The 72,089-nt window shown below is 45.6% G+C and overlaps 1 protein-coding gene and 1 pseudogene across 1 annotated transcript; both read left to right on the top strand.

Moving 5' to 3' along the window:
• The first annotated feature begins 42,570 nt into the window (after window positions 1–42,570).
• On the top strand, window positions 42,571–44,787 carry LOC125539708 (ubiquitin-like). Its single transcript, XM_048703215.1, has 3 exons — window positions 42,571–42,788; window positions 43,147–43,360; window positions 44,469–44,787. Exons 1-3 carry the CDS (start codon window positions 42,683–42,685, stop codon window positions 44,566–44,568), a joined length of 420 nt encoding a protein of 139 aa, XP_048559172.1. The 5' UTR covers window positions 42,571–42,682; the 3' UTR covers window positions 44,569–44,787.
• A 5,129-nt stretch (window positions 44,788–49,916) lies between these two features.
• Window positions 49,917–51,085, top strand: LOC125537858 (annotated as a pseudogene).
• The last annotated feature ends 21,004 nt before the right edge of the window (window positions 51,086–72,089 follow it).

Below are 72,089 nucleotides of genomic sequence, written 5' to 3'. Positions count from 1 at the left end.
TTGGGACCCACCAGCTACATCTTCGCACGCAAGGAAGTGCATCCGGGCAAAAAAAACGATTCGCCCCCCTGACTGCTGGGACCCACCAGCTATATCTCCGCACGCAAGGAAGTGCCTGACAGTCGAGACCCACCTGGTCGAAGCGTACGTAGCGTTGTCATTCTGGTCGCGAACGTGTACGTACATATATACTGGTGGATGTAGAGGCGCGCACGTGTCGTAGTAGAGGCGCGTATGTGTCGTAGTAGAGGCGCGCACATAGCATGTACACGTACGTACAGCGGCCAGGGTGCAAGAAAGAACATATGGCCATGTATGTGTACATATGGGCGGGGTCTCCAACGCCTACTCGCGCATACGTACGACCAGGGCTCGTGTACATGGCTGGGTCCGAACGGAGAAACAGCGTCGTCATCGTGTTCATGGGGAGGCAACAGAATGCCTCGTGTTCATGGGGAGGCAACAGAATGCGTCGTATTCATGGGGAGGCAACGGAATGTGTCGTGTTCATCGGGAGGCAACGGAATGCGTGGGAGCCAACCGGCTGGGTCGAAATGGAATGCGTGGTCGTGTTCATCGGGAGGGCTTGGACAGAACGGGCGATGGAAACGGGGCCTGGCGTACCGCAGAACGGAGGAAACAGCCTTGTGTTCGACCGGTCACGTTCGAAACAGGATCCTGTTCATCGGGAGGGGTCTGGCGTACCGCAAAACGGATGAAATAGACCTCCTATGGTCGAAACGGGGGTCCTGTTCATCGGGAGGGGTGTGGCATACCGCAAAACGGACGAAACGGACCTCCTATGGTCGAAACGGGGGTCCTGTTGATCGGGAGGGGTGTGGCGTACCGCAAAACGGACGAAACGGACCTCCTACGGTCGAAATGGGGGTCCTGTTCATCGGGAGGGGTGTGGCGTACCGCAAAATGGGACTCCACGGGATACTGTTCATCTCCACCGTTGACCTCCTCCAGCCTCCACGGGCTACCGTTGATCTCCTCCAGCCTCCACGGGCTCCTGTTCATCCAGCCTCCACCGCGCGCTACTCCACCGGCTACTGTTCAACCACCCCTCCACGGGCACCCCTCTACCGTCTACTGTTCATCCAGCCATCCATACCACGGGGTCCTGTTCAACCACCCCTCCACGGGCACCCCTCCACCGTCTACTGTTCATCCAGCCCTCAACACCATGGGGTCCTCTTCATCCAGAGGCAACGCCACCACTCACTGTTCATCCACCCCCCCCCACAATGCTCATTGTTCATCCAATCGATCGGCTTCAGTTAGCAGCAGTAGCGAAGGAATCGCTCGATCGGGTTCAGTTAACAGCCTTCGATCGATCACTCGGGTTCAGTAACGCGTAGCCTGCAGTGCAATCGCTCGGGTTCAGTTAGAGTCCAACGCCTTGCTCGGGTTCAGTTAGAGCCAACGCCTCGCACACACGCGTGTACATGTACGAGAGAAACGTGCATCGCTCGGCCCCGACCTCCCACCATAACCAGGAACTCCCTGAAATTTTCCTCCCCCTCGCTTCTACCACGGTTTTTTCCGTCATGGACGGCCCAAAGAATGTCATGCAGCTGCGTCTCCGGCCCGCCCAGGACGAAAAGCACATTTTCTGTCATGATTTTTTGTCATAGAAGTAGGAGCCCACCACATCTATGATGATACCGGGTTTTGTCACAATTATCATCATAGAAGGGTCATATGTATGACAGAAAAAAATTTCATTCGGCCCAAAATGTCACGGATGTGTCTTTTTTTGGTAGTGCTACTAGCTTCCCCCTTGTCGGAGTTAGCATCTGTCACCTTGTCCGTAGGATCACCCACTTTCAAAGGTGTTGTAGATAGTTTAAGCCCTTCAATGAATTTAGTAAACATGCTTTCAACCTTGGTCGTCATTGAGGTTTTCAATGTTTCCAAGGCTACATTGAATTCCTCACGCGAGACCGAGGTTCCCCCATCACCCGTAGACGAGATCGGATTCACACCGGAGTGCTCCTCCACACCGTCTATGGTGTCAACGATACTCTTAGGATGGCAAAGTCCTTAGTAAAGAGACAAGGCTCTGATACCAATTGAAAGGATCGATATGGTTGACTAGAGGGGGGTGTCGGTGTCAAAACCGGCGGATCTCGGGTAGGGGGTCCCGAACTGTGCATCTAGGCGGATGGTAACAGGAGACAAGGGACACGATGTTTTTACCCAGGTTCGGGCCCTCTCGATGGAGGTAAAACCCTACTCCTGCTTGATTAATATTGATGATATGGGTAGTACAAGAGTAGATCTACCACGAGATCAAGGAGGTTAAACCCTAGAAGCTAGCCTATGGTATGATTGTTGTTCGTCCTATGGACTAAAACCCTCCGGTTTATATAGACATCGGAGAGGGCTAGGGTTACACAGAGTCGGTTACAATGGTAGGAGATCTACATATCCGTATCGCCAAGCTTGCCTTCCACGCCAAGCTTGCCTTCCACGCCAAGGAAAGTCCCTTCCGGACACGGGACGAAGTCTTCAATCTTCTATCTTCATAGTCCAGGAGTCCGGCCGAAGGTATAGTCCGGCTATCCGGACACCCCCTAATCCAGGACTCCCTCAGTAGCCCCTGAACCAGGCTTCAATGACGACGAGTCTGGCGCGCAGATTGTCTTCGGCATTGCAAGGCAGGTTCCTCCTCCAAGTACTTCATAGAAGATTTTGAACACAAAGGTAGTGTCCGGCTCTGCAAAATAAGTTTCCACATATTGCCATAGAGAGAATAATATTTACACAACACTAATCTGCTGACGTATTCCGTAGCATGACATCACACCACGGCCAAGTCTTTATTCGAATCGTTTTACTGTCCCACCTCAGCGTGTTTAGCGAGGCGGTTTCCTTGGCACGTCTTGTCAAAGCAGAGATCGTGTCCCCTTATTCCGGGATTCTCATCAATACGGGCGTGGGTAACCCAACCGCGCCATTGATTACGGCGCTTGGGAGATCAACGAGTTTTAACAGGCTGGTGGGGACGCATAGTCGCATCTGCCCATATAAGGGGATAAGGATCCACCTTTTCATCCACGCCTTCTTCCTCCTTTACCTATCCATTTCCGCACACTCCACCTCAACCTTCTCCAGCCATGTCTAGAGTGGGAGGCAAGTGGATGGTCTCCTCCATCACGGAGGGACACATCAAAAAACTGAGGAAGGCCGGATACTTGTCTAACAAGATTGTGCACCGACTTCCCGAAGAGGGGCAGCTCATCCCCACCCTTAGGCCCCATGAGAGGGTGGTGTTCCTCCCCCATTTCCTCCGCAGACTGGGCTTCCCTCTCCACCCATTTGTCCGGGGGCTCATGTTCTACTATGGCCTGGATTTCCACGATCTGGCCCCGAACTTTGTTCTTAACATCTCGGCATTTATCGTCGTGTGCGAGGCTTTCCTCTGCATCCGCCCCCATTTCGACCTATGGCTCAAGACTTTCAATGTCAAGCCGAAGGTGGTGCGCGGCACCCAGGCGGAGTGCGGAGGCGCCATGGTGGGCAAGATGCCCAACGTCCTATGGCTCGAGGGCTCCTTCGTGGAGTCCCTAAAGGGGTGGCAATCGGGGTGGTTTTACATCACCGAGCCGCGCGACCCTGAATGGGTCGCAGCCCCCAGGTTCCGATCCGGACCCCCTACGCAGCTCACCTCCTGGAAAGAGACGGGCCTGTCGTGGGGTAAAAAAGGAGAGCTGACCGGACACCAAACATGCGTCCAAACCCTGGTGGACAAGAAGCTCAAACTTGTCAACATAGTCCAGGTTATGCTCATCCGCCAGATCCTCCCGTGTCAACAACGGGCTTTCAACCTGTGGGAGTTCGACCCGGCGCAGCACCGAACTCTGAGCAGGCTCTTCGACACGACGTACGAAGATGCCTAGAAGGTGCTTTTCAAGGGCGCCGAGGCCCCCGCTCGCAGCGTCACGCTAGTGCGGTAAGCTGTTTTTACCTTTTACAGGGTATTAGTTTTTCATAGTTTGACTCCATGCGAGATCTAAGCTCCCTTACCTTTGACAGGATTGGCAGGTGACGTCCGGACAGATCAACTGTCCGGCTCCTTTGCCCGAAGGCCCAGCGGACGCTTGCTTGGCGAAGCTGCTGGTTCCGGCACCCTATGTGGTGCCAGAGAAGAAGGCCAAGAAGAAGGCCACGGGGACTCGAAAGAGTGCCCGGCGCCTGGAGGTGTCGGATTCATCATCCGACGACTCCAAGACGCACTCCTCCCGTGAAGACGAGGAGGAGGAAGAAGATACCTCTCCCCCTCCAGTGGGGGGAGGGAAGAAAAGGAAGGCCGCCCCAACTGGGGAGGCCGAAGGGTCCAAGAAGGGGAAGACCCCTCCTCCGGACTACTCCACCAATGCCGACGACGGCGAAGAGGAGTGGCCGCACAGGGCCATGCCCTTGGCGAGATCGTAAGTATTCGGATACCAGAGCAATTCATAGTCTTCCTTTCTTGCAAAGCTCCTCCTTACGCCGAATATGACTATGCAGTCCGCCCAAAGACCGGCTCGACGTGTCGTCGAGCGGTTCCCTGGATTCGTCGGATGTGAATTCGCTTCCGACGGCTACCTCCCCCCACCCTACGGACGACGCTGAGGTGGCGTCCCAACAGGTTCCAAGCCAGGAGGAGGTGGTCCTGGAGGCACCACAAGGCGACCTCCCGGACTCCAGGCGCAAAGGGGATAAAACCCCCAAGGGCTCCGAGTCCGGCCTTGAGCCGGACACCGCGCCAGAACCTTCAACGGTTCCGGACTCCGGTAGGCAGCCTCCTTCCAAGAGGAGCAAGCCTACCGAGCCGGTGACCTCTGTCCAACCGGAGGCACCGGACAATTTGCTGGAGGTGCTTAACGACGCCTCCATCGACGAGGAGCACCGCACTATTATGAGTGCGGTGATCCAGAAGGTTCAGTCCGCCAAGAGCGGACTGACTGAAGCCTGTGCCAGCCTTCTAACAGGCTTTGAGTTAGGTAAAGAATATGTAAAAATATTACCGCATAAACAGTAGCCCCTGATGCTCTGTTCGGCGTTCGGGAAGAAAAGCCGAATAGAGGATCTAATAACATTCGCAGGAGTCTAACATAATCAAGCCAATATGCATATGCAGGCTTCGCTGCTGGCCTCCGCCACACTGACTGCGGAGGTGGATGCGCTGAAGCAAAACCTCGCGCGGTCCAAGAACGTGCTCGGCCATGCCAAGAGGAAACTCGAGAAGGAAGGTAAGTAATACCTTGCGCAAGTATATGGAGAAGATGTGGTTGCAAAAAATGACAGGATCAACGTGCTATTATAGGGGCCACGACCGAGGTGGCACCCCTTAAGAAAGCGCTGTCCGAGGCTGAAAACAGAGCGGCCGCGGAGCGCACAGAGAGAGGGAAGCAGGAGGCGCCGGTGGAGGAGGTGCAGAAAGAGCTCCAGGCTCTCGTGAAAAACACGAGAGTTTGGAGCTTGACTCAAAGACGCAAGCGTCCGAGCTTGCGGCAGCCCTCGAAAGCGCAAAGTCTGCCAAGGCCGAAGCCCAGAAAGCCCTCCCAGAAATTGAAGCGATGAAGAAGATAGCGGCGGGTAAGGCATTCATTATGCAAAGCAAGCACGTGAAAGTGAATTACTTGTTACTTACCCGAGTCCGGAGCTCTCCAGGAGCATTCGCAGATTTGCCCCGCAGTGCGTCTGATGCCACCGCCTACTACCGATCCGAGGAGGGGAGCTCGACGGAGAAGGTGTTCTGGTCTCAGTATGCTGAGGACGGACACCTGGTGCCTTTGAGCGACCAGCTGAAGCAAATGGTCGAGCTCCACAAGGTGGCCGAACAGGCCATAAAGGGCCTCATAGTTCGGCTTTGGCCTGGAGAGGCTCTGCCTGGGAGCTACTTTGGGCTGGTGAGGCGGCTGGTGGATGCCTGTCCACGGCTTGAAGTAATCAAGCGCTCCGTCTGCACCGAAGGTGCCCGTATGGTGCTTGCCCGTGCTAAAGTGCACTGGGGAAAGATGGATGCGGAGAAGCTGGTGAAGGATGGGCCGCCGCCGGGCAAGGAGCATCGCGTCCCAGAAGTGTATTATGAGGGCGTCCTGAAGGGTGCCTGCCTTATAGCGGACGAATGCTCCAAAGATGTAATGTTTGAGTAAACTCGCATTTGTGATCCTGTACGCTAAAAACTTGTTCATATGCACTAAGCAATGCTTTTGAATTTAAAATATTACCTTCTGTGCGGCCGTTTATCAAATTTGACAGATGGCGAGTCATCGGCTTCTGCCCCCATGCCACGAGTGCTGGGGTGTTCGGGATAAACATGAGCGCTCTTTTTCCCATTCTTGGGTCCTTCGAGGGAGGCCCTCAACACAACGAACAAGGCAATCGGACTATAATGCTTGAACACTCTCACTTAGCCATAGAATTCTATAATTTTAAATTTCGGCAAAGCCCCTAGTGTTCGGAAGACCGAGTTCGGGGCGCTATCCACGCCTAGGCCGGACAAAGCCAACTCCTCGCTCTAAGCGGCATAAGTCTTTAGGGACTCAAAAACCTCTCGAACAGCGACCAGCTCTTGCCTCATCATGACGGTCAGTTTTAGCTTTCTCTACTGAGGTGCTTAGCCCAGCTCAACTGGGGCACAATCGCAGTAGTTCTCCTAGTGCTACCTTAGCCGATATGACGGAACGTAAGATACCAAAACATAGGAGCCGGGCAAACCTAACTATTGACCCAAGACATGATTCGGAGCCGATGCATATAATGCTATAAGTTCGGGGTGCCGCACTTGTGAAAGTGTTCGGACTTCTCACACCGTATTGTGGGGTACTTAAGCCCCTGGCGTATTGGCCGTACCAAAGTGTACAGGTGCAACATGTCATTAATGAACATATATTCGTAAAAAAGAGTAATGCAATAATAGACGGAAGCTATGCATTGTTTATTGAAAAAAGCTATGATCAAAGCAGAACGATACGAATAGTGCAATAAGCAAAAGATGGGACTCTTTAACATATCCTTTCCAGGGGTGAGCTGCGGAATGGTATGTGAAACAGGTATACTGCTCGTTATAGAGACCACCTTAGAGTTCCATAGTGCGGCATAGCTTTTTGCTTCCCTGGTTGTATCGTTTGTGCGGCAATTGTACTACCGGACAAGCCTTCCGAAGAATGGAGTCCTGAAAATAAGAGAAAATTAAGAAATCAGCAGCCCCTAGTGCGGTTTAAGCCGTGTTTCGGGCGTGCTGTGATGGTGCCCCTCCCCCTGTGCCCATGGTATTTCCAAAGCGTAGTTATGTACGCGCAACACTGGTTTCGCAAGTTCGCGAGGGCTGGGGTTGGGGCCGCATTGCTACGCTTGCTCGGAACGTGCCAGGCGGTCTTCTTGTAGGTTACTCCGGGTGCACTTGACGGTGTCCAGACGTTTAATGGCCGGACTGGAGAATTGCCTTGAGAGGCTGCTTTGTACTTCCGCTGTGATAGCCGCCGTATGCTCCTCCGTTCGGAGAGAGTGTTTGGTGTTTCCATTGACCGTGATGACGCCTCGAGGGCCTGGCATCTTGAGCTTGAGGTATGTGTAGTGCGGCACCGCATTGAACTTGGCAAATGCGGTTCGCCCGAGCAGTGCGTGATAGCCACTGCGGAACGGGACTATGTCGAAGATTAACTCCTCGCTTCGGAAATTATCCGGAGATCCGAAGACCACTTCAAGTGTAACTGAGCCTGTACAGTTGGCCTCTAGACTTGGTATGACGCCTTTAAAGGTCGTTTTAGTGGGTTTAATCCTCGAGGGATCGATGCCCATTTTCCGCATTGTATCCTGGTAAAGCATGTCCAGGCTGCTGCCGCCGTCCATAAGGACTCTAGTGAGGTGAAATCCGTCAATAATTGGGTCTAGAACCAATGCAGCGAATCCGCCATGACGGATGCTAGTGGGGTGGTCCCTTCGATCAAAAGTGATCGGGCAGGAAGACCATGGGTTGAACTTTGGGGCGACTGGCTCCATCGCGTATACGTCCCTTAGCGCACGCTTCTGCTCCCTCTTGGGGACGTGGGTTGCATATATCATGTTCACCGTCCGCACTTGTGGGGGAAAACCTTTTTGTCCACTGTTGTTCGGCGGCCGGGGCTCCTCCTCATCATCGCTATGCAGCCCCTTGTCTCTGCTTTCGGCATTTAACTTGCCTGCCTGCTTGAACACCCAACAATCCCTGTTGGTGTGATCGGCTGGTTTTTCGGGGGTGCCATGTATCTGGCATGAGCGGTCGAGTATTCGGTCCAAACTGGACGGGCCCGGAGTATTTCTTTTGAATGGCTTTTTCCGCTGACCGGGTTTAGAGCCTCTGAATCCAGCATTAACTGTCGTATCCTCGGCATTGTCGCCGTTAATGCGGCGCTTTTGCTTGTTGCGACGCGACCTGCCACTGCTGTCCTTGGTATGCGAATTACCAGGGCTCTTGGTCATGTTATTGCTACGAGCTAGCCAGCTGTCTTCTCCCGCGCAAAAGCGGGTCATAAGTGTCGTGAGGGCTGCCATAGATTTCGGCTTTTCTTGTCCTAGGTGTCGTGCAAGCCACTTGTCGCGGATGTTATGCTTGAAGGCTGCTAGGGCCTCTGCGTCCGGACAGTCGACGATTTGATTTTTCTTGGTTAGGAACCATGTCCAGAATTGTCTGGCCGATTCCTCTGGCTGCTGAATTATATGGCTAAGGTCATCGGTGTCTGGTGGTCGCACATAAGTGCCCTGGAAATTGTCGAGGAATGCGGTTTCCAGGTCCTCCCAACAACCAATTGATTCTGCTGGCAAGCTATTAAGCCAATGCCGAGCTGGTCCTTTAAGCTTGAGTGGGAGGTATCTGATGGTGTGTAGGTCATCACCGCGGGCCATGTGGATATGAAGGAGATAGTCCTCGATCCATACCGCAGGATCTGTTGTGCCATCGTATGATTCGATGTTCACAGGTTTGAAACCCTCGGGAATTTGATGATCCATTACTTCATCTGTGAAGCATAGTGGGTGTGCGGCGCCTCTGTATTGGGCTATATCACAACGCAGCTCAAACGAGCTTTGTCTACTGTGTTCGGCCCGGCCGGATTGACTGTATTCGGAGTGACGATTATCGTCTCGTGCCGTGGGGCGCCCACGCGATCCATAGATCGATCTTGTTTGCCTTGCCTTGTCCTCCAATATATCTCGCAGGTCTGGCGCATTTTCCCGTGCCTTGGTATTTTTGAGCATCGCCGGGGTGCGGCTTGAGTGGAGGGCCGAGAGGCCTCTCTGTCGCGGCCATGGGGTGGCCGGTCGGCCGCATCATGTGCTGGTGATGTAGGTTTCGGTGCTTCCTCCTCTAATCGTGGTAGCAACCTGCGCTTTGGGTAGCTCTTGGAGGGGCGTTCGAGTTCATACTCTTCAGCCGCAAGGACTTCAGTCCATCTGTCGGCTAGCAAATCTTGATCAGTTCTAAGCTGTTTTCTGTTTTTTCTTGAGGCTGCTCGCCGTGGCCATAAGCCTGCGTTTGAAACGCTCTTGTTCGACGGGATCCTCTGGCACGACAAATTCGTCATCGTCGAGGCTTGCCTCGTCTTCAGAGGGAGGCATATAATTATCATCCTCGACCTCTCTGTCTGCCGCTCTCTCATGAGGGCTGGCTTCTCCATCCTCCTGTGCTGAATCTTGCTGGAGGTGGTTGTCTTCGGCACTGTCCAGGGTGTTATTATCTCCCGTGCCAGAATCACCGTTTTTGCTTTGGCGGGATTTACAGCGGCGCCGCAGACATCGGCACTTAGGCTGCTTCTTGGAGGGGTCATCCTCCGTTGTTCCATCGCCATTGCCTTCTTTTGGGGTGTCCACCATGTATATATCATACGACGAGGTGGCTTTCCAGTGCCCTATAGGCGCTGGTTCTTGATCGTCTCCTGCATCAGCATCCATACCGTCAATGTCTTCGGAGTCGAAGTCGAGCATGTCGGTTAAATCATCGACAGTGGCTACGAAGTGGGTGGTGGGTGGGCTTTGAATTTCTTCATCATCCGCATCCCAACCTTGCTGACCATAGTCCGGCCAGGGCTCTCCTGATAAAGAGAGAGACTTTAGTGAATTCAGAATATCGCCGAAGGGCGAGTGTTGAAAGATGTCCGCGGCGGTGAACTCCATGATCGGCGCCCAATCGGGTTCGATCGGTAGGGGCACGGAGGGCTCGGAGTCTGGAGAGGAGTCCGGCTCCTTGGAGTCACGGGCTTCGCAGAGAATAGGGCTGGTGTTTAGCTCGATCGCTGTAGAGATGGCAGCCCCCGAGGCGGTATCCAACCACCCATCCTCGATTGGCGCAGTTGGCTCCGAATTAAGGGTCAGAGCTGATGCAGGTGCGGCCTCCAGGGCACTGTTCGGCGGCAGAGCTAGATCATGCCCATCGTGACAGTGCGGCGCGCTCGGCTGCGGCTCGAATCCGTTGAAGATCAAGTCTCCGCGGAGATCGGCCGTGTAGTTCAAACTTCCAAATCTGACCTGATGGCCAGGGGCGTAGCTTTCGATCTGCTCCAGATGGCCAAGCGAATTGGCCCGCAGTGCAAAGCCGCCAAATACGAAGATTTGTCCGGGGAGAAAGGTCTCACCCTGGATCGCATCGTCGTTGATGATCGGAGGAGCCATCGGGCCTAAAAGTGACGACACAGAGGAACTCTCAATGAAAGCACCAATGTCGTTGTCAAAACCGGCGGATCTCGGGTAGGGGGTCCCGAACTGTGCGTCTAGGAGGATGGTAACAGGAGACAAGGGACATGATGTTTTTACCCAGGTTCGAGCCCTCTAGATGGAGGTAAAACCTTACTCCTGCTTGATTAATATTGATGATATGGGTAGTACAAGAGTAGATCTACCATGAGATCAAGGAGGCTAAACCCTAGAAGCTAGCCTATGGTATGATTGTTGTTCGTCCTACGGACTAAAACCCTCCGGTTTATATAGACACCGAAGAGGGTTAGGGTTACACAGAGTCGGTTACAATGGTAGGAGCCTTTTTCTTGTGCCGATTCTTCTTGTATCAAAATAAGAATCCTTTTTCTTCCTAATTCGTCAAAGATTACTATTTCTTCTTTATTCGGGTCTGTCTCTTGGACCTCTTTTTCTTTTGCTTAGGTTCAGCCGAGGTAGTGGACAAACAGAGGGGAAGAAAATATGGCGGGGGGAAAATTTCTTGTGATTGTGAGCAAATTGCTTGGCTTGTTTAATTAAGTTCAACTTCAAATTTACAGAAATTTTGCAAAAAAAAGTAAACTCTTCCATTGAAGGTTTTTTTATTTTTAGGCTAGTTGAATAGTTTTGATTAAGGTTTTATTAGTTTATTACTCGAAACTAAATCAAGGATTTTCAGGATACTTCCTTCGTGGAATAAGATATTGGATCCTCGAGTGATCTCTTTTTCTTGTTGCTTCATAAGAGTGAATCGAATAGATTCAATTCTCGCCAAGCTTGCCTTCCACGCCAAGGAAAGTCCCTTCCGGACACGGGACGAAGTCTTCAATCTTATATCTTCATAGTCCAGGAGTCCGGCCGAAGGTATAGTCCGGCTATCCGGACACCCCCTAATCCAGGACTCCCTCAGGGGGTGAATAGGCAACTAACAATTTTTAGCTTTTCTTTACCAAATTAAAACTTTGCATCAAAGTAGGATGTCTAGATGTGCAACTAGGTGAGCAACCTATATGATCCAACAACAATGAACATACAAGCAAGCAAGAGAAGTAACACTGATAAGCTTGCACAAGTAAAGGTAAGAGATAACCAAGAGTGGACCCGATGAAGACGAGGATGTGTTACCGAAGTTCCTTCCTTTTGAGGGGAAGTATGTCTCCGTTAGAGCAGTGTGGAGGCACAATGCTCCCAAGAAGCCACTAGGGCCACCGTATTTTCCTCACACCCTCACACAATGCGAGATGTCGCGATTCCACTATTGGTGCCCTTGGAGGCGGCGACCGGACCTTTACAAACAAGGTTGGGGCAAACTCCACAACTCAATCGGAGGCTACCAACAACACAACGAAGCTTCACCACAATGGACTACGGCTCCGTGGTGACCTCAACCGTCTAGGGTGCTTAAACACCCAAGAGTAACAAGATCCGCTAGGGATTAGTGGGGGAATCAAATATCTCTTGGTGGAAGTGTAGATCGGGGCCTTCTCAACTACTCCCGAGCAAATCAACAAGTTTGGTTGGCTAGGGAGAGAGATCGGGCGAAAATAGAGCTTGGAGCAATAATGGAGGTTTTGGGGGAAGAGGTAGGTCAACGAAGAAGAAGGGGACCCCCTTTTATAGTGGGGGTAACAATCCAACCGTTACCCCACTAAACAACCCCGCAGAGGGCGGTACTACCGCAGGGGGCAGCGGTACTACCGCTGGAACCAGCGGTACTACCGCTCCCCCTTACGGTACTACCGCCCAGCCAGAGAGGGCTTGAAGATAGAGGAGGGACTGGCCCAGCGCGGTACTGCCGGACAGGCCCCGCGCGGTACTGCCGCGGTGGCAGGGCGGTACTACCACTCTCGAGCGGTACTACCGCACCTACTACCACTGCAAGTGCCACTCAACCCGACACGAGAAGTGCCCCCCTCAAGTCGAGGCGGTACTGGCCCGGTACCACAGCGGTACTGCCGCTGAGGACCCTCAAGCGGTACTACCGCTGGACACCGCGGTACTACCGCTGGGGCCAAAGATTGCCCAAATCAGCAGGGAATCAAACCTCCAACGACGCGGAAAGGCCCAGAGGGTGTGAAACGAAAGTGTACGTGATGATTCCACCCTACCCTTACCAAAGCAGACCCCCTCTTGATAGTACGGTGACTCCTACGAAACTAGTCCACCAACAAAGAAACGAAAGAGCTACACCGTCTTGAAACACACTCCGAGGGGAAAGAGATCGTCTCGAGCCAAAGGATGAATCTCTGAAATGCTCAAAGCACATGGTTAGTCCGCAAATATGTTGTCATCAATCACCAAACCTACATCGAGAGAGATATGCCTTAACAATGGGCCGTATCAGCATCGGTGACATGCAACCGGCTGTCTTTGACGCCCTACTCCATTTCATCTACACCGATTCGCTGCCCACCATGGTTGATCTTGGGCGTGATGACTACACGGAGATTGTCAGGCATTTTCTTGTCGCGACGGATCGGTACGCCATGGAGAGGTTGAAGATCATATGTGAAGGCATCCTCTGTACCAGCATTGATGCAAAGACCGCGGTGACCACACTGGCTTTGGCTGATCAGCATCGTTGCGATAAGTTGAATGATGCTTGCATTCAATTCATTGCCTCTTTGAGTACAACGGAAATGGATGATGTGATCGCAAGTCAAGAGTATGTTGAGCTCAAAACAACATCTCCGCTGGTTTTAGTTGAGCTGTTGGAGAAGACAAATAGGCTCGGCAAATCAAAGTCTTTAGTTCATATTGCTAGTTTTTAGTGCACAAACACTAACTTGGTGTACTTCTCTAATTAGTGTCTTGCTCAGAAAAATATATTGGGATGTAAGTTAGCTTTACTTAGTATATAGGCTCGGCAGTCAAAGTCTTCATTTCATACTAGTAATTTAGTCGCATAAACAGTAGCTTGGTATACTTCTATAATGAGTGTCCTGCTCAGAAAAAAAAGTTTGTTAGTTTTGTTTTGGCAACGATTTCGTTTTCTCAAAGACGTTGCTTAGCATTTTGGCATGGGCATATGAATGATACTCCCTCCGTCCCATAATGTAAGACATTTTTTGACACTACACTAAAATCAAAAAACATATTACTGTCACATCCCTAGTTCTGGTATGACCTAGGATAGCCTTCACGTTCGCATCATGTTTAAATTTCATTTAAATTTCAAATGGGGATTTGTGAAACCCTTAGAATTATTTCTGGAAATAACCCAGATAAAAATTGCTCCAAAAGGGTCCAAGAAAATGTTCATGTTGCTCTCTGAAAATATTGGTCAGAGGTAAAATTCTAACAAATATTTTCAGGAGCTCATAAATATTTATTTTGGCCATTTGGAATTAATGCATAATTATTTGCTTTGGATATATATATGCTATATAAATAATATATGTCCAAAAATTATGCTAGTTGTTGAGGAGCTCTGGAATAATACCATTAGCTCCTACAAAAATTGGCATAAGGAAATAAATTAGTTTAGTATTGTTTTAAAAGCAGAAACAAATGTCAGAAAATAGAAAAGAAAACAAAAGTGGAAAAAACGCTTGCCTGCACTTATCTCACTATGCAGCCCGTCACTGTGCAGCCTGGCCTGGCCCAGTGGCCCAACAGGCCGGCCCAGCCGACTGGCAGCGCCAGTCGTCGTCCTCCTGGCGCCAGGAGGACGAGAGGCACGCGCTCCCCGCCCGCGCGCATGGGCGCCACGCCTCCTGCCTGCCTGTCCTCCCCCCCCCCCTCCATCGCCTGGATGCTCCGCGCGACGCCACGCGCTGCCCCGCACCTCTCTCTCGCTCTCTCGTGGTCTCCCCTCCTCTCCCTCGCTCTCTCTCTCTCTCACCGCGCCCGAGCGCTGCCATCGCCGCCGCACGCCATTGCCGCGCCCACCGCCACAGCCTCGCCTCTCCAACAAGCCCAAGAGCTTCGTCGCGTCTTCCTCGCCCTCTCCTCCAAGACATGCACCTCGGGAGGCCCTGGAGCGTCGCCTCGCCGTCGTCTTCACTTCCGGCCGCCGAAGATCGCCCACGCCGTTCTGCTCGCGTTCGACCTCCCCCGAGCTCGCTGAAGACTTCGCCGGATTCGCTGTGAGCTTCTGCTCCGCTTCCCCCTCTCCGTTCTCCCATTTCCGTGCCGTAGCTTCATTCCCCACCACGGCAGTAGCTCCTCGCCGCCGTCCATGCCGCCGCGACTCGCAACCGCGCGCGTCACCGTACCCCTGGTGACTCCAGGAGGCCGTAGAGGCCCTCCGCAGCTCCTGCCGTGCACTGCAGCGCTGCGTGCGCACCCGGCCGAACTCCGACCGCCGCCTCAAGCTCGTTTCCGGCGAGCTCTGGCACCCCCGCAGCCTCCCGCTTGCTCCAAACGACGCGGACAAGCTCCAGCTCCTCGTCTGTGGTCTCCGCCACCTAAATGGTCGCCAGAGGGCGATTCCGTGCCCCTCCGCCACGTTCGGCCTCGCCGGCGGCTTAACACCGGTCAAACCCTAGTTAGCACTAACCTAATGACCCTCTGGGTCAATGACAGATGGGCCCCGGCGCCCCCTAATTTTTAGTTAGGCTAATTATAACCCCTGTTAACTAACCGTGTCACTGACGTGTGGACCCCACACATCAGGTTTGACCTGGTCAGCGTTGTTGACCTACTAACGTAGGCATGACGCCGTGCTGACACAGTAAAGGATTTTTTGGATTTAAAATAATTCGGAAATTCCAGAAATTAGCCAAAACTTCAAAAATTCATAGAAATTCAACCGTAGCTCAGATTGAAATAATTTATATATGAAAAATGATCAGAAAAATTCAATCTATTCATCTTTACCATTTTCATGCATGACAAACCAACCTATACATGTTGTATATATGAAAACATATAAATGGCATATTTAAGAGCTTAATTTGGAGTTGCATTTGAACCCTTGGTTCAAATGGACTTCAACCAAATAAATGCTAGATGCATTAACTCAAACAACATCACATACTCATGCCATGTTCATGCAACATAATGTTGCATATGCTTGTGTTTGATTTCCAACACCGTTCCCTCTCGATAGGTCCCGCTCCGGAGAGTGCTCCAGAGTACCTGTCTGAGGAGCAGTGCCCCCTGTTGATCTACCTGGCAAGCAAACCCCCTTGTTCATTCCGATACAATCCTACTCTCTCGCTCCTGCTCTCATTTATTGCATTAGGACAACAACGATTCAACTGCTACTTTATGCTGCGGTAGTTGAACCCATTCCTCTCCATGACCTGTCATTGCCACAGTAAATAGTTAAAACCCACTAGCATGTGTAGGAGTTGATTGAGCCATGTTGTGTTCCTACCATGCTTTGCCTGCTATTGCTTAGAGTATGTCAGGTCTGATTCATTGGGAATGAATTGCAGTGCAATGCTATGTTCTGATGCTGAGAGTTAAGTGTGTGAACATGATTTGGTAAAGGTAGCGGTGAGAGGCCATGTAGGAGTACATGGTGGGTTGTCTCACTGGAACCGTCCTTAAGCACTGAGTTCCGTGTATGTCGTCCAATGACTAGCTACTACGACACATTGGAATGCTTAAGTGCCCCTCTCGACTTATTAACCAACTTGATCTCTGTCCAGGAGTTGCAAATAGTTTCTGGTGTTTGTAGGTAGTGCTATTTTTCTACCGAATGGCACCCGGCAGGGTGGACTTGGGACAGACTAGGCACTGTGGCCCGGTGTACCGAGCGGCACCTGGATGGTGGGCTCGGGAACCCTGTACACATCGTTTGGGGCCGTGAGCGAAACCCCGGCCAGATCTCCTTACGGATGGAACCCGAATAGGCGATAAACCTGGACTAGAGTCTTGTGTGGTTAGTCAGGTCGTGGCCGACACCCTCGCCAGGCTTCCGCTTGAAGGTTGCCGAGATACATGACGTGTATATGGTGATAAGTGGTGAGAGCATGTGTGAAGAAGTACACCCCTGCAGGGTTATCATGATCTATTCGAATAGCCGTGTCCTCGGTTATGGACTTCTTGGATGCTTACGTGGTACATAGACAACTTAAAGTGGATACTCTAAAATTCTCAAGACAAGTGTGAGTGCTATGGATGGCCTTCTCATCAGGAGACGAGGATGAATCCATAGTAGTGTATCGATGTGGTGATTAGTGGACTCGTGTGCGCTGCCTCACCGCAAAGAATCCATAGTAGTGTATCGATGTGGTGATTAGTGGACTCGTGTGCGCTGCCTCACCGCAAAGAAGTTTCTCGTTGTCGTAGAACAGGATAGCCAATGAGTCAAAGCTGGCTTGCTGCAACTAAACCCCACATTACCTTCTAGATACAAATGCATGTATGATAGGATCTGATGTAAGTCTTGCTGAGTACCTTTGTACTCACGTTTGCTTTATTTATGTTTTACAGGTGAGACATCTGTCTCACTAGTAATCCTGCTTGGACTTTGATGAGTAGCTTGTTACCTCAGCTACGATCTTGTACCCTTGGGAGGGACTTGTAGATAGTCAGGCTTCTCGGCCTTTTTCTTTTGTAGTTGTCTGTACTCAGACATGTAATGCTTCTGTTGCTTGTATGCTCTGAATGATGGGTCATGTGACCCCTGTTTGTATTTAATGATATGTGGCTCTTCTGGGCCTTTATCTATATGAGTTTGCGTTATGTTGTGATGCCATGTTGTACAGCACATACTTGCATGTTATGCGTACGTGTGACGTGTATTGCTATGTGTGGGGTTCGACAATCTAGCTGTTTATCTTTGGCAGCCTCTCTTATGGGGAAATGTAGTCTAGTGCTTCCTTGAGCCATAGTAGTCCGCTACAGTCCGGTTCACCGGAGTCCTGCTAGCCCAGCACTACTGCTCAGGACACTTGACTGGCCGGCACGTGTTTCGCTTTGTTCCTGTGTCTGTCCCCTCGGGGAAATGTCACGCGGTGACATCCGGAGTCCTGCCTAGCCTGCTACAGCTCGGGTTCCCCGGAGTCCTGTTAGCCCAGTGCTACAACCCGGATTCACACGCTGCTGACCGACATGCTCGATGTGAATCATGTATGCATGTCCCCATAGGTTAGTGCCGCTTTGGGTTCACGACTAGCCATGTCGGCCCGGGTTCTCTGTCATATGGATGCTAGCGATACTATCATATACGTGAGCCAAAAGGAGCAAACGGTCCCGGCCATGGTAAGGCGACAATCGTGGGAATACCGTGCATGAGGCTGCAAAGTGATATGAGGTGTTACCTGCTAGATCGGTGTGACTTAGAATCGGGGTCCCGACAGCTTTGGTATCAGAGCCTGACTGCCTGTAGGATTACCAAGACAACCTGGTCGAAGTTGAGTCTAGAAATTCTTTAGTTATATAGGGGAATTGATTGTGGAAGGGAACGTAAGGCTCTTTTTACTCCTTATACCTCATGCCTTCTGATCTGAGTCATCCTATCTTTCCTACGGGGTTAAGGAACTAGGCTTTCTCTTCCGTCTATCAGGATCACGTGTTACTACTCCATAGTCTCTAAGGTTTCGTTGATATGAGTCTTATCCCAGTTTGAGTACCTCCGGTGTAGCCTGTTTAGTAATATCTTTGAACCTTGAGTGATGATGTTGAGTTTGGTGCTACCCCGTCTTTTGCAGAATGTTTCATTTTGAGCATTTTACTGCCGTTATGCTGCCGGAATTGTCCTAGGAGTTCAAGAGATAGTATTTTCCTTGTACTATATTCTACATCCTTATGATGATGCTGAATCCATCCTTGTTTCCTTGGTTTCGTTCTTCGGGATGTTGCCGGTTAACCGAAGTTCTGTTGCTCGTAGTCGGAACCACGGAGATGTTAGGGATGAGGATCCTCCCGATCAGTCTTCGTTGGCAGAGTTCATGTTAGAGATGGAGAGGAACAAGCGTGAGTCTAACCGCTTGTTAGCACGTATTGAGGAGAACACCGCACCCCAGTGCAAAGAGTCAGCGACCATCTATGATTTCATTGGTCTGAAACCACCTACCTTCCATCATTCCATTAAACCACTCGATGCAGATGACTGGCTATGTAGTATCACACACAAGCTGCGTTCTGCGAATGTAGCTGAAAGTGACAAGGTCACCTACGCTGCTTATCATCTGGAAGGTCCTGCTAGTATTTGGTGGCAGAACTATGAGGCTATGCTTCCAGCTGGCCAGATAACCACCTGGAGAGATTTCACTGAGGCTTTTCGCGAGCATCACATTCCTCAGGCTCTCATCGACCGCAAGAGAGAAGAGTTCTATAGTTTCACCCAGAGTAAGATGGATGTTGATGCTTATAGTAGAGAGTTTGAGAACCTCGCCCGCTATGCTACAGAAGAGGTGTCCACAGACGCCAATAAGCAGGCTAGGTTCCGGAAGGGTCTCAACCCCAAGTTGCGTTGTGATCTGCACTTGCATCATTGCAATACATTCCAGGCTCTTGTAAACAAGGCCATTAATGCAGAGACAGCTCAACTCATTTATGAGGAGTCTCGTAAGCACACCCGTGATTTGGGTTCCTCCTCCAGTTCTAGTTCGCAGAAGCGTCGGATTTGGGTTTCGAACTCCGCTCTTCCACCCGGTTATTCACCGAGGCCCTCTTATGTGGCGCCCCACCCAGTTCAGTTACATGCTCCACCCAGGCCTACTGGTAGACCGCTTGTCAATGCGGGTCCACGTCCTACTTTAGGGACTTGTTTCACATGCGGAGAGCCAGGACACTATGCACGTGACTGCTCTCAAACCAACTATGCTCCATCCCCGTCTCACAAGTCTGTTGGCCGTGGTAAGCCATCACGCAAGATGATTAGTGTCAAGTCAGCTCCCACTGAACATGAATGTGTGCATCACATCTCAGCTAAAGACGCTCATGATGATCCGGATGTCGTTCTTGGTACACTCCTTGTCAACTGTCATCCAACTTCGGTTATGTTCGATACCGGAGCATCTCACTCCTTCATTTCTGAAGGCTATGCTCATTAGCACGACATGTCATTTTGTGATATGCCAACTCCACTTGAAATCCAAACTCCAGGGTCTAGATGGCAAACTACCAAAATAAGCCATGGTAATGAAATCCTTGCTGACAGACTTGTATTCCTTGCATCACTTATAGCCCTCAAGTCTACAGATATTAACATAATCTTGGGAATGGACTGGATGAAAGCTCATCATGCCAAGATTGATTGTTACACAAGGTCTGTTCAGCTTACACACCCATCTGGCAAGATAGTCACCATCTCCACTAGAGTTGCAAAGCGTCAGCTCTATTCTCTTAAGGCCAACCCTCTTCCAGACCTTGAAGATATCCCGGTAGTCTGTGACTTTCCGGATGTCTTTCCAGAGGAACTGCCAGGTATTCCACCTGACAGAGATGTAGAGTTTGTCATAGATCTTATCCCAGGAACCGCTCCAATCTCTAGGAGACCTTACAAGATGGCACCCTTAGAACTAGCTGAGCTTAATAAACAACTCGATGAATCCTTGCAAAAGGGTTTCATCCATCCTAGTTCTTCTCCCTAGGCTTGCCCCGTCCTCTTCATCAAGAAGAAGGATGGTACGGACCGGATGGTTGTAGATTATCGTCCCGTTAATTTGGTCATGATAAAGAACAAGTATCCGCTCCCCAGGATCAACGATCTGTATGATCAGCTCGCTGGATCCTCAGTCTTTTCCAAGATGGATTTGAGGTTAGGCTACCACCAAATCAAGATCAGAATTGGGGACATTCCTAAGACGGCTTTTGTCACCCGTTATGGTCAGTACGAGTACACCGTCATGTCCTTTGGTCTAACCAATGCTCCAGCTACATTTTCTCGCTTGATGAACTCGATCTTCATGGAGTACTTAGATAAGTTCGTCGTGGTTTACCTCGATGATATTCTTATTTACTCGAAGAACGAGGAAGAGCATGCCGAACATCTTAGACTTGTGTTAGAGAAACTCAGAGAGCACCGCCTTTATGCCAAGTTCTCCAAGTGCAAATTTTGGTTGCCAGAAGTGACCTACCTAGGCCATGTGATCTCTGGTAAGGGCATTGTTGTTAATCCCGGGAGAGTTCAAGCCGTTCTTGATTGGACTCCGCCCGAAACGGTTAAGCAAGTTAGGAGTTTCCTTGGCCTAGCCAGTTATTATCGCTGCTTCGTTGAGAACTTCTCCAAAGTGGCCAAACCTCTCACGGAACTTCTCAAGAAAGATAAAAAGTTTGAGTGGTCCCCATAGTGTGAGCGCAGTTTTCAGGAACTGAAAAGACGCCTGACTTCTGCTCCCATACTTGTGCCACTGGATTTCACTAAGGACTTTGTTATCTATTGTGATGCCTCATGAGAGGGACTAGGTTGCATTCTTATGCAAGATCGCCATGTGATTGCCTATGCATCTCGACAGTTGCATCCACATGAGGAGAATTATCCTACACATGATCTAGAGCTTGCAGCCGTAGTCTATGCACTTAAGACCTGGCGACATTACCTTCTTGGTAAGCGTTGCGAGATTTACACCGATCACCAGAGTCTCAAGTATATCTTCACCCAACCAGATTTGAACCTTGGTCAAAGATGTTGGCTGGAGTTGATCTCAGATTACGACTTAGGGATTACCTACACCCCAGTCAAGGGCAATGGCATGGCTGATGCGCTAAGTCATAAGTCCTATTGCAACAATCTTATGTTGCAGCAGGACCAACCATTTCTCCGTGAGGAATTCAGTAAGCTTAACCTTCACCTTGCTCCTCACGGATTCCTATCAACCTTGGTGGCGAAACCTACCATTGAGGATCAGATCATTACTGACCAAAAGTTTGATAAGGGTGTTATCCGCATTAAGAGGAACATTAAGAACGGAGTTGGTGGATGTTTCTCTATGGATGATCGAGGTGTTGTTTTCTTTGAGAACCGCTTGGTGGTTCCCAAGAACCAACATATGCGACAACTGATTCTTAACGAGGCTCATGAATCTCCTCTCACGATTCATCCCGGTAGTACTAAAATGTATCAGGACCTACGCCAGAGGTTTTGGTGGACTAGGATGAAGAGAGAAATTGCTCAGTTTATTGCTAACTGCGATGTTTGTCGTCGCGTTAAGGCAGAGCATCAAAGGCCTGCTGGCACCCTTCAGCCTTTAGCTATTCCTGAATGGAAATGGGATAAAGTTGGTATGGACTTCATCACCGGCTTTCCCAGGACCAAGAAAGGGAATAATGCTATCTTCGTAGTCATTGATCGTCTTTCCAAAGTGGCTCACTTCCTACCTGTTCGAGAGAGTATCACTACTAGTCAGCTCGCTGACTTATATATTTCTCGAATAGTTTCACTTCATGGTGTCCCACTAGAGATCAATTCAGACCATGGTAGTCTCTTCACTTCTCATTTCTGGAAGAGTTTCCAAACTGCCATGGGCACCCATCTTTCCTTCAGTACCGCTTTCCACCCTCAATCAAGTGGTCAGGTGGAAAGGGTCAACCAAATTCTCGAAGACATGCTTAGAGCTTGTGTTATCTCATTCGGTATGGATTGGGAGAAGTGTCTTCCCTTCACCGAGTTTGCTTATAACAATAGCTACCAATCCAGCCTCAAGAAAGCTCCTTTTGAGGTTCTGTATGGACGAAGATGTCGAACACCTTTGAACTGGTCAGAAACCGGTGAAAGACAATTCTTTGGACCGGATATGATCCAGGAGGCAGAAGAGCAAGTTCGCATCATTCATGAGAATTTGAAAACAGCCCAATCTCGTCAAAAGAGCCAGTATGACCGTAGTCATAAGGAAGTGGCTTATGAAGCTGGCGACAAGGCTTACCTTCGGGTTACTCCTTTGAAGGGTACCCATCGTTTCGGTATCAAGGGCAAGTTGGCTCCTCGTTATATTGGTCCCTTTCTCATTCTCGCTAAACGAGGAGAGGTTGCCTACCAGTTGGAACTACCCCCACATCTTTCTCGAGTTCATGATGTCTTCCACGTCTCTCAACTCAGGCGTTGCTTCTCGGATCCCATCCGCGGAGTGGACCACGAAATGCTTGATCTCCAAGATAACCTCACTTATCGAGAGTACCCCGTCCGCATTCTGGATCAAGCAGAGCGTGTCACTCGACGTCATAACATCAAGTTTCTCAAGGTTTAGTGGTCTCATCATTCCGAGAGAGAAGCTACCTGGGAGCGTGAAGATCGTCTTCGACTTGAGTACCCCGCTTTCTTTCCGCCAACTCCTGAATCTCGGGATGAGATTCTTCCGAGTGGGGGCGAGTTGTCACATCCCTAGTTCTGGTATGACCTAGGCTAGCCTTCATGTTCGCATCATGTTTAAATTTCATTTAAATTTGAAATGGGGATTTGTGAAACCCTCAGATATTATTTCTGGAAATAACCCAGATAAGAATTGCTCCAAAAGGGTCCAAGAAAATGTTCATGTTGCTCTCTGAAAATATTGGTCAAAGGTAAAATTCTAACAAATATTTTCAGGAGCTCATAAATATTTATTTTGGCCATTTGGAATTAATGCATAATTATTTGCTTTGGATATATATGTTATATAAATAATATATGTCCAAAAATTATGCTAGTTGTTGAGGAGCTCTGGAATAATACCATTAGCTCCTACAAAAATTGGCATAAGGAAATAAATTAGTTTAGTATTATTTTAAAAGCAGAAACAAATGTCAGAAAATAGAAAAGAAAACAAAACTGGAAAAAACGCTTACCTGCACTTATCTCACTGTGCAGCCCGTCACTATGCAGCCTGGCCTGGCCCAGTGGCCCAACAGGCCGGCCCAGCCGACTGGCAGCGCCAGTCGTTGTCCTCCTGGCGCCAGGAGGATGAGAGGCACACACTCGCCGCCCGCGCGCATGGGCGGCACGCCTCCTGCCTGCCTGTCCTCCCCCCCCGTCACCTAGATGCCCCGCGCGACGCCACACGCCGCCCCGCACCTCTCTCTCGCTCTCCCCATGGTCTCCCCTCCTCTCCCTCGCTCTCTCTCTCACCGCGCCCGAGCGCTGCCGTCACCGCCGCACGGCCATTGCCGCGCCCACCGCCACGGCCTCGCCTCTCCAATAAGCCCAAGAGCTTCGTCGTGTCTTCCTCGTCCTCCCCGCCAAGACACGCACCTCGGGAGGCCCTGGAGCGCTGCCTCGGCGTCGTCTTCACTTCCGGCCGCCGGAGATCGCCCACGCCGTTCTGCTCGCGTTCGACCTCCCCCGAGCTCGCTGAAGACTTCGCCGGATTCGCTGTGAGCTTCTGCTCCGCTTCCCCCTCTCCATTCTGCCATTTTCGTGTCGTAGCTTCATTCCCCACCACGGCCGTAGCTCCTCGCCGCCATCCATGCCGCCGACGTCGTGCTAGCCGCCGCAGCTCGCAACCGCGCACGTCACCGTGCCCCTGGTGACTCCAGGAGGCCGTAGAGGCCCTCCGCAGCTCCTGCTGTGCACCGCAGCGCTGCGTGCGCACCCGGCCGAACTCCGGCCGCCGCCTCGAGCTTGTTTCCGGCGAGCTCTGGCACCCCCGCAGCCTCCCGCTTGCTCCAAACGACGCGGACGAGCTCCAGCTCCTCGTCTGTGGTCTCCGCCGCCTAAATGGTCGCCGGAGGGCGATTCCTGTGCCCCTCTGCCGCGTTCGGCCTCGCCGGCGGCTTAACGCCGGTCAAACCCCAGTTAGCACTAACCTAATGACCCTCTGGGTCAATGACAGATGGGCCCCGGCGCCCCCTAATTTTTAGTTAGGCTAATTATAACCCCCTGTTAACTAACCGTGTCACTGATGTGTGGACCGCACATGTCAGGTTTGACCTGGTCAGCACTGTTGACCTGCTGACGCAGGCACGACGCCGTGCTGACGCAGTAACGGATTTTCTGGATTTAAAATAATTCGGAAATTCCAGAAATTAGCCAAAACTTCAAAAATTCATAGAAATTCAACCGTAGCTCAGATTGAAATAATTTATATATGAAAAATGATCAGAAAAATTCAATCTATCCATCTGTACCATTTTCATGCATGACAACCCAACCTATACATGATTTATATATGAAAACATATAAATGGCATATTTAAGAGCTTAATTTGGAGTTGCATTTGAACCCTTGGTTCAAATGGACTTCAACCAAATAAATGCTAGATGCATTAACTCAAACAACATCACATACTCATGCCATGTTCATGCATCATAATGTTGCATATGCTTGTGTTTGATTTCCAACACCGTTCCCTCTTGATAGGTCCTGCTCCGGAGAGTGCTCCAGAGTACCTGTCTGAGGAGCAGTGCCCCCTGTTGATCTACCAAGCAAGCAAACCCCCTTGTTCATTCTGATACAATCCTACTCTCTCGCTCCTGCTCTCATTTATTGCATTAGGACAACAACGATTCAACTGCTACTTTATGCTGCGGTAGTTGAACCCATTCCTCTCCATGACCTGTCATTGCCACAGTAAATAGTTAAAACCCACTAGCATGTGTAGGAGTTGATTGAGCCATGTTGTGTTCCTACCATGCTTTGCCTGCTATTGCTTAGAGTATGTCAGGTCTGATTCATTGGGAATGAATTGGAGTGTAATACTATGTTCTGATGCTGAGAGTTAAGTGTGTGAACACGATTTGGTAAAGGTAGCGGTGAGAGGCCATGTAGGAGTACATGGTGGGTTGTCTCACTGGAACCGTCCTTAAGCACTGAGTTCCGTGTATGCCGTCCAATGACTAGCTACTACCACACATTGGAATGCTTAAGTGCCCCTCTCGACTTATTAACCAACTTGATCTTTGTCCAGGAGTTGCAAATAGTTTCTAGTGTTTGTAGGTAGTGCTATTTTTCTACCGAGTGGCACCCGGCAGGGTGGACTTGGGACAGACTAGGCACCGTGGCCCGGTGTACCGAGTGGCACCCGGATGGTGGGCTCGGGAACCTGTACACATTGTTTGGGGCCGTGAGCGAAACCCCGGGAGGATCTCCTTGCGGATGGAACCCGAATAGGCGATAAACCTGGACTAGAGTCTTGTGTGGTTAGTCAAGTCGTGGCCGACACCCTCGCTAGGCTTCCGCTTGAAGGTTGCCGAGATACATGACGTGTATATGGTGATAAGTGGTGAGAGCATGTGTGAAGAAGTACACCCCTGCAGGGTTATCATGATCTATTCGAATAGCCGTGTCCTCGGTTATGGACTTCTTGGATGCTTACGTGGTACATAGACAACTTAAAGTGGATACACTAAAATGCTCAAGACAAGTGTGAGTGCTATGGATGGCCTTCTCATCAGGAGACGAGGATGAATCCATAGTAGTGTATTGATGTGGTGATTAGTGGACTCGTGTGTGCTGCCTCACCGCAAAGAAGTTTCTCGTTGTCGTAGAACAGGATAGCCACTGAGTCAAAGCTGGCTTGCTGCAACTAAACCCCACATTACCTTCTAGATACAAATGCATGTATGATAGGATCTGATGTAAGTCTTGCTGAGTACCTTTGTACTCATGTTTTCTTTATTTATGTTTTGCAGGTGAGACATCTGTCTCACTAGTAATACCGCTTGGACTTCGACGAGTAGCTTGTTACCTCAGCTACGATCTTGTACCCTTGGGAGGGACTTGTAGATAGTCAGGCTTCTCGGCCTTTTTCTTTTGTAGTTGTCTGTACTCAGACATGTAATGCTTCCGTTGCTTGTATGCTCTGAATGATGGGTCATGTGACCCCTGTTTGTATTTAATGCTATGTGGCTCTTCTGGGCCTTTATCTATATGGGTTTGCGTTATGTTGTGATGCCATGTTGTACAGCACATACTTGCATGTTATGCGTACGTGTGACGTGTATTGCTATGTGTGGGGTCCGACAATCTAGCTGTTTATCTTTGGCAGCCTCTCTTATGGGGAAATGTAGTCTAGTGCTTCCTTGAGCCATAGTAGTCCGCTACAGTCCGGTTCACCGGAGTCCTACTAGCCCAGCACTACTGCTCAGGACACTTGACTGGCCGGCACGTGTTTCGCTTTGTTCCTGTGTCTGTCCCCTCGGGGAAATGTCACGCGGTGACATCCGGAGTCCTGCCTAGCCTGCTACAGCTCGGGTTCCCCGGAGTCCTGTTAGCCCAATGCTACAGCCCGGATTCACACGCTGCTGACCAACATGCTCGATGTGAATCATGTATGCATGTCCCCATAGGTTAGTGCCGCTTTGGGTTCACGACTAGCCATGTCGGCCCGGGTTCTCTGTCATATGGATGCTAGAGATACTATCATATACGTGAGCCAAAAGGCGCAAACGGTCCCGGCCATGGTAAGGCGACAACCGTGGGAATACCGTGCATGAGGCCGCAAAGTGATATGAGGTGTTACATGCTAGATCAGTGTGACTTAGAATTGGGGTCCCGACAATTACATTATGGGACGGAGGGAGTAGTATCTTATTGAACAATCAGCTTGCCTTTGCTATCACGACGAACAACACCAACCAAGCCATGCAATAGGTGAGCGTCAAAAGAACCATGCAAGTAGCGATTGTAGACAAAAGTGTTATGCAACAAAATATATATATCCACGCACGACCACACCCAGAAACACTATGTAAATAAAAGGTGATTCCTGCAGTTGGGTTATACATCCTAGTGGCGAGAATGTTTTGGAACGACCGGCCAACCATTTGAGGAATTTGAAGTACTTGTACCTATAAATTAAAGCAGATGATTGCAGCAAACCCCAGCTAGATTATATCCTACAGATTGCTCTTAGCAGGGCACATGCCTGTTGGTGAAGATTGCATGATGATTGAACCTAACAAATCATGTTATTACATCTACAATACAGTCAGCGACCATGCATCATATGTCGTTAACAGTTATCAAAACAGAGACATACGAAAGATGAGAAAGGAAAGAGATGCGGTCACCTATACTTGAGCTCTAGACGGGTCGTCTCTCTCCGTCACCGCGGACGAGGAGGACGGCGGCGACACCACAGACTGCTCGGCCTCCTGGTCCATCTTTCTGGCATGTGTCGGGTTATCAAGAACATGTATCTCTTCAATAGGTGGTAAATTCTGAACATCTTCAGCTTTAATACCCTTTTCTTTCATAGATTTCTTTGCCTCTTGCATATCTTCAAGACCGAGAAATAGAATACCCCTTTTCTTCGGAGTTGGCTTAGGAGTTGGTTCAGGAAGTGTCCAACCATTATCATTACTCAACATATCATCAATAGCAATTCAGCTTGATCAATAGTTCTTTCCCTGAAAAACACAACCAGCACAACTATCCAGGTGATCTCTGGAAGCATCGGTTAGTCCATTATAAAAGATATCAAGTATTTCATTTTTCTTGAGAGGATGATCAGGCAAAGCATTCAGTAATCGGAGAAGCCTCCCCCAAGCTTGTGGGAGACTCTCTTCTTCAATTTGCACGAAATTATATATTTCCCTTAAGGCAGCTTGTTTCTTATGAGCGGGGAAATATTTACCAGAGAAGTAATAAATCATATCCTGGGGACTACGCACACAACCAGGAGCAAGAGAATTAAACCATATTTTAACATATTTTTTCCTAGGGACTACGCACACTACGGAAATAACTTAAGGATATAGTAGTAGCGAATTTTTTCCTCATGAGTGAATAGGGTGGCTATATCATTCAATTTAGTAAGATGTACCACAATAGTTTCAAATTCATAGCCATAAAAAGGATCGGATTCAACCAAAGTAATCAACTCAGGATCGACAGAGAAATCATAATCCTTATCAGAAATACAGATAGGTGAAGTAGCAAAAGCAGGGTCATATTTCATTCTAGCATTCAAAGACTTTTCTTTCATCTTAGCTAGCAGTTTCTTAAGATCATATCTATCTTTGCAAGCAAAAAGGTCTTTAGCAGTTTCTTCATCCATAACATAACCCTCAGGTACATCAGGTAATTCATATCTAGGGGGAGAATCTTCATCATCACTTTCATCAATATTATCAGTTTCAATAATTTCATTCTCTTCTAACCCTAGCAAGTTGTTCATCAAGAAATTCACCTAATGGCACAGTATTATCAAGCATAGAAGTAGTTTCATCATAAGCATCATGCATAGCAGAAGTGACATCATCAATAACACGCGACATATCAGAATCAATAGCAGGAGTAGGTGTCACAAGTTTACTCAAAATAGAAGGTGGATCAAGTGCAGAGCTAGATGGCAGTTCCTTGCCTCCCCTCATAGTTGAGGGAAAAATCTTGGTTCTTTCATCTTTAAAGTTCCTCATAGTGATCAACAGATATAAATCCCCAAGTGACTCTAAGAATAGAGCTATGCTCCCCGGCAACGGCGCCAGAAAATAGTCTTGATAACCCACAAGTATAGGGGATCGCAACAATTTTCGAGGGTAGAGTATTCAACCCAAATTTATTGATTCGACAGAAGAGGAGCCAAAGAATATTCTCAAGTATTAGCAGTTGAGTTGTCAATCCAACCACGCCTGGCAAACTTAATATCTGCAGCAAAGTATTTAATAGCAAAGTAATATGAAAGTAACGGTAACGGTGGCAAAAGTAACAGTAGCAGTTTTGTAGTAATTGTAACAGTGGCAACGGTAAAGTAACTAAGCAAACATCAATATGTGAAAAGCTCATAGGTATTGGATCAGTGATGGATAATTATGTCGGATGCGATTCATCATGCAACAGTTATAACATAAGGTGACACATAACTAGCTCCAGTTCATCAATGTAATGTAGGCATGTATTCTGAATATAGTCATACATGCTTATGGAAAAGAACTTGCATGACATCTTTTGTCCTACCCACCCATGGCAGCGGGGTCCTATTGGAAACTAAGGGATATAAAGGCCTCCTTTTAATAGAGTACCGGACCAAAGCATTAACTTAGTGAATACATGAACTCCTCAAACTACGTTCATCACCGGGAGTGGTCCCGATTATTGTCACTTCGGGGTTACTGGTGAAGGAAATATGCCCTAGAGGCAATAATAAAGTTATTATTTATTTCCTTATATCATGATAAATGTTTATTATTCATGCTAGAATTGTATTAACCGGAAACATAATACATGTGTGAATACATAGACAAACAGAGTGTCACTAGTATGCCTCTACTTGACTAGCTCATTAATTAAAGATGGTTATGTTTCCTAACAATGAACAAAAGAGTTGTTATTTGATTAACGGGATCACATCATTAGAAGAATGATGTGATTGACATGACCCATTCCATTAGCTTAGCACACGATCGTTTAGTATGTTGCTATTGCTTTCTTCATGACTTATACATGTTCCTATGACTATGAGATTATGCAACTCCCGTTTGCCGGAGGAACACTTTGTGTGCTACCAAAAGTCACAACGTAACTGGGTGATTATAAAGGAGCTCTACAGGTGTCTCCAAAGGTAAATGTTGGGTTGGCGTATTTTGAGATTAGGATTTGTCACTCCGATTGTCGGAGAGGTATCTCTGGGCCCTCTCGGTAATGCACATCACATAAGCCTTGCAAGCATTGCAACTAATGAGTTAGTTGCGAGATGATGTATTATGAAACGAGTAAAGAGACTTGCCGGTAACGAGATTGAACTAGGTATTGAGATACCGACGATCGAATCTTGGGCAAGTAACATACCAATGACAAAGGGAACAACGTATGTTGTTATGCGGTCTGACCGATAAAGATCTTCGTAGAATATGTAGGAGCCAATACGAGCATCCAGGTTCCGCTATTGCTTATTGACCGGAGAAGTGTCTCGGTCATGTCTACATTGTTCTCGAACCCGTAGGGTCCGCACGCTTAAGGTTTCGATGACAGTTATATTATGAGTTTATGAGTTTTGATGTACCGAAGGAGTTCGGAGTCCCGGATGAGATCGGGGACATGACGAGGAGTCTCGAAATGATCGAGACGTAAAAATCGATATATTGGACGACTATATTCGGACATCGGAAAGGATCCAAGTGATTCGAGTATTTTTCGGAGTACCGGAGAGTTACGGAAATTCGCCGGGGAGTATATGGGCCTTATTGGGCTTTAGGGGAAAGAGATAGGAGAGGTTGGGCGCCCCCCAAGGCCTAGTCCGAATTGGACTAGGGGGAAGGGCTGCGCCCCCTCCTTCCTTCTCTTCTCTTTTCCCTTGCCTTGACTCCTACTCCTACTACATGGAAGGACTCCTAGTTGGACTAGGAAAGGGGGAATCCTACTCCCGGTGGGAGTAGGACTCCCCTAGGACGCGCCATAGAGAGGGCTGGCCCTCCCCTCCTCTACTCCTTTATATACGGGTGTAGGGGGCACCCCATAGACACACAAGTTGATCCACGTGATCATATTCTTAGCCGTGTGCGGTGCCCCCTTCCACCATAATCCTCGATAATATTGTAGCGGTGCTTAGGCGAAGCCCTGCGACGGTAGAACATCAAGATCGTCACCACGCCGTCATGCTGACGGAACTCTTCCCCGACACTTTGCTGGATAGGAGTCCGGGGATCGTCATCGAGCTGAACGTGTGCTAGAACTCGGAGGTGCCGTAGTTTCGGTACTTGATCGGTCGGGCCGTGAAGACGTACGACTACATCAACCACGTTGTGCTAACGCTTCCGCTGTCGGTCTACAAGGGTACGTAGATCACACTCTCCCCTCTCGTCGCTATGCATCACCATGATCTTGCGTGTGCGTAGGAATTTTTTTGAAATTACTACGTTACCCAACAGTGGCATCCGAGCCTAGGTTTTGTGTGTTGATGTTATATGCACGAGTAGAACACAAGTGAGTTGTGGGCGATATAAGTCATACTGCTTACCAGCATGTCATACTTTGGTTCGGCGGTATTGTTGGATGAAGCGGCCCGGACCGACATTACGTGTACGCTTACGCGAGACCGGTTCTCCCGACGTGCTTTGCACAAAGGTGGCTAGCGGGTGACAAACTATCGTTGTGGTTTTAATGTGTAGGTAAGATTGGTTCTTGCTTAAGCCCGTAGCAGCCATGTAAAACTTGCAACAACAAAGTAGAGGACGTCTAACTTGTTTTTGCAGGGCATGTTGTGATGTGATATGGTCAAGACATGATGCTAAATTTTATTGTATGAGATGATCATGTTTTGTAACCAAGTTATCGGCAACTGGCAGGAGCCATATGGTTGTCGCTTTATTGTATGCAATGCAATTGCGCTGTAATGCTTTACTTTATCACTAAGCGGTAGCGATAGTCGTGGAAGCATAAGATTGGCGAGACGAAAACGGTGCTACGATGATGATCAAGGTGTCGCGCCGGTGACGATGGTGATCACGACGGTGCTTCGAAGATGGAGATCACAAGCACAAGAGGATGATGGCCATATCATATCACTTATATTGATTGCATGTGATGTTTATCTTTTATGCATCTTATCTTGCTTTGATTGACGGTAGCATTTTAAGATGATCTCTCACTAATTATCAAGAAGTGTTCTCCCTGAGTATGCACCGTTGTGAAAGTTCTTCGTGTTTAGACACCACATGATGATCGGGTGTGATAGGCTCTACGTTCAAATACAACGGGTGCAAAACAGTTGCACATGCGGAATACTCAGGTTATACTTGACGAGCCAAGCATATACAGATATCGCCTCGGAACACGGAGACCGAAAGGTCGAGCGTGAATCATATAGTAGATATGATCAACATAGTGATGTTCACCAATGAAACTACTCCATCTCACGTGATGATCGGACATGGTTTAGTTGATTTGGATCACGTAATCACTTAGAGGATTAGAGGGATGTCTATCTAAGTGGGAGTTCTTAAGTAATATGATTAATTGAACTTTAATTTATCATGAACTTAGTCCTGGTAGTATTAGCATATCTATGTTGTGGATCAATAGCTCGCATTGTTGCTTTCATATGTTTATTTTGATATGTTCCTAGAGAAAATTGTGTTGAAAGATGTTAGTAGCAATGATGCGGATTGGATCCATGATCTGAGGTTTATCCTCATTGCTGCACAGAAGAATTATGTCCTTGATGCACCGCTAGGTGACGGGCCTATTGCAGGAGCAGATGCAGACGTTATGAACGTTTGGCTAGCTCAATATGATGACTACTTGATAGTTTAGTGCACCATGCTTAACAGCTTAGAATCGGAATCGGGACTTCAAAGACGTTTTGAACGTCATGGACCATATGAGATGTTCCAGGAGTTGAAGTTAATATTTCAAGCAAATACCCGAGTTGAGAGATATGAAGTCTCCAACAAGTTCTAATAGCTAAAAGATGGAGGAGAATCGCTCAACTAGTGAGCATGTGCTCAGATTGTCTGGGTACTACAATCGCTTGAATCAAGTGGGAGTTAATCTTCCAGATAAAATAGTGATTGACAGAATTCTCTAGTCACCATCACCAAGTTAGTAGAACTTCGTGATGAACTATAATATGCAAGGGATGACAAAAGTAATTCCCAAGCTCTTCGTGATGCTGAAATCGACGAAGGTAGAAATCAAGAAAAACATCAAGTGTTGATGGTTAACAAGACCACTAGTTTCAAGAAAAGGGCAAAGGGAAGAAGGGGAACTTCAAGAAGAACGGCAAGCAAGTTGCTGCTCAAGTGAAGAAGCCCAAGTCTGGTCCTAAGCCTGAGACTAAGTGCTTCTACTGCAAAGGGACTGGTCACTGGAAGCGGAACTACCCCAAGTATTGGCGGATAAGAAGGATGGCAAAGTGAACATAAGTATATTTGATATACATTATTGATGTGTACTTTACTAGTGTTTGTAGCAACCCCTCGGTATTTGATACTGGTTCAGTGCTAAGAGTAGTAACTCGAAACAGGAGTTGCAGAATGAACAGAGACTAGTTAAGGGTGAAGTGACGATGTGTGTTGGAAGTGGTTCCAAGATTGATATGATCATCATCGCACACTCCCTATACTTTCGGGATTAGTGTTGAACCTAAATAAGTGTTATTTGGTGTTTGCGTTGAGCATGAATATGATTTGATCATGTTTATGTAATACGGTTATTCATTTAAGTAAGAGAATAAATTGTTGTTCTGTTTACATGAATAAAACCTTATATGGTTACACACCCAATGAAAATAGTTCGTTGGATCTCGATCGTAGTGATACACATATATCATAATATTGAAAAAAAGATGCAAAGTTAATAATGATAGTGCAACTTATTTGTGGCACTGCCGTTTAGGTCATATTGGTGTAAAGCGCATGAAGAAACTCCATGCTGATGGGCTTTTGGAATCACTTGATTATGAATCAGTTGATGCTTGCGAACCATGCCTCATGGGCAAGATGACTAAGACTCCATTCTTCGGAACAATGGAGCGAGCAACAGATTTGTTGGAAATCATACATACTGATGTATGTGGTCCGTATGAATATTGAGGCTCGCGACAGGTATCATTATTTTCTGATCTTCACAGATGATTTGAGCAGATATGAGTATATCTACTTGATGAAACATAAGTCTGAAACATTTGAAAAGTTCAAAGAATTTCAGAGTGAAGTGAAAAATCATCGTAACAAGAAAATAAAGTTTCTACGATCTGATCGTAGAGAAGAGTATTTGAGTTACGAGTTTGGCCTTCAGTTAAAAACAATGTGAAATAGTTTCACTACTCACGCCACCTGGAACACCACAATGTAATGGTGTGTCCGAACGTCATAACCGTACTTTATTAGATATGGTGCGATCTATGATGTCTCTTACCGATCTACCACTATCGTTTTGGGGTTATGCATTAGAGACAGCTGCATTCACGTTAAATAGGGCACCATCTAAATCCGTTGAGACGACACCGTATGAACTATGGTTTGGCAAGAAACCTAAGCTGTCGTTTCTTAAAGTTTGAGGTTGCAATGCTTATGTGAAAAAAGTTTCAACCTGATAAGCTCAAACCCAAATCGGAGAAATGTGTCTTCATAGGATATCCAAAGGAAACTATTGGATACACCTTCTATCACAGACGAAGGCAAGACTTTTGTTGCTAAATTCGGAAACTTTCTAGAGAAGGAGTTTCTCTCGAAAGAAGTGAGTGGGAGGAAAGTAGAAAACTTGATAAGGTAATTGTACCTTCTCCCTTATTGGAAAGTAGTTCATCAAGAAATCTGTTCTTGTGACTACTACACCAATTAGTGAGGAAGCTAATGATGATGATCATGTAACTTCAGATCAAGTTACTACCGAATCTCGTAGGTAAACCAGAGTGAGATCCGCACCAGAGTGGTACGGTAATCCTGTTCTGGTTCTGAAAGTCATGTTACTAGACCATGACGAACTTGCGAACTATGAGGAAGCGATGATGAGCCCAGATTCCGCGAAATGGTTTGAGGCCATGAAATCTGAGATATGATCCATGTATGAGAACAAAGTATGGACTTTGATGGATTTGCCCGATGATCGGCAAGCCATAAAAATAAATGGATCTTCAAGAGGAAGACGGACGCTGATAGTAGTGTTATTATCTACAAAGCTAGAATTGTCGCAAAAGGTTTTCGACAAGTTCAAGGTGTTGACTACGATGAGAGATTCTCACTCGTATCTATGCTTAAGTCTGTCCGAATCATGTTAGCAATTGCCGCATTTTATGAAATCTGGCAAATGGATAAACAAAACTGAATTCCTTAATGGATTTATTAAAGAAGAGTTGTATACGATGCAACTAGAAGGTTTTGTCAATCCTAAAGGTGTTAACAAAATGTGCAAGCTCCAGCGATCCATCTATGGACTGGTGCAAGCATCTCAGAGTTGGAATATACGCTTTGATGAGATGATCAAAGCATATAGCTTTATACAGACTTGCGGTGAAGCCTGTATTTACAAGAAAGTGAGTGGGAGCACTACAACATTTCTAATACGTATATGTGAATAACATATTGTTGATCGGAAATAATGTAGAATTATTCTGCAAAGCATAAAGGAGTGTTTTGAAAGAAGTTTTTCAAAGAAAGACCTCGGTGAAGCTGCTTACATATTAAGCATCAAGATCTATAGAGATAGATCAAGACGCTTGATGAGTTTTTTTTCAATTAGTACATACCTTGACAATATTTTGAAGTAGTTCAAAAATTGCAACGGTCAAAGAAAGAGTTCTTGGCTGTGTTACAAGGTGTGAAATTGAGTAAGACTCAAAGCCCGACCACGGCAGAAGATAGAAAGAGAATGAAAGTCATTCCCTATGCCTCAGCCATAGGTTCTATAAAGTATGCCATGCTGTGTACCAGATCTATTGTATACCCTACATTGTGTTAAGCAAGGGAGTACAATAGTGATCTAAGAGTAGATCACTGGACAGCGGTCAAAATTATCCTTAGTGGAATAAGGAAATATTTCTCAATTATGGAGGTGACAAAAAGGTTCGTCGTAAAAAGTTACGTCGATGCAAGTTTTGACACAGATCTGGATGACTCTAAGTCTCGATCTAGATACATATTAAAAGTGGGAGCAATTAGCTAGAGTAGCTCCGTGCAGAGCATTGTAGACATAGAATTCGCAAAATACTTACGGATCTGTATGTGACAGACCCGTTGACTAAAATTATCTCACAAGCAAAACATGATCACACCTTAGTACTCTTTGGGTGTTAATCACATAGACGATGTGAACTAGATTACTGACTCTAGTAAACCCTTTGGGTATAGGTCACATGACAATGTGAACTATGGGTGTTAATCACATGGTGATGTGAACTATTAGTGTTCAATCACATGGCGATGTGAACTAGATTATTGACTCTAGTGCAAGTGGGAGACTGAAGGAAATATGCCCTAGAGGCAATAATAAAGTTATTATTTATTTCCTTATATCATGATAAATGTTTATTATTCATGCTAGAATTGTATTAACCGGAAACATAATACATGTGTGAATACATAGACAAACAGAGTGTCACTAGTATGCCTCTACTTGACTAGCTCGTTAATCGAAGATGGTTATGTTTCCTAACAATGAACAAAAGAGTTGTTATTTGATTAACGGGATCACATCATTAGAAGAATGATGTGATTGACATGACCCATTCCATTAGCTTAGCACACGATCGTTTAGTATGTTGCTATTGCTTTCTTCATGACTTATACATGTTCCTATGACTATGAGATTATGCAACTCCCGTTTGCCGGAGGAACACTTTGTGTGCCACCAAACATCACAACGTAACTGGGTGATTATAAAGGAGCTCTACAGGTGTCTCCAAAGGTAAATGTTGGGTTGGCGTATTTCGAGATTAGGATTTGTCACTCCGATTGTCAGAGAGGTATCTCTGGGCCCTCTCGGTAATGCACATCACATAAGCCTTGCAAGCATTGCAACTAATGAGTTAGTTGCGAGATGATGTATTACGAAACGAGTAAAGATACTTGCCGGTAACGAGATTGAACTAGGTATTGAGATACCGACGATCGAATCTCGGGCAAGTAACATACCGATGACAAAGGGAATAACGTATGTTGTTATGCGATCTGACCGATAAAGATCTTCGTAGAATATGTAGGAGCCAATATGAGCATCCAGGTTCCGCTATTGGTTATTGACCGGAGAAGTGTCTCGGTCATGTCTACATTGTTCTCGAACCCGTAGGGTCCGCAGGCTTAAGGTTTCGATGACAGTTATATTATGAGTTTATGAGTTTTGATGTACCGAAGGAGTTCGGAGTCCCGGATGAGATCGGGGACATGACGAGGAGTCTCGAAATGATTGAGACGTAAAAATCGATATATTGGACGACTATATTCGGACATCGGAAAGGATCCGAGTGATTCGAGTATTTTTCGGAGTACCGGAGAGTTACGGGAATTCGCCGGGGAGTATATGGGCCTTAATGGGCTTTAGGGGAAAGAGATAGGAGAGGTTGGGCGCCCCCCCAAGGCCTAGTCCGAATTGGACTAGGGGGAAGGGCTGCGCCCCCTCCTTCCTTCTCTTCTCTTTTCCCTTGCTTTGACTCCTACTCCTACTACATGGAAGGACTCCTAGTTGGACTAGGAAAGGGGCAATCCTACTCCCGGTGGGAGTAGGACTCCCCTAGGGCGCGCCATAGAGAGGGCCGGCCCTCCCCTCCTCCACTCCTTTATATACGGGTGCAGGGGGCACCCTATAGACACACAAGTTGATCCACGTGATCATATTCTTAGTCGTGTGCGGTGCCCCCTTCCACCATAATCCTTGATAATATTGTAGCGGTGCTTAGGCGAAGCCCTGCGACGGTAGAACATCAAGATCGTCACCACGCCGTCGTGCTGACGGAACTCTTCCTCGACACTTTGCTGGATAGGAGTCCGGGGATCGTCATCGAGCTGAACGTGTGCTAGAACTCGGAGGTGCCGTAGTTTCGGTGCTTGATCGGTCCGGCCGTGAAGACGTACGACTACATCAACCGCGTTGTGCTAACGCTTCTGCTGTCGGTCTACAAGGGTACGTAGATCACACTCTCCCCTCTCGTTGCTATGCATCACCATGATCTTGCGTGTGCGTAGGAATTTTTTTGAAATTACTACGTTACCCAACAACTGGATCATAACACATAGTAGGTGACTATTGACTTGCAAGATAGGATCAAGAACTCACATATATTCATGAAAACATAATAGGTTCAGATCTGAAATCATGGCACTCGGGCCCTAGTGACAAGCATTAAGCATAGCAAAGTCATAAAAACATCAATCTCGGAACATAATGGATACTGGGGATCAAACCCTAACAAAACTAACTCGATTACATGATAAATCTCATCCAACCCATCACCGTCCAACAAGCCTACGATGGAATTACTCACGCACGGCGGTGAGCATCATGAAATCAGTGATGGAGGAAGGTTGATGATGACGATGGCGACGGATTCCCCTCTCCGGAGCCCCGAATGGACTCCAGATTAGCCCTCCCAAGAGAGATTAGGGCTTGGTGGTGGCTCTGTATCGTAAAATGCGATGAATCCTTCTCTCTAATTTTTTCTCCCAAAATGTGAATATATAGAGTTGGAGTTGAGGCCGGTGGAGTCTTAGGGGGCCCACGAGATAGGGGGCGCACCCCAGGAGGGTGGGCGCGCCCCCACCCTCGTGGACAGGGTGTGGGCCCCCTAGTGTTGATTCTTTCACCAGTATTTTTTATAAATTCCAAAAATATTCTCCGTGAAGTTTCAGGTCATTCCGAGAACTTTTATTTCTGCACAAAAATAACACCATGGCAATTCTGCTGAAAACAGCGTCAGTCCGGGTTAGTTCCATTCAAATCATGCAAGTTAGAGTCCAAAACAAGGTCAAAAGTGTTTGGAAAAGTAGATACGATGGAGACGTATCAGTCCTGAAAGGTTACTGAGAGCAGGCCAATCATTGATGGTTACAAACAGCAATGCATGCAGGTGAAATTCCTATTGTCTGTGCTCATCCCACACACATACTCTATTTCCATTCCATAGTTGTAAAAGTTCTTCAACTAATGGCCTTAGATACACATCAATGTCGTTGCCGGGTTGCTTAGGGCCTTGGATGAGAACTGGCATCATAATGAACTTCCGCTTCATGCACATCCAAGGAGGAAGGTTATAGATACATAGAGTCACGGGCCAGGTGCTGTGATTGCTGCTCTGCTCCCCAAAAGGATTAATGCCATCCGCGCTTAAACCAAACCATACGTTCCTTGTGTCACCTACAAACTCCTCCCAGTACTTTCTCTCAATTTTTCTCCACTACGACCCGTCAGCGGGTGCTCTAAACTTCCCGTTTTTCTTACGGTCCTCTCTATGCCATCGCATCAACTTGGCATGCTCTTTGTTTCTGAACAGACGTTTCAACCATGGTATTATAGGAGCATACCACATCACCTTGGCAGGAACCCTCTTCCTGGGGGGCTCGCCGTCAACATCACCAAGGTCATCTCGTCTGATCTTATACCGCAATGCACCGCATACCAGGCATGCGTTCAAATCCTCGTACACACCGCGGTAGAGGATGCAGTCATTAGGGCATGCATGTATCTTCTGCACCTCCAATCCTAGAGGGCATACGACCTTCTTTGCTACATACGTACTGTCGGGTATTTCGTTATCCTTTGGAAGCTTCTTCTTCAATATTTTCAGTAGCTTCTCAAATCCTTTGTCAGGCACACCATTCTCTGCCTTCCACTGCAACAATTCCAGTATGGTACCGAGCTTTGTGTTGCCATCTTCGCAATTGCGGTACAACCCTTTTTTTGATCCTCTAACATGCAATCGAACTTTAGCTTCTCCTTTTCACTTTCGCACTGTCTCTTTGCATCAACAATGACCCGACGGAGATCATCATCGGGCACATCGTCTGGTTCCACTTGATCTTCAGCTTCCCCCGTTGCAGCATCACCATATTTAGGGGGCACATAGTTGTCATCATCCTCTTCTTCTTCGATGTCTTCCATCATAACCCCTATTTCTCCGTGCTTGGTTCAAACATTATAGTGTGGCATGAAACCCTTATAAAGCAGGTGGCTGTGAAGGATTTTCCGGTCAGAGTAAGACTTCGTATTCCCACATATAGGGTATGGACAACACATAAAACCATTCTGCTTGTTTGCCTCAGCCACTTCGAAAAAATTATGCACGCCCTTAATGTACCCGGACGTGCGTCTGTCACCGTACATCCATTGCCGGTTCATCTGTGTGCATTATATATAATTAAGTGTGTCAAAACCATTACAGAACATCATGAATAGATAAGTGACCAAATTAATAGAAGTTCATCATCATATTAAAACCAAAGTACATACATAGTTCTCATTGAACAACATATAGCTCTCCAGAGCATCTAATTAAACCATACATTGAAACTATGTAAAAAAATTCAATACAACAACAAATGCGATCATAATCGTAACCAAGGTAACAATTGATCCAACGGCATAATGATACCAAGCCTCGGTATGAATGGCATATTTTCTAATCTTTCTAATCTTCAAGCGCATTGCATCCATCTTGATCGTGTGATCATCGACGACATCCGCAACATGAAACTCCAATATCATCTTCTCCACCTTTTTATTTTTTTTCCTTCAAGTAATTGTTTTCTTCTTCAACTAAATTTAACCTGTCGACAATAGCGTCGGTTGGAATTTCCGGTTCACATACCTCCTAGATAAAAAATCGATGTCACGTTGGTCGGCATAATTGTTATAAACAATAAATGAACCAAATAGTTATAAAAGATAATATATACCACATCCGAATCATATACAGGACGAGGACCGACGGAGGCGAATACCAAAACCATCGTACTATATAATAACAAACAATAATAAAAGTAAGAAAATGCAATCATAACCGCAACCAAGGTAACAATTGATCTAAATCATACAGGTAATAATTTTTTCTTTTAGAAAGAAGATAGAACAAGAGGCTCACCACGGTGGTGTCGGCGACGAGATCGGCGCGGGCGATCGACGGCGGTGAAGACGGGGACGGGACGTGATGGACCGCTAAACCTAGACAAATCTTGAGGAAAATGGAGCTTCGAGGTCGAGCTTGGAGAGGAGAAAGCCTAAGTAGTGTGGCTCGGGCATTTCATCGAACACCTCATGTGCATAGGAGGTGAGCTAGAGCACCACAAAGCCTTCCCCTGGCCGGCCAGAAAAAAACAGAGCAGTGGAGTGCTTTACTCGCGGGCGAGGGGGTATATATAGGCACCTCATTGGTCCCGATTCGTGGCTGAAACCGAGACTAAAGGGGGGAACCGAGACTAAAGGCCCCCCTTTGGTCCCGGTCCTAGCCACGAACCGGGACCAATGGATGTGGGCCAGGAGCGAGGCCCATTGGTCCCGATTCATGTCTGGAATCGGGACCAAAGGGGACAGATGAACCGAGACCCATGCCCCACGAGGCCCGGCCGGCCCCCTGGGCTCACGAACCGGGACGTATGCCCCCATGGGTCCCGGTTCGTGACTGAGCCGGGACCAAAGGGGACAGATGAACCGAGACCAATGCCCCACGAGGCCGGCCGGCCCCTCGGCTCACGAACCGGGATGTATGCCTCCATGGGTCCCGGTTCGTGACTGAATCGGGACTAATGGGCTAGCCAGGCCTGGACCAAAGCCATGTTTTCTACTAGTGTCGAGTTTGGGCCTGGATTGCGTCTGGAAATGTAGAAACGCTATAATCTTTGACATATAGAAATTATGTGATCCTATGATGTTTGTGAAACTGATGTGTAATTAGATCAATGATTGGTCTGTTTTGCAAATAAAGGATCCAGAGGCAAAGTTCTTGACCCTGAGAACAAAGCAGTTTGCTATTTCTATCTCCCGTTTGAATTTGTAGTCTAGCTGTTGAGCCCTGGTGTGTAATGGAACCTAGTGATATATTTCGCTTTCGTCTAGCTTAGAGTGTGTGTGGTGTGAGTTGTACTTTCGAAAACCTATGGTTCCGGTAATTAAAATAGGAGAGGATGGCCTCTCTTTTGCTCAAAAAATAAACTACTTATCATTTAAAAAGGGGGAATTTGTTATTAAATCTAGTAAATTGTGACAAAAATACTTAAATCTTAGATAGTGTCGCAAACACATTTTAATATGATAAATAGCACCAGTAATATACTTATATTGTGTCGAGAGGTTCAGATTGACACTTCGCAAGGTTTGACTGTTCATACTAGTCACCAATTTATTTATTTTTGAGTTGGTGTTACCGGATATTAATCGGCCAAGAAATGCTCAAACGGATGCTGCGAATATAGGAGCCATGTTTGGAATGCATAAATGCAAAATAATTTCCACAAGAGTTGGACGAGTTTGCTTTCAAGACATTGTGAGATCATATTTTTCAGAATTTTTCCCAGATGAATCAGACATTTGGGGCAGATCTTTTCCCAGATGAATCAGACATTTGGTTTGGGCCTTTAATGGGCCAAAACTGTAGAGAGTGGCCGCGCAGCCCTGTTCCTCCGACCGAGCCCCGGGCTTCGCGGCGACGGGGCCTCACTCGCTCGCTAGGGCTTCATAGATTACGTAGCGGCTGCGTCGTCTCCTCCTCCACTCCGCTCTATAAAAGAGCCCTGCGTCCGCGGCGCCACTCCACTTCCACCACCACCACCACCACCGCCCGGCGAGAGGAGAGCAGAGGAGGAGCGAGCAGCCGGCGGCGAGATGATGCAGATCTTCGTGAAGACGCCGACCGGGGAGACCGTGACGCTCGAGGTCGAGAGCTGCGCGGCCGTCGACAGCGTCAAGGCCAAGATCCACGACAAGGAAGGTACGCGCGCGCCCTCCGCCTTTCGCACATGACGGCCTCCGGTCGCCTTCGCCGCCGTCGGTTGTGTTGCTCCTTTGTTCGATCGATGGTCTTGCCCCGGTTCAGAGCAGATCGACCTCCGTGACTACCTTTTCTTGGGTTAGAAAATAAAATATCATGGCTTCTCCGCTAGCTTGTCCGGCGGGTTCCGTAATCTGATGTTGGATTGCCTTGCAATTGACCTCGCGGTAGGACAAATTAGCCACCTTTTCTACGCCATCTGCCCGGATCTGAGCGGATCCTCTGTTTCTTGCTCGATTTTACAGTTTGTGGTGCTAAACTAACTGCGGACGCTGTGTTGGCTTCAATATAATCGCAGGTATCCAGCCGGACCAGCAGCGCCTCATCTTCGCGGGGAAGCAGCTCGACGATGGCCGCACCCTGACCGACTACAGCATCCACAAGGAGTCCACGATCCACCTCGCGCTGCGCCTCGTCGGCGGTGGCAAGGGCGGGTTCTACCCCACCAGGATGGAGCCTAACCTGCGCATGCTCGCGCTCAAGTACAGGCAGCACAGGCTTGTGTGCCGCAAGTATGTTCTATTCCTTGGACCATTTCTTTCACTATACATGGATTTGCCGCTGTTACATGCATGTCTGGATCACTATGAATGATACAAGCTTGTGAATTGAGATGTTTCCATTGTGGTCTGTTCAATGGGGGGATCACCGTATGTCTGTGTGGTCAATTTGGATCCATGAGCTAGCTTATTGTCTTCTTCTTTTTTAAATAAAGGAGGTTAAACTAGCTTATTGTCATACCTCTTATCAAGTACAGATCGATATATGCTTCTGTTGCATGCATGCTCTGTTTGTATTTATGTGGATGTGTCTATGCATGTTAAAAGCTTGTGAATTGTGATGTTTCTCTTGTACTCTGTTTGATGGGGATGGATGCATATGTAGATCATATCTCCATGTGGTTTGGATCCAGGGAACTACTAGCTCATTAGCATACTCTCGTCAAGTACTAGATCGATGGACCATTTCTTTCACGATTCATAGATATGCAGTTGTTTACATGTTTGTATCTGGATGTCTATGCATGATAGAACTTTGTGAAATGCGGTGTTTCTTTTGTGGCCTGTTCGATGGGGATGGATGCATATGTAGATCATATCTCTGTGGTTTGGACCCAGGGAACTAGCTTATTAGTTAGCATACTTTTAATCAAGTACTACTTGGACGATTTCTTTCAGTATATATACATCAATATACTGTTGTTGTTTACATGCATGTTTGTATCTGGATGTCTATTAAAGCTTGTGAAATGCCATGTTTGATATTGTGGTCTGTTCAATGGGGATGGATGCATACTGTTGTTGAGGTGTAGATGGACTATTTCTTTCACGATTCATCAGTATGCAATTGTGTACATGTTTGATATTTGTATCTGGATGTCTATGCATGATAGAAGTTTGTGAAATGCCATGTTTCTTTTGTGAGCCGTTCGATGGGGATGCATGGATGCGTATGTAGATCATATCTCAGTGTGGTTTGGATCCAGGGAACTAGTAGCCTATTAGCATATTTTCAACAAGTATTAGTATTAGTTGGTGCCTTACTCTATTTGCCTTATCACAATAAGTACTAGTCGTTCACAAGATTATATCCTAACTTGTCCATGATTTTGCATTACAGGTGCTATGCACGCCTGCCCCTCAGGTCTGCCAACTGCCGCAAGAAGAAGTGCGGCCACAGCAATGACATCAGGCCCAAGGAGAAGCTGCGCCCCCACTGAAGCGTTGGAAACATAACTAGGTGACATGCGATAGCTGGATTAACTGGGAATTCAATGTTCGGTTCGAGTCTTAGTTTCAGTTAAATGTTGCTTCTGGAATCTAGAACCCTATGCTCTTGTATCAGTTTCTCTCGTAGTACTGTCCAATTTGCTCTTGCATGAATGATGAAATTAATCAGGTATTTGAGGTCTACTAGCTTGAATGGATGATGAAGTCAAGTAATGCTCTTGCTTTCTATATTTCTGTCATCTGTGCACTATGGTTGGATCAAGTTTCTCCTGGCAGCATATTCTGCTAATTACTCCTACTTGGGAATTGCATGGTTTCGTCGTCCAAATCAAAATATGCACGCTGCATTTGCTGCTGCATCTCTATCTGGTGTAGCATGAGCACTGTTAAAACTCTGAAGTACAAATTTGTTAGGAAACCAAATGCCACCTGCATGCAAAACAGAGTTGCAGTTCTGAAATCACATTGCATTGTCACCTTCACTGAATCCATCTATGCAGTAGTTTCATAGATGAAATTTCCACCGTCGTCCACCGGGTACATTTCGTCCAAGGGAAGGGACCATACTCCGGTGCTATTAATAGTTGCAGCCCCCTTGTGTCCATGGAGGGAACTTGAGAATTAGGAAACTGTACAGTTACAAGACATATTACTAAGCATGGAAACCTGAACCTGAATGTAAATGTGGCAAGACTGGCTAATTTGTGGCGCTTGATTCAGAGGTCCATCGTTAGCATAAACAGCAAGGACCATGTCATGTTCAGTACTAGTATCTCAGGAATCCACATTTTATAACAGCTTCTATTATATGCACTTGGGAGCCTTGGACTTTGAGTTTCAGGATAATCTGAGGGATCAGGGACGTGCACTTTTGAGTTTCAGGATAACCAACGCCAAAAGGATGCCAATGTGAGAACGAAGTAGACCCTCACTTAAGGAAACAGAAATAGGTCTTGCTTCGGTACGCCCCACTTCAGAATTTTGAATTGGGTAAATTCATTCTAGAGAATTACCATGTACATTGCCAAATCACCCACCTATGCCCTACATGGCCGACACCCATTTGCATTGCCTTCTCTTTTTTATGTTTATTTTTCATTTTTCTATTTATTGTTATGATGATTATTATCATTTTCCTTTTTATAATAAATATAAATGTTAAAAAATAAATAAATAATTTAAACACATGAACACTTTGTAAAAGTAAATGACATTTTTAAAAAGGTAAATACTTTTTTAGTTATACGAACATTTCAATAAATATGTTAACACTTTTAAAAGTTACATGAATATTTCTTGAAAGGTGTCATCATATTATTAAGATAGATTTTTTTAGTTGCATGAATATATTTTGGAATGCATGAACATTTTTTAAAGTACACAAAAAAATTACATGAATTATTTTTGAAAATTTGTGAACACAACTTAAAAATGAATTTTTTTAGAAGTACATGGATATTTATTTATTTATTAAATTAATTCTAATATATTATTTTAACCAAAATCACTAGTTAAGGGGATAAATGATACTCTCTCAAAGGTTACTGTCAAACCACCCTGGTGGCAAGCGCCCCTTGTCGCCACCAGAGAGTTTTGGTGTTCTTTCATGCCACAAAGAAGATGGGAAGATGTTGTGTCGATTTGTTTCGTGAGATATAAATTCCAAAAAAAAAAAATTGTGAATCGAGCGCTCAAATTACAAACCTTTTTCACGGTTGTATTACTTTCGTTGAGCTTTTTGAAACTAGACCCCATTTTGAATTTTTTTTTCTATAAAGAGACCTGTCTTGATGGTTTCAATGATTTTTTTTTCAAACGCAATATGTACTCCGAAAAATAATAAACTTTTGCTCCCGGCAATATTATAGGTGTACTTGAAACTCCGACAAAAGTGTGTTACGTCGCCAAAACACACATGTGCTTTGGTGCGAAGCGTGCAACAAACCCATTGGAGTGTGAAGTACAACTTCACCATGCAGCATACCTTTACAACTCACACATCCATGATTCCCACACGAAGCACGTGTCGTCCACAGGTAGCACAACCCATGCATTATACTTCGACGTATTAAAGTACATGAGAAAAAACATGCAGTAAGAAACCAGAAAACAAAAAAAACATTGAAGCACTTCACTTGCCTCACTTTGTGCGCTCCATGCCAAGCCACCACGCAGCACACCATCCAAGCACCCCATCCTCTGATAAGTCCACCGAGGGGCATCCCTAGTTAGAACCTGTTTGAGATTGCTCCGCTTCGTAAAATTCAGTTTCGTTTTAAAAAACGGACCCAAAAAGGGTGGCTTCACGATGCTCCACTACGCAAAAAAAACTGAAATGTGGGGTACAACTGCCTATTTTTTGTGAAGCTCTTCAAGGGTTCGAAAAGAACTCTAGTTCATAGAGTCCTCATGGTGTTGAGAGAGAATTATCAGTGGATATCCCTTTGTTTCTTCCCATGTCACCCAATTAAATAGACTTTTCCCATCAAAATTTTCCATTCTTAAATTGGAGCTAACAGGAAGACCAAACAAGATAAAATGCTCTTTGGTGGAGTTGGAACTCCTGGGAGGAATTACTCCAAAGTGGTTTTGTTGGAGGGAAGTTGATTTTGATGGGGGGGCAGTCCCAAATAGGCTCTTAGTTATTGTCTAGTTTAACAAAATTCCAGAAAAATGCATTTATCTTAATGAGCCACAATGAGTGCAACACGGGCAATTCTAGGCTATTGCTAAGTGACGCATAGCACAAACAAACTTATTTTATATTTTTGGATAAAAGAAAACTTAGTTTTTTTGCGGGTAAAAGAAAAGTTAGTTGATGCTCATAACGATGGGAAGTGCCATACGCCCAAGCGTGCATCATGTGAGTAGGCCCATTTTCTGGGTATCCAGGCTGATTTTTGACGGTTTGGTTTCTTTGTATTACTTTCATTAGGCAAGGTACTTATGTTTTGTGCTCGGATTTTTTTTATTTCAGGTTTTTAAATTGTTCTTCTCATTTTATTTATTTTTCACTTTTTGTACATATGGATATTACTTAAATTATATGTCGAACATTTTTAAAAATATGTGACAACCTTTTCAAATACACGGTGCACAAATTTTGAATACATGATTAAATTTTTGAACACTTGATGGATATTTTTCAAATACACGGCAACCAATTCAAAATTCACAACGATCATTTTTCAGACATTTTTTTGAATAACAACATTTCCTTCTCAATTCTTAAACTTGCTTTTACCAAAAAAATAAGGAATAAAGAAATAATGTACTGGTTATTAATAAAAAATGTACTATAAATAGAAGATTGAATGGGTATACAGAATGTACGTACATACGATGCCATACAATATGAGTTTCCATAAATGTACAAAAGACTGTCATGCCCTTCTTAACAAAGAAGCTCTAATTCACACTGTTGATTGTCAAATGGGGTAAACTGAAACAGAACATGCAAGTAATATGTCACACTAATCAGTTGCTTGGAAAAAAAAAATGAGACTCTGTATTTGCTGCCACACATGGAAATAGTAGAACCATAGATGGAATTTGTTGGGAGCATGTAAAACAGAGTCGAAGCACTGAAATCGCTTTACCTTGTCACCTTGGCAGAATCCATGCTTGTTGCCACATATATACAGTACTGCCAGCCCTTGCCGATCAGATCATACGGTAGCGCCTTCGTAGATGAAATTCCGGGGACCATACTAGGAGAACTTGTGTCTACAACTGGAGAATTAGGAAACTGTGCAGTTACAAGACATACAAAGCATGGACACCTGAACCTGAATTTAAATGTGGCAAGACATATCCATGCTTGTTTGTGGCACCTGATTCAGAGGTCCATAGTTACAGCAGGGAGATGGATTTGTGCACTGCCGCGTAATCTAATAGCATAAACATCACAGCCCTTAATGGTATCTAGTCTAGAACCGCAAGGACCACGTCATGTTCAATACTTTCTCTTTAAACTAATATAAAAACATTTAGATCACTACTTTAATATTTTAAATATTTTTATATTAGTTTACGAAGGGAGTACTAGTATCTAGTGTAAAACCGCAAGCCACATAACCGCCTTTTTTTATGTATCCGAAGGATTCAACACATGCACTTTCTTGAGATAAAGGCCTACTCAGCCGAGTTGCGACCCGTATCTTCAGTGAAAAGTGAAAATGAACAATCTTGCCAAACTTGGTGGTCAGCAGCGAGCCAGGTAGTACTTTGAGTCTCTTCTTAGAGCAGCTATCGTTCTGTTCTGTTCTCTTGGGTAGGCGACTAGAATTCCTAAGCCGCGGCCAGGAGGGTCCCTCCGCTTCGTTGTTCCGGCGGCTCCCCTGCATCGGCGACCTCGGTCGTCGGTGGTGAGGGGAGTAGCCGGAGCTACTCGTCTGGATCGTGTAGCTTTAGATTATGCCTTAATAGCTTAGGTTTTTCGGTTGCTCATCGTCTTTGTTTCGGCGACAGCGATGGCGGCTCTGAATAAAGAAACTTTAGATCTGTCCCCAACGAGACAATCGGTCTTATGGATGGGGATAGATTTGAAAATCAGTCTTCAAGTGAGGATGGTGTGGCAGCTGCGTCATCCTTGTGGTGGACCTGTGTCCTCGGGCTTCGCCGTTGCGACGACGTTTGCTCCAACGCCGACGCGGAGCTTGGTAGATAGTCCAGGAGTTATCTGCATCGACAACATCTGAAAGACGAAACATGTGCTGGGTTCGTGTTTGATGGATGGCAGATATGGTTTCCTCCTTTGACATCACATTCGTGATGGAGTGTCAGATCTGGAGTTCGATGACGTGTCCGGAGCGTTGTTCCGGTCTTATTCGTTCAACGACAATGACTTCATTTTTGGTGAGGCACCTTGGAGGTCCATAAAACTGCATATCAGCGATGGAGTCGCGTGAATCTCAGGTGAGAAGGGGATCCGTTATTTTTTCCTTTGGTGACTTCTATGATGGTGCCGGAGGCAGATGACGGACATTGATGTCAAGCTCAAAGATATTATGTTATCTTTTCAGTTTTACCATATTCACTTTTACTTGACTTATACTTTGATTTTTATGATATAAATGGGTCATATTTTATCATGAAAAAAAAGACAGCTAGCCAGGTAGACTTGCCAAAACGAACGATGTTCATCAGGAATTCAGGACACGGCCGAGGACTTTGCGATTTCTGATCTGATCCGCGCACCAAAAATGGAATGATGCAAGTTTCAGGAAGGATGTGATCGGAGTCCAACCCGGCCGGCGGCTCCGTCGCCTTCCTACAAAAAGGCCCTCCACCCCCCGGAACAAACCCAACACCCAACCCGTGAGCACGACAAGCGATCATGGGGAGCAGCACGTCGTCCACCCGCCGCGCCGGCGCCGCGAGCAAGGCGCAGCGCTCGCGCGTGGACTTGAAGACGGCGCGGGGATCCCACGAGGGCACTCACGTGTTCGAGATCTCAGGCTACAGCCTGTTCCGGGAGCGGCTGGGAGAACGCGGGAGCGTGTCGTCGGCCGAGTTCGCCGTCGGAGGCCACGACTGGCAGATCCAGTTCCGCCGAGAGCTTCTCAAAGACTACGCGGCGGTGCTCCTCCTGCTACGGAGCAAGAACGGGGACGCCAAGGTGAGGGCATCCTTTCGGCTCAGCCTGGTGGACGTCACCGGGCGCTCGCCGCCGCACACGATGGCGAAGACGCACGAGTTCGATACCGGCGGCAAGAGTTTCTCCACCGGCTTCTACCGGTTCATGGAGAGGGGCGAGCTAGAGGCGTCGCCTTACCTTCGCGACGACCGCCTCACCATCGAGTGCGTCATCAGCATTCTCAAGGACGCGAGGCCGTTCGTCGATGACGTCGCCGACGCCGAGGTGCCGCCGTCCGACATCGCGGCGCATCTCGGGAAGCTGCTGCAGGGGAAAGAGGGCGCCGACGTGGTTCTCGAGGTCCAAGGGGAGGCCTTCCACGCCCACAAGCTCGTGCTCGCGATGCGGTCGCCGGTCTTCAAAGCGGAGAGCTGTATGGCGCCATGAGAGGAGAAAAAGACACGGGTCGTATCACCGTCATCGACATGCAGCCGGCCGTGTTCGAGGCCCTGCTCCATTTTATCTACACCGATTCGCTGCCCGCCATGGTTGATCCTGGCCGTGATGACTACAAAGAGATTGTTATGCATTTGTTTGTCGCGGCGGATCGGTATGCCATGGAGAGGCTCAAGGTCATATGTGAAAGCATCCTCCGTAAGAACATTCATGCAAAGACCGTGATGACCTCGCTAGCCTTGGCTGATCAGCATCGCTGCAACAGGTTGAATGATGCTTGCATTCAGTTCATTGCCTCCTTGGATGCAACGGAACTGGATGATGTGATAGCGAGCCAAGAGTATGCTGAGCTCAAAGCAACATCTCCTTTGGTTTTAGTTGAACTGTTGGAGAAGACGAATAGGCTCGGCAAATCAAAGTCGTCAGTTCATATTGGTAGTTTAGTGCAAACAGTAAGATATATCAGGATGTAAGTTAGTTTTACTTAGTAGGCTCGATCGGCAAACAAAGTCTTCATTTCATATTGGTAATTTAGTCGCATAAATAGCAACTTGATATAGTAGTACTTCTCTAACGAGTGTCTTGATTGGAAAAAATATGTTTGGTGCTTCAGGAAGAGAAGTAGTTTTGTTTTGCCAACTATTTTATCGATAAAGCCTTTTACTTCCGTGTTCCGTTCACAGCGGCTATCCCAACCGCTCGCGAGCGCGTGTGGATCCACACCAGCCGGACCCGCAGTCCATTTGGCAATTCTCTCCGACCCCACCTCGCATCTTTTCCTAAACCAATACGCCAGGAATACAGAGACCATTCCTACCATACGTATTCAGATACGAGCGGCGGCCCATACCTGTGCTGTGGAAACGACCCCACCCTGTGGGAGGAGCAAACCATTCAAAATTTGAACAGCTCCCAGTTCCTGACTAGAGCTCCAAGATTTCGGAGAGAATTCCGCAAAAGATCTCCCGTCCGGCGATGGATACGCCGCCGCCACGGATGGTCCTCGCGCCTGGATCGTTCACCCAACTACTTCTAAGGTATGCTCAAACCCATTGGCAATCCATTCAAATCTTTGTTCCTCAACGATTCATCTCACATGCCCTCCGGCGGACAGCTTCTCCTCCATCCCTTCCCAAGATCCAAATCTCTGTTGGACCCAGCAAGAAGAACAAGAGTATGTGGGAGAGACAGATTGGACGGAGGGCGGAAACCATTGCGGGGGCGGCATCGACACCGAGGATCAATTTCAGTCCTCTCCCACCATACCAGATCCAACTTCCCCCATCTATGAGGCCGACGGCGAGGTGAATTGTGAGAACGACGATGCCAAGCTCCGCTCGCCAACGCCAGAGCTCGATGGATACACTTGGTCAGGAGATGAATGCTTGGAGTCGCCGTTGTCAGAGCAAACCAACAAGCCAAACCTGGTTCAGTCAGACCAATCTCGTCCTGACCAATGTCCATGGAAGAGAAGGTAACCACATCTGCCGCTTAGGTCTCCATGTTCTTTTCCTTTGCATCCTGTTGAATGCTTTGTGGTTACCGATTACAAAGAGTTGCATACTGCACTAACTTATCAGCGATTACAATCAATATGGTGGGTTTTTCAGTGAAAGAAACTGTGTCTATATGCAACTCCAATCATTGCAATATTTACATTGCAGTAGAGGAAGCTGGGACTGAATCTGTTTTTTGGACTTTGGATTCTAATCTGGGTTACATACTGAACTTTTTGGTCTGAACCATTTGTAGCTTGTGTGCATATCTCGTTAATCATATAACATTGAGCAGCCATAAAGTTCAGAACTCCATGAACTGGTAACTGCTGTATGTGCAGTATGGTTAGTTTTACATGCGAGGAATTATGGGTTGTGACAGCTTTTTATGGTCATCTAGGACTCCAAATAGCTCTGCAAAAATCATATTGAAACTTAGTCTTTCATGAAAATGCAGATAAGATTCGCCACATAACTCAGTCTTGACGAAAAAGGGTTTCCCCCCGCTTTGTATTCCAAAGCAACCAACCGATACATCCAAGGATAGGTGCTGGGGCGGAAGCAGCACAATCACACCCAAAAGAAACGAAAGAGAAACAACAAAAGAAAAGAATGCCGACAACGGCGGATCGACGGAAACGAAGAAGCTTCACAGCCACTGCGCCCACCGAGGGTCTCCCACCAAGCTCCAAGGCTCCGAAGCACCGGTACCAATCAGCACCTCAAGAGGGACCACGACGAAGACGACGCTGCTGCCAAGGGTTTTTCCCGGTACCCGACGAGGCGAGAGGAAGGGTCGCCCCCGACGCCCTCCAGGAAGGTCCGGCGACACCCACCGGCATCGCCGCGTCGGTGTCGGACAGGCCGACAGGGGTTTCCCCCGATCCCAACCTTCACCTCGGGTGCTCCAGAGCCTGCCACCAAACCGACCACCAACTTGCGCCACCATGGTCAAGAAGCCTCCATGCCGTCTCACCACGGCACCATGAGGTGAGGTCTGCACGACAAGGGATAGGAGCCGGGACTAGGGGCCGCGGCACCGTCGGCACGCGGGAGGGCACAACCTCCACCGTCAACAACGGTAGCCGACCGGACACACAAGAAGGAGCTTACCAGGCCCGTGTGCCCACAGGCCCGGCCGGGAACTCCATTCCCGGACAGCTCCCGCCATCGCGCTGCAGCCGGCATGCCATCGGCATCGCCGCCCCCATCCAAGCCGCTCCTCCTCCTCACCACACAGACGACGACGAAGCCACGCTAGAGAGCCGGCCCGGTAGGACCCAGATGAGGCCCGCCGGGCCCAGATCTGGGCCGGGGTCGCGACGACGGCCACCCAGCACCACCACGCCGCCCCGCCGCCAAGGAGCGGCGTCGACACCACGCCAGCCGCCGGCCGCCGCCGCAGGGCAGCCGGACCGCAGCCACGCCGAGCTGCACCGCCGCCGCCTCCCTGCCCCGGGAAGGGAGCACGCGCGCACGGGGAAGGGAAGGCCCGCCGCCGCCGGAGCCACCCGGGCCAGCGCCGGGGGCGACCACCGGCGGCGGCGAGCGGACAAAGGGGGAACGGGAGGCCCGCGGAGGAGGGGCGCGAGCTCCGCCTCGGCCACCTCCCGGGGAGGCGGCGCGAGGCGGGTCTGGACGGGGGAGAGGGGAGGGAGGAAGGGGGCGAAGGTGGAGCGCGGGGCCGGCGGCGGCGGGAGGTGGGGAGGGGGAAACCCTAGTCGCCTAGGCCTTCCACCCGCTAGCTAGTTCCCCGCTAGATTTTCTCTTTTTCACATAACTCAGTCTTTCCCTGAGAAGTTTACTTCCATTTCTGTCAGGATACGTCGTGGGAAAATACCAGATCAGCGGCAGCCTAAACAGGGAAGGGTCTGTGCGCTCGAAAAAGCAATGCGTGAATTTGTTCAAAGGAAGTCTGGACAAGTTGTAGCCCGTGAGATTGGAAGAGAGTTCGACTCACTTGCGGAGGCATTTGAATTTTATAATCTTTATTCTTGGGAGATTGGGTTTGGCATCAGATATGGTCAATCTAGGACAAATGCAAAGAAGAGCAGAACCGTTCAGGACATCGTTTGCGGCTGTGCGGTAAGTATAGACAGCATCAAGTGATTCTTTGGATGACATGCTTCTTAGCCACTAAAAATACTAATGTTGCGCTACCGTTATAATTTCAGGGAAGGCCAAAGAAAGAAAACACAAAGTCAATAGCCTGCAACTGCCAAGCCTTGATCAGGCTACACCGCACAGCCGACAATGGATGGTATATACATGATTTTAGATCTGAACACAACCACCATTTGTCCTCATCGTGTGGCGAGAAACTACATTGGCCATCACACAGGAACATTGACACACACACACAAAAGATATTGTCAAGCACTTGAGGAGCAACAACATTGGGATAACCAAGGTTTTTTGTGTCATCGCAAGCTTCTTTGGATCAATGGAGAGTGTACCATTTAACAAGAGAGCTCTCAAGTACATGTGCAAGAGGATGAACCAAGAAACTGCAGATGATGACATAAGGAAAACAGTTCAGCTCTTCTCTGAACTTAAGAAGAATGGCCCAATGTTTGCTGACAGTGTTCTTGTCAACGGCGACAGCAAGATTCAGGCTCTTATGTGGACCAATGGAAGGAGTAGATACCAATACAAAATGTTTGGCGATGCAATCACATTCGACACAACATATCGTACAAACCAGTACGATATGCCATTCGGACTATTTGTTGGGGTCAACCATCATTTCCAGAGCATAATATTAGGAGGCGTTATGATGAGGAACGAGAAGCAAGAATCATTCGAGTGGGTATTCAAGGAATTTGTGTCATTAATGGGAGGTAAAGCACCGGTAACTATCCTAATAGGTAAATAATTGGAGCCTCCTAATGCATTTCAAAACATGTAATTTATCTTGTACCTTCATTATGACCATAAAATTCCTATCAGACCAATGCCGTGCCATGGAGTTGGCTATTGCTGAAGTATTGCCTGGAACGAAGCACCGGTGGTGCAAATGGCATGTGTTGCGTCGTGCAAAGGAATCCCTTGGCTCTGTATACACACAGAACAAAGATTTCAGGGATGAACTACACAAGATATTGGAATATATGCTCACTGTAGAAGAGTTCGAAGCAGCTTGGGCAAAGTTGATTCAAAAGTATGGTCTTCAGGAACACCCAATGTTGACACAGATATACGAGCTCCGACAGAAATGGGCAAAGCCATATTTTGCAGGTGTATTCTGCGCGAGGATGACAAGCACCCAACGGTCAGAGAGCGCTAACCACATGTTGAAGAATTTTGTACCTGTTGGTGCCTCAATGCACATGTTTGTTAGGAACTACCAGAAACTTCAGTTTGACCGTGATTCAGAAGAAAATTTTGCTGAGAAGAAAAGCCACTTGGTGTGTTTAATGGCCTTAACTGTACTAAATACTAAGTACTTAGCTTTCTTTTTCTAACTGTTGGGACAAACAATTCTGACTATAATTTTCATTGTTCTTAATATAGGTGAGCACAGTGCTCAAGACCGGTTTGCCTATGGAGAGGCATGCTGCGAAGGTTTACACACCTGCGCTGTTCAAACAGTTCCAAGAAGCATGCTTCAAATCTGCATCCTACTACGTCGAGAACACTCTGGTCATAAATGATACATATTGTGTCACACACCTTTTTGCAGAGCGGAGAGAGAGCTGGTCAAAAACATCTTACTATGTCAAAGTGCATCAACCTGAGAATATCTTCAAATGTGAGTGTGGAATGTATGAGCATATTGGTTTGCTCTGCTGCCATGCGATCCGGGTAAAATGTTTTCCTTAAAAGGTTATGTTAGAATTTGAAGACCATTACTGAATCTATTTAAAACGTGCTAACTAATGTTTCAGGTAATGGCACACTTGAAATTCACGAAGATACCAGAAGAGCACATCATGAGGAGGTGGACTAAAAACGCATGTGAAGATTTACCTGAGCACTTGAAAATATATAAGGGACGCAGCCCTATCCTGGAATCAACTACCTTCAGGCATACAACACTTTACACAACAGCTCTTGATATTGTAAGGATGGGTGACAGCAACCCTGAGGCCTTCGACCTTGCAATGGTAAGGCTGTCAGATGCAAGGGATGATCTCAAAGAAAAAGCAACTGAGAAAGATGGCAAAGGACTAGAGGATATACTAGGTAAAGAAAACATTGATATCAACGGGGTTGATGCAGGCGACATTAATCTCAAATCATCAATGAGGATAGAATCTCGCAAGAGAGATCGTGGGCGACCTACCAACGCAAGATCTAGGCCAGGCTATGAAGTGAGCAATCCAAGAACCAAGTTTTGTAAAACTTGCAGGGGAAAGGGACACAACTCTGGGAAGTGCCCAACAAATGACGGATCAAACAAGAAGCAGAGGAAAGAACCAAAGTGCGGGAAGTGTGGCGTACTTGGACACATCAGGACACAATGCAACAGAACATTTGAATCGTGGTTTAGATGAGTAGCTTAACAAATCAAAGCACTTCGGACATAAACTCAATGTCCTGATGTGTATTGGAAATGTAATGATGATCCTTGAATTCCATATCTTTTTAAACAGACTGCTTGTCAGTGTGACAGCGTGTTATGTGACAGATGTTTCATTATTATGTTTGGAAATCTGATTAAGATCATGGAACAAACACAGCTGAAACTAAATGACTGTGCAAAATACAAGTTCTTCCGTTCTGTTCTATGATCGGAAACAACATGAATTGCTGGGCATGTAGTACTTCCAGATGTGTTTGTTCTAAAAAGATGACATTCCATAAATCTCAATACTTACTAGAAAGAATGGCGCACTTAATTTGGAGCACATATAGAGGTTAATGGACTCGTTATCCGTGAATTCTTCCGCACTTAGAGGTCGACTAGAAGTGAAAATATCATATTCCATAATATTTAAAGGAACTTTTACAAATGCCTGTGGCGCATTTAAGGTCATGCGGAATCAATCTCCTGATAGAGGCACTTTATCCATCTACCTTCTGCGCTTTATATGTCAAATGTATAGAATTTTCTCGAGTACTTCGCTAATGCATGTGGTGCACTTAATTATATGACACGCAGTACTTATTCACATTTCGCACTTTATATACGGCTTAGCAAATGAAATTTTCACTTAGGGTAGGAGAAGTTATTCATGGCCGCTACGCACTTCATATGTCATACATAGAGAACTTTTTCGAGCGTACACAGGATCTTGAGTACTACGCTAATGCATGTGGTGCACTTAATGAAATGACATGAAGTGCTTATTCACCTTTTTGTCATTTCGGATTGAAACGTTGTCAATGAACGTTGTGCACTTGAGATGCCAACCCGAAAGAACTTTACTGCCCTTCATACCATTTTTTGTAGTACTGTTCATGAAGAGGGAGGCGCACCTAATGTATAATTCACTAAGAACTTCTCAACGTCGGTTGGGACGACAATAGAATTTTTAGGTTTCAAAAAGGACTTAAAAAAGAACCTCAACATTTATGTTTGAAACATCATTCACGGACGTTCCGCGCCCGAGTTGCCGAACATACAAAACTTTAACAACGTCCATATGAATCTTAGTACTTTACTAGGAGGAATGACGCACTTAAGTTAGACGACACATAGTGCTTAATGTAAACTTATTAGTGCATGACTTCGCACTTAGAGGTCGACCAGGGAGGACTTACCAAAAAACCTCATCATTTATGTTGCACTCGAGTTGCAAAACAGAAATAACTTTAACAACATCCATATGAATCTCATACTATAAAGAATGACACACTTAATTTGGAGCACACGTAGGGCTTAATAAGTTGTCTGTGCATTCTTCCGCACTTAGAGGTCGACCAGAACTGAAAATACCGTATTCCATAATATTCCAAGGAACTTTTACAATTGCGTGTTGCGCATTTGACGTCATGCAAATCCATCGCCTGATAGAGAAACTTTATCCATCTAGATTCCACACTTTATATGTCAAACCTATAGAACTATCCCGAGCGTACATAACTTCTTGCGTACTTTGCTAATGCATCTGGTGCACCATAATATTCCAAGGAACTTTTACAAATGTGTGTGGCGCATTTGAGGTCATGTGAACTCCATTGCCTAAGAGAGACACTTTATACATCTACCTTCCGCACTTTATATGTCAAAAATATAGAAATTTTCGCGAGCGTACGAAACTTCTTGAGTACTTCGAGGTCATGTGAACTCCATCGCCTGAAAGAGACACTTTATACATCTACCTTCCACACTTTATATGCCAAACATATAGAAATTTTCACGAACGTACGCGACTTCTTGAGTACTTCGCTAATGCATGTGGTGCACTTAATTATATGATACACATCGCTTATTCACTTTTCGCAATTTATAAAGGGCTTAGCAAATGAATTTTCCACTTAGGGTAGGAGAAGTTATTCATGCACGCTCTGCATTTCATATGTTATACACGGAGAACTTTTTCGAGCGTACACAAGTTTTTGACTACTCCGCCAAGGCATGTGGTGCACTTAATTATATGACACGAAGTGCTTATTCACCTCTTTGTTAGTTCGGATTGAAACGTTGTCAATAAACGTTGTGCACTTTTGATGCCAACCGAAAAGAACTTTACCGCCATTCATACCATGTTTTAGTACTTTCCACGAAGAAGGAGGCACACTTAATATATAGACCGCTAATAACTTATCAACTTTGGTTAGGACGACACTTGAACTTTTAGGTTTCAAAAAAAGACTTAGCAAAGAACCTCATCATTTATGTTTGAAACATAATTCACGCACGTTCGCATCCGAAATGAAAATACCGTAATTCATAATATTACAAGGAACCTTCACTAATGCGTATGGCGCATTTGAGGTCATGTGAAATCCATGGCCTGAGAGATACACTTTATCCATCTGCCTTTCGCACTTTATATGTCAAACATATAGAACTTTCTCGAGCGTACACAACTTATTGAGTACTTCGCTGATGCATGTGGTGCACTTATTTGTATGACACGCACTGCTTACTCATGTTCCGTACTTTATAAAGGGCTTAGTGAATGAATTTTCCATTTATGGTAGGAGAAGTTATTCATGCACGTTGCCCACTTCATATGTCATACATAGAGAAGTTTTTCGAGCGTACACATTTTCTTGAGTACTACGCTAAGGCATGTGGTGCACTTAATTATATGACATAAAGTGTTGAATCAATTTTTTGTCATTCAGGATTGAAACATTGTCAATGAACGTTCTGCACTTGAGATGCCAATCAGAAAGAACTTTACTGCCCTTCCTACGATGGTTTTAATAACTTTCAAAGAGGGGAGGCACACTTAATGTTTAAGTCGCTAAGAACTTCTCAACTACGGTTAGGACGACACTACAATCTTTTGGTTCAAAAAAGACTTAGCAAAGAACATCATCATTTATGTTTGAAACATCATTCACGCACGTTCCACACCCGAGTTGCCAAACAGAAAGGAATTTAACAATGTCCATATGAATCTTAGTACTTTAATAGAAGGAATGTCGCACTTAAATTAGACGACATGTAGGGCTTAATGTAAAACCTACTCGTACATAATTTCGCACTTATACGTCGACCAAGAAGGACTATCCAAAGAACCTCACCATTTATGATTGAAACGTCATTCATATGAATCTCAGTACTTTACCAGAAAGAATGGCGCACTTAATTTGGAGCACACGTTGGGCTTAGTTAATTGAAAAGTTATATGTGCATTCTTCCGCACTTAGAGGTCGACCAGAAATGAAAACACCGTATTCCATAATATTCCAAGGAACTTTTACAACTGCGTGTGGCGCATTTGACGTCATGTGAACTCCATCACCTGAGAGAGACACTTTATACATCTACCTTCCGCACTTTATATGTCAAAAATATAGAAATTTTCATGACCGTACGAAACTTCTTGAGTACTTCGAGGTCATGTGAACTCCATCGCCTGAAAGAGACACTTTATACATCTACCTTCCGCACTTTATATGTCAAACATATAGAAATTTTCACGAACGTACGCGACTTCTTGAGTACTTCGCTAATGCATGTGGTGCACTTAATTATATGACACACATCGCTTATTCACACTCCGTACTTTATAAAGGGCTTAGGAAATGAATTTTCCACTTAGGGTAGGAGAAGTTATTCATGCACGCTCTGCACTTCATATGTTATACACAGAGAACTTTTTCGAGCGTACACAAGTTCTTAACTACTCCGCCAAGGCTTGTGGTGCACTTAATTATATGACACAAAGTGCTTATTCACCTCTTTGTTAGATCGGATTGAAACGTTGTCAATAAATGTTGTGCACTTTTGATGCCAACCGGAAAGAACTTTACCGCCATTCATACCATGTTTTAGTGTTTTCCATGAAGAGGGAGGCACACTTAATGTATAGACCGCTAATAACTTCTCAACTTTGGTTAGGACAACACTTGAACTTTTAGGTTTCAAAAAAAGACTTAGCAAAGAACATCATCATTTATGTTTGAAACATAATTCACGCACGTTCGCACCCGAGTTGCCGAACAGAAAGAACTTTAGCAACGTCCATACGAATCTTATGACTTTACTGGAAGGAATGGCATTCATAAGTTAGACGACAAGTAGGGCTTAATGTAAAACTTATTCATGCATATGTCGCACTTAGAGGTCGACCAGAAATGAGGTATCAAAGGACCTCATCATCTATGTTTGAAACGTCATTCACGCATGTTTCGCAATTGATTTGCTGAACAGAAAGAACTTTAACAACATGTATATGAATCTCGGTACTTTACTAGAAGGAATGGCGCACTTAATGTGGAACACACGTAATGCTTAGTGGAAAAGTTATCTGTGCATTCTTCCGCACTTAGAGTTCCACCATAAATGAAAATACCGTATTACATAATATTATAAGGAACTTATACTTATGCGTGTGAAATCAATCGCCTGAGAGATACACTTTATCCATCTGCCTCCCGCACTTTATATGTCAAACATATAGAACTATCTCGAGCATACACAACTTATTGAGTACTTCGCTGATGCATGTGGTGCACTTAATTATATGACACGCACTGCTTATTCACGTTCAACACTTTATAAAGGGCTTAGCGAATGAATTTTCCACTTAGGGTAGGAGAAGTTATTCATGCATGCTGCGCACTTCATATGTCATACATGGAGAACTTTTTCGAGCATACACATTTTCTTGAGTACTCCGCTAAGGCATGTGGTGCACTTAATCATATGACATGAAGTGTTGAATCAATTTTTTGTCATTTTGGATTGAAACGTTGTCAATGAACGTTCTGCACTTGAGATGCCAACCGGAAAGAACTTTACCGCCCGTCCTACCTTTCTTAGTACTTTTCACGAAGAGGGAGGCGCACTTAATGTATAAGTCACTAAGAATTTCTCAACTACGGTTAGGACGACACTAGAATCTTTAGGCTTCAAAAAGGTCTTAGCAAAGAACCTCATCATTTATGTTTGAAACATCATTCACGCACGTTCTACACCCGAGTTGCCAAACAGAAAGAAATTTAACAATGTCCATATGAATCTTAGTATTTTAATAGAAGGAATGTCGCACTTAAGTTAGACGACATGTGGGGCTTAATAAAAATCTTATTCATGCATAATTTCGCACTTATATGTCGACCAGGAAGGACTAACCAAAGAGCGTCGCCATTTATGTCTGAAACGTCATTTATATGAATCTAAATACTTTACCAGAAAGAATGGCGCACTTAACTTGGAGCACACGTAGGGCTTAATTAATAGAAAGTTATCTTTGAATTCTTCCGCACTTAGAGGTCGACCAGAAATGAAAACACCGTTTTCCATAATATTCCACGGAACTTTTACAAATGCGTGTGGCGCATTTGAGGTCATGTGAACTCCATCGCCTGATAGAGACACTTTATCCATCTACCTTCCGCACTTTATATGTCAAACATATAGAAATTTTCGCGAGCGTACAAAGCTTCTTGAGTACTTCGAGGTCATGTGAACTCTGTCGCCTGAGTGAGATACTTTATACATCTACCTTCTGCACTTTATATGCCAAACATATTGACCTTTTCACGAACGTACGCGACTTCTTGAGTACTTCGCTAATGCATGTGGTGCACTTAATTATATGACGCACAGTGCTTATTCATATCCCGCACTTTATAAAGGGCTTAGCAAATAAAATTTCCACTTAGGGTAGGAGAGGTTATTCATGCATGCTCTGCACTTCATATGTTATACATAGACAAATTTCTCAAGTGTATACAAGTTCATCAGTACTCCGCCAAGGCATGTGGTGCACTTAATAATATGACACGAAGTGCTTATTCACTTCTTTGTCAGTTCGGATTGAAACGTTCTCAATGGACGTTGCGCACATGTGATGCCAACCGGAAAAAACTTTACCGACATTCATATCATTATGTAGTACTTTCTACGAAGAGGGAGGCGCACTTAAAGTGTAAGCCACTAAGAACTTCTCAACTTCGGCTAGGACGACACTTGAATATTTATGTCTAAGAAAGGACTTAGCAAAAAACATCATCATTTATGTTTGAAACAAGATAACCTTGTAGAGGCTCGCTAGGGACACAGTATTTGTTTATGTATTCACACATCGTTTATGTATTCATGCACACACTTTATATGTCAAACATATAGACCATTTCACGAACGTACACAACTTCTTGAGTACTTCGCTAATGCATGTGGTGCACTTAATTATATGACGCACAGTGCTTGTTCACCTCTTTGTTAGTTCGGATTGAAACGTTGTCAACAAACATTGTGCACTTTTGATGCCAACCGGAAAGAACTTTACCGCCATTCATACCATTTTTAGTACTTTCCACGAAGAGGGAGGCACACTTAATGTATAGACCGCTAATAACTTCTCAACTTTGGTTAGGACAACACTTGAACTTTTAGGTTTCAAAAAAAGACTTAGCAAAGAACCTCATCATTTATGTTTGAAACATAATTCACGCACGTTCGCACCCGATTTGCCGAACAGAAAGAACTTTAGCAACGTCCATACGAATCTTATGACTTTACTGGAAGGAATGGCGCACATAAGTTAGACGACAAGTAGGGCTTAATGTAAAACTTATTCGTGCATATGTCGCACTTAGAGGTTGACCAGAAAGGAGGTATCAAAGGACCTCATCATCTATGTTTGAAACGTCATTCACGCATGTTTCGCAATTGATTTGCTGAACAGAAAGAACTTTAACAACATCTATATGAATATCGGTACTTTACTAGAAGGAATGGCGCACTTAGTGTGGAGCACACGTAATGCTTAGTGGAAAAGTTATCCGTGCATTCTTCCGCACTTAGAGTTCCACCATAAATGAAAATATCGTATTGCATAATATTACAAGGAACTTACACTCATGCGTGTGAAATCAATCGCCTGAGAGATACAATCGCCTGAGAGATACACTTTATCCATTTGCCTCCCGCACTTTATATGTCAAACATATAGAACTATCTCGAGCGTACACAACTTATTGAGTACTTCGCTGATGCATGTGGTGCACTTAATTATATGACACGCACTGCTTATTCACGTTCAACACTTTATAAAGGGCTTAGCGAATGAATTTTCCACTTAGGGTAGGAGAAGTTATTCATGCATGCTGCGCACTTCATATGTCATACATGGAGAACTTTTTTGAGCATACACATTTTCTTGAGTACTCCGCTAAGGCATGCGGTGCACTTAATCACATGACATGAAGTGCTGAATCAATTTTTTGTCATTTTGGATTGAAACGTTGTCAATGAACGTTCTGCACTTGAGATGCCAACCGGAAAGAACTTTACCGCCCGACCTACCATTTTTAGTACTTTTCATGAAGAGGGAGGCGCACTTAATGTATAAGTCACTAAGAATTTCTCAACTACGGTTAGGACGACACTAGAATCTTTAGGTTTCAAAAAGGTCTTAGCAAAGAACCTCATCATTTATGTTTGAAACATCATTCACGCACGTTCCACACCCGAGTTGCCAAACAGAAAGGAATTTAACAGTGTCCATATGAATCTTAGTATTTTAATAGAAGGAATGTCGCACTTAAGTTAGACGACATGTGGGGCTTAATGAAAATCTTATTCATGCATAATTTCACACTTATAGGTCGACCAGGAAGGACTAACCAAAGAGCGTCGCCATTTATGTCTGAAACGTCATTTATATGAATCTCAATACTTTACCAGAAAGAATGGCGCACTTAACTTGGAGCACACATAGGGCTTAATTAATAGAAAAATATCTTTGAATTCTTCCACACTTAGAGGTCGACCAGAAATGAAAACACCGTTTTCCATAATATTCCATGAAGCTTTTACAAATGTGTGTGGCGCATTTGAGGTCATGTGAACTCCATCGCCTGATAGAGACACTTTATCCATCTACCTTCTGCACTTTATATGTCAAACATATAGAAATTTTTGCGAGCGTACAAAGCTTCTTGAGTACTTCGAGGTCATGTGAGCTCCGTCGCCTGAGAGAGATACTTTATACATATACCTTCCGCACTTTATATGTCAAACATATAGACCTTTTCACAAACGTACGCGACTTCTTGAGTACTTTGCTAATGCATGTGGTGCACTTAATTATATGACGCACAGTATTTATTCATATCCCGCACTTTATAAAGGGTTTAGCAAATGAAATTTCCACTTAGGGTAGGAGAGGTTATTCATGCATGCTCTGCACTTCATATGTTATACATAGACAAATTTCTCGAGCGTACACAAGTTCATTAGTACTCCGTCAAGGCATGTGGTGCACTTAATAATATGACACGAAGTGCTTATTCACCTCTTTGTCACTTCGGATTGAAACGTTCTCAATGAACGTTGCGCACTTGTGATGCCAACCGTAAAGAATTGTACCGCCATTCATACCATTATGTAGTACTTTCTAGGAAGAGGGATGCGCACTTAATTGAAGGAAATATGCCCTAGAGGCAATAATAAAGTTATTATTTATTTCCTTATATCATGATAAATGTTTATTATTCATGCTAGAATTGTATTAACCGGAAACATAATACATGTGTGAATATATAGACAAACAGAGTGTCACTAGTATGCCTCTACTTGACTAGCTCGTTAATCAAAGATGGTTATGTTTCCTAACAATGAACAAAAGAGTTGTTATTTGATTAACGGGATCACATTGTTAGTTGAATGATCTGATTGACATGACCCATTCCATTAGCTTAGCACCCGATCGTTTAGTATGTTGCTATTGCTTTCTTCATGACTTATACATGTTCCTATGACTATGAGATTATGCAACTCCCGTTTATCGGAGGAACACTTTGTGTGCTACCAAACGTCACAACGTAACTGGGTGATTATAAAGGAGCTCTACAGGTGTCTCCAAAGGTAGATGTTGGGTTGGCGTATTTCGAGATTAGGATTTGTCACTCCGATTGTCGGAGAGGTATCTCTGGGCCCTCTCGGTAATGCACATCACATAAGCCTTGCAAGCATTGCAGCCAATGAGTTAGTTGCGAGATGATGTATTATGGAACGAGTAAAGAGACTTGCCGGTAACGAGATTGAACTAGGTATTGGATACCGACGATCGAATCTCGGGCAAGTAACATACCGATGACAAAGGGAACAACGTATGTTGTTATGCGGTCTGACCGATAAAGATCTTCGTAGAATATGTAGGAACCAATATGGGCATCTAGGTCCCGCTATTGGTTATTGACCGGAGATGTGTCTCAGTCATGTCTGCATTATTCTCGAACCGTAGGGTCCGCACGCTTAACGTTACGATGAAAGTTATTATGAGTTTATGCATTTTGATGTACCGAAGATAGTTCGGAGTCCCGGATGTGATCACGGACATGACGAGGAGTCTCGAAATGGTCGAGACATAAAGATTGATATATTGGAAGCCTATGTTTGGATATCGGAAGTGTTCCGGGTGAAATCGGGATTTTACCGGAGTACCGGGAGGTTACCGGAACCCCCCGGGAACTATATGGGCCTTAGTGGGCTTTAGTGGAAAGGAGAAAGGGGCAGCCCAAGGTGGGCCGCGCGCCTCCCCCCTCCCCTAGTCCTATTAGGACTAGGAGAGGTGGCCAGCCCCCTCTCTCTCTTTCCCCCTTCGAGGAATCCTATTCCAACTAGGATTGGGGGGGGGGAATCCTACTCCCAGAGGGAGTAGGACTCCCTTGGCGCGCCCTCCATGGCCGGCCGCCCCCTCCCCCTTGGCTCCTTTATATACGGAGGCAGGGGGCACCCTAGAACACACAAGTTGATCATTGAGATCGTTCCTTAGCCGTGTGCGGTGCCCCCTGCCACTATATTCCACCTCGATCATATTGTAGCGGTGCTTAGGCGAAGCCCTGCGACGGTAGAACATCAAGATCATCACCACGCCGTCGTGCTGATGGAACTCCTCCCCGACGCTTTGCTGGATCAGAGACCGGGGATCGTCATCGAGCTGTACGTGTGCTAAGAACTTGGAGGTGCCGGAGTAACGGTGCTTGGATCGGTCGGATCGGGAAGACGTACGACTACTTCCTCTACGTTGTGTCAACGCTTCCGCAATCGGTCTGCGTGGGTACGTAGACAACACTCTCCCCTCTCGTTGCTATGCATCACCATGATCTTGCGTGTGCATAGGAAATTTTTTGAAATTACTACGAAACCCAACATTAATGTGTAAGCCACTAAGAACTTCTCAACGTCGGTTAGGACGACACTTGAATATTTATGTTTCAGAAAGGACTTAACAAAAAACATCATCATTTATGTTTGAAACAAGATAACCTTGTAGAGGCTCGCTAGGGACACAGTATTTGTTTATGTATTCACACATATATTCAAATTTCTGGTCAATACAATCCTGGAATTAATATTAATCCCTTATGATGATTAAGGAATTACAATAATATCAACTTTATTATTCCCTCTAGGGCATATTTCCATCAAGAACAAGAGATGAAAACACAAGAGAAACACTCAATAACAAGTTCAATCAAACATCCACTAGACTAACAAACACACAAGATCCACAAGATACGTGAACAATCAAATGGAAAGATACAAGGTAGAGTTCTTCCCAAATCCCATAGGAGCTGAGGTCTTGATGATTCAATTGGGCAATGCTTCTCTACAAGTGGAGGTCTTGTACTCCAATGGAGTCTTCTCTTTCTCAAGATGAATCCCACAAAGGGAGATACATGATCTAAGCTCAAATGTTTAGATCTATTATTGGCTATTGCTGAATGGGGAGGAGTATTTATACATCCACGGGACTAACGGTTAAGGAGTGGAGAATTGGGATTACATGGGAAAATCCAAACAGCTCCATAGAGGCAGCCCTTGTGAACCGAGTAACCTAAGCATGTGTGGTCGTGGTATCAAGCGCACTGACGAATTCGGCCGTGTGCATGGGCTTGTACCGTGGCTTCTTGCGGACTACCATCGGTGCTGCTTGAACCTCGCCTTCTTCTTGACAATTCATTCTTCGCTTCCAAGCATACCTCTTGGATTGTGGAGTTGTTCTCTTCATCTTGGACTCATACTCGATCAATCTGTAGCTCCGCTCACACATATGTAAGCGCACAAGTAGTATACCATCGTCGAAGGGTACAAGTGAACACGTGTAAAGTATATGATTCACCGTAATTCTGCAAGTTCAGCGATCCATTGTTGGTCTTGTGGAAGAATCACTGAGATATAATATACGCTTTGATGAGGTGATCAAAGCATATTGTTCTATACATAAAGCATATTGTTCTATTACATACTTATGGTGAAGTCTGTACCTATGTTAAAATTGGGTGGTATCACTACAGCAATTCCTAAAGTATATGTGGATGACATACTTGTTTATCAGGACTGAATTATAATTTTCTGCAAAGCATAAAGAGTTGTTCTAAAGGACCTTTTTGAATGAAAGACCTCAGTAGATCTACTTATGTATTGGGATATATCAAGACGCCTGATAATTCTTTCACAGAGCACATATATTGACATGATTTTGAACGAGCTCAAAATAAACGCTGCTTGAGACCTCGGTAGTTCTTGCCTGAGTTCTAAGTTATGAAATTGAGTAAGACTCAAAGACCAACCACAACATAAAAATAGAGAGATAGTGAAAGTGATTCCCTCTGCCACATCCATAGGTTCTACTCCCTCCGTCTGGAAACACTGGTAGGAGGAATGGATGTATCTAGATGTATTTTAGTTCTAGATACATTCATTTTTATGCATTTCTCCGACAAGTATTACCGGACAGAGAGAGTATAAAACATGACATGTTGTGTACCAGACCAAAAGTGTGCCTTGCCACGTGTCTGGCAAGGGGATACAAGAGTGCTCCAGGGGTGGATAACTGGAGATCGCTCAACAAATTATGCTAAAAGAAAAAACGAGATGTTTCTCTGCTATGGAGGTGATAAATAGTTCGTCTTAAAGGGTTAAGTCGATGACAGCTTTGTCACCAATAAATATCGCTTTGGGTCTCAGTATGGAAACGTAATAAATGTAGGGTCAATTAGCTAAAGTAGCCTTATCCAGAGCATTGTAAACATAGATTCTTGCAAAGTACAAACGGGACTAGATGTTTCAGACCCGTTGACTAAAACCATCTTTCACAAGCAAAACATGATCACACCTTAGAAATATTTAGGTGGGCGATGTGAATTAGATTTTTTACTCTAGTAAACTCTTTTGGGTATTGGTCATATGTTGATGTGAACTACGGGCATTAATATTTCCTTATTATATTCCTTATTATTATATTAATTAGATTTGAAAGTGGGAGACAGCTGGAAATATTCCCTAGAGGCGGTAATAAAATTGTTATTATTATATTTCCTTAATCATGATGAAAGGTTTTTTATTCATGCTAGAATCGTATTGACCGAAATCTTGAACACATGTTTGGATACATAACCAAATCCCGTGTACATAGTGAGCTTCTAACTGACTAGCTAGTTGATAAAAGATGGTTGATGTTTTACTAACAATAGACATGAGTTGTCATTTGATAACGAGGTCAGGTCATTCATATGATAAGGAGGATGATCTGATGATGAAGACTCACCCGTTAGCATAGCGTTAGATCGTTTAGTTTATTGCTACTTCATTCTTAATGTCATATACATGTTTCTTTGACCATGAGATCATGCAACTCCTGGATACCGGAGGAATACCTTGTGTGCTAACAAACGTCACAGCCTAACTCGGTGACTATTAAGATGCTCTACATGTATCTCCGAATGTGTCTGTTGGGTTTGCATTTGTCGAGTCTGGATTTTGTCACTCCGTGTGAAGAAGAGGTATCGCTGTGCCATCTCCATAATACACCAGAAGAAGGAGCTTGCAAGCAAAGTGACTAACGGGTTAATTACGAGATGATGTATTATAAAACGAGTAAAGAGACTTGCCGGTGACGAGTTTGAACTAGGTATGAAGATACCGACGATCGAATCTCGAGCAATTAAGATAGCAATGGACAAAGGAAATTACGTATGTTGTCATCCATGTTCGGCTACTTGTTATTGAACTGATAAGCATATCGGTAATGTCTACGTAGCGTTCAAACCCGTATGGGGCCGCACGATTAACATTTGTTCAAGATATAGTCTTATATGAGTTATCTATGTTGGTGAACAAATTTTGTTTGGAGTTCTGGATGACATCACGGTCATGATGAGGAACTACGGAATATTCAGGAGGTAAAGATTAATATAGCTGATAATAGTGTTTGATATCAAAGGTGTTTAAGATGTCTCCCTAAGTGTTTGGGCACGAGAACACTTTCTTTGGGTCAAGTGGTCAATCCCCTCGGTCCGTGGCGTCTGGGTCCAAACAACGGGAACCATGGCGTCTGGTCCCGCAGTAAGAGAATGAATCCTGCCTTTCGTGTAAAAGCCACTTTGATGAGGCTTTTACTCCAAGCCCCGGCACCACCAGGGCTGAACTTATAAATATAGGGGCAAGAATAGCACATAAGACACATCAATATTAACCAAGGAATCCCGTGCCATCTAGTATATTACCCGTCTAGTTTCTGTATTGCTGCGGGACGAATCTACTAATTTCCCAGTGAAGGAGAGGACGTCATTGAGATGAACGTTTGCAGCACACAGAGGTGTCGTGTGTTTGGAAATTTATAGGGAAGGATCGTGATAATGTATGACTACATGAACCGCGTTGATAAACGCTTTTACTTAGCGGTCTTCAAGGCTGTGAAAATGCTCACCAACTCTCCATGGATAGATCTTGCCTGTGAGTAGAATTTTTTTTGTTTTACATGCAACGTTTCCCAACACTTGATAGATCATCCGTAGCAAATTGTGCACTTTGTTAAAAGGCATGTGGTGCAATTAATTAATTCGACACGAAGGGCTTGTCGACTTTATTTCAACCTTTCTGCTGGAAAAGTTGTTAATGCAGGTTTCTCACTTGAGAAGTCGACCTGAAAGAACTTTACAGGGCTCAATAACAATGTCAGTACTTTGCTAAACTACGAGGCGCGATTAATGTATATGAAACGAGCCCTTCATGACTATTGGGTGCGGATGCCCTTAAAAAACATCATTAATTTTCTAAAAACATATAAAACGGTGTGTGGACATAAGGTACACTGCGCGAAGGACCTATCGCATTTTTATTAATGAAAGGCCCAAAATTCAGACCTCGATTGGGAATCACCCTAACATCATTAAAATCGATTCAATAACTCTAGGAAAATTGCCCTGGAGTGTGAGGAATGATATGCAACTAATGGAGTGTGGCACACTTGAGGTATAGGTTTCAAAATGTCTTAGGAAATATTCTAAACGCTTAGAATACAAAAAGTTATTCATGCATGTTGCGCACTTCATAGGACGGATGGAAAGGACTTTAAGATCATCCATAACTATCTGAGTACTTTGTTAAAAAGTGTACCACACTTCATCGCTTAGGATAGAAAAACTTATTCATGCGTGTTCCGCCCCTGAGAGGTCGAAACTAATGAACTTCACAATCATTCACAAAGAATCCAAGTGCTTTGATAAAACGCGTGGCACACTTAATTTATATATCACTGAATTGGCTTGAGCGGTTTATGTGGGATAACTGTACCGCATTGCTAGGCCCTTAAAATTTAGTGTTTAAATGTTTAGCGGAATCAGAAATAAATTCAAAAAGTAGTTCGGGACTTCAGCAATTGATATATTATGTCAAGCTCCAAAAAAAACATTGGACTAGCATACTCCACAAGTCTTTCTGTTCTATATCGTTATATCTTCACACCGAAAATATTTCAACAGAAATAAATATCATAAGTGGATCAACATAATAGTCAGTTTTTTCCTATTCAAAGTTCGGAACAAATGCTCAGTACATTTAAATATGTGGTGCAACAAAATGAGCTTGAAAATGATTCTTCTTGCTAAATGGATTATGTATAGGAAAGCAAAGACTAAAAATCCATAGGGATTACTGAGTCGAATAGTATTCGGAGATTACAAACCAGGAACATAATAAGATATTACATTGGACAGTACTGAAAGATAAATTTGAATAGGAAGATACACAGGTGTCACGCCCATTGCCATGTTTATCTCTATGGTGCATCATGATTAGGCATATTAACCACTGGTGGCCAATGCTCTGTAAGAGAAACAATAGACCTTAGAGCGCCATCTTCATCAAGGTACTGCACCTCATGTACGTTGCCGCTTGAGTTCTCCAAAATGAAATTTGCATGATGAAAGCTGAATTTCAGGAAGACAAAGGACGAATATATGCTAGATGACCTGATTTGCATAGAATGAATGCCATCGTCTAAATCAACTCCAAGGAATAATTGATGCCACATGGGATGCTGACAGCGGCTTCCAAAAGATGATGCAAGGTTTATCTCTGACATACGAAACCATGCTGTTTCTTCATGCTCTCGTGATG

This window comes from Triticum urartu, chromosome 2 (genome assembly GCF_003073215.2).
Source record: "Triticum urartu cultivar G1812 chromosome 2, Tu2.1, whole genome shotgun sequence".
In the NCBI taxonomy this organism is placed as follows: domain Eukaryota; kingdom Viridiplantae; phylum Streptophyta; class Magnoliopsida; order Poales; family Poaceae; genus Triticum; species Triticum urartu.
Note: the sequence above shows the minus strand (reverse complement) of the source record. Positions and strands in the feature narration are given on the sequence as shown.

What these genes read in the sequence shown, in the direction of transcription:
- LOC125539708 (XM_048703215.1), top strand. Translation starts at nt 42,683, where the DNA reads ATGATGCAGATCTTCGTGAAGACGCCGACCGGGGAGACCGTGACGCTC. An exon ending in CAAGATCCACGACAAGGAAG is followed by an intron (nt 42,789 to 43,146) that starts GTACGCGCGCGC and finishes ATATAATCGCAG; the next exon opens with GTATCCAGCCGGACCAGCAG. An exon ending in CACAGGCTTGTGTGCCGCAA is followed by an intron (nt 43,361 to 44,468) that starts GTATGTTCTATT and finishes TTTGCATTACAG; the next exon opens with GTGCTATGCACGCCTGCCCC.